We start from the raw sequence: 71,179 nt of genomic DNA on the forward strand, positions 1-71,179 counted from the left end.
TGGCGGCGGCCTGCTGCAGGCCAGGAGATGAATAATGCACACCATCGTGGTCAAACGGGTGCCGACCCGCACAGCGCCAATTATCTCAGCGGGGTAACAAGCCCGCTAAACCTGAAGCACATACACAGCCTTACATGCTTTTACAAGCGCACGCGTTTTAATACCACAGAGAGTGTTGGTGCCAGTTTGTCTATTCTCCGGAAAACACACAGGCAGATTAATATCTCGTCCCTTCTTGTGTTATTTTCTTGATTTCCCCGCAGCTCATAAGATGGAGAGGCGGTCTGTAACAGCGGCCCGTGGCTCTGGACCTGTGGCTCTCATTCTGAATTTCAAATCAGTCACCGGTGCCGTTTCCGCTCAAGCAAGGTCAGTCAGATTAACAGAGGTTGACTGAAGGCAGATTAGCATAGTCCGGCGCGGGGTCTTGATTTAAGGAGACCCTCTGGAATCTTTCAGAATTCCCAGCTCGGTCTCCCCAAACACACCGTTACCGATTATAGTGGAATGAATGCTTTGCACGGTGCACCGGTCAATTATAAATATTAAACATAAAGAAAATATACAGGACTCCCACAGGGTCACGACATGTCAAGCAAAAAAAAAAGGCAGCTTTGAGATTTTGATATTCGTCGATTTAGGTGGTTGGAGTTTAGGTGAGATGAAGTGACTTCACTTTGTTTTAAATGCATCAAATGTTGAAATCATTTCTTAAAATGCTTGAATTTCTATTTATATCATTTAAAACATGTATTATAACAAATGAAACTATAGCGTAATAAACTATACATGTACTGTAGATGTGAGTAAATCCTGATTTTTGTTTTCTGGGAATGTGCATCGTGTGAGATTTCGTTTGTTATTCTTTTATCAATTATTCTCATTTTATTGCTGGCCTAAAACAAGTCTAAAATAGTTTAAAATGTTTACATTATAACATTTTTTGTTTTTTTAAAGAAATTTCAAATTCATATTGTTTCCTCGTACTGTATTAGATCCTGAATCTCGCATTTTGTATTTGCTCTGTTAAGACTCCACTTTTTCCTCTTCTTTTAGTAAATAGTCACATAATTTTTTGTTCATATATTCAAAATCTCTTTTATAGTCTTCATTGTATGTTGGCCTTGTACCCTTGTCTTTTGTGAGGGATGGGAGGAAAAATAAGAATTGAATTCTACCGTAGTACAATGACCAGTGTGATCTTGAATCCGTAATGGGTGGAAATAATTAAAAAATGTCAGTCGAGATTGGGATATTTTTATATAATTGGCATCAGTCCTTACACTGAATATCCAACTGTTACTGTAGCTTTCTTGTGTTCACAAATCCAGGCTTTGTTTTTCAGTATTTTGAGTCCGTATTTTTTATCATTTATATATTGCCATCGTCCATCTGTATCCGAATTTAACAGCCATGCAAAATAAATAGTATTTTCTAATTATGATTAGTGTTTTCAATAAACATAAATTTGAGACCCAGTGCATTTACAAAGCACGTATTCTAGGAAATGTAAGTGAACCTGTGAATGAATATGCACTCATGTATATACAATAGAAACGTAGAGCTGTAAGTGTCCTCTCCTTGTGATTACATTTCCACAATCAAGATTCAGCTGGAGATAAATTGGCATTAAAGAAATGTCTTTCTCTCTCTCTCTCTCTCTCTCTCTCTCTCTCTCTCTCTCTCTCTCTCTCTCTCTCTCTCTCTCTCTCAGTAAATGATCTTGTCTATTAATGGCTGTCTGAAACTCTGTTCACTTTGTCCTAATGACACTCTCCTTTTCCACATCCGCAGTGGTCTTCTCGACATCCTGGCCCGATCCGAGTGATCTAAATCGCATACGGCCGTACCCCATCTTTATTGTGGAGTAAAGCGCAGCGCGGCCCGAGATACCTTCGCTCTCCCTCCTGCATCTGCGCCACATCTGGAAGTGTGCGTCTAAATAATTGGAAGTCAATTTGTTTGAAGTTATGTTTTGGCATCTGGTTCAATTCATTCGATCTCTGGAAATCTCATTCAGGGATTTTACAGCGCTGCCCCAGCTGGGAGCTTTTTCATCTCTTTGTGCTTTGTCGTTAATTCCGCGCTCGCCGGCCGGTGATGTGGGACTTAGTCAGATACTGCTGGGTGTGGTCCCATAAACACAAAATGGTGGCTCTGTTCTGATGGATTATGGGAAGGATGTTAAGGCATGTGGGGAGACTCCGAGTCCGGTGGGGTTTACCTGGGGTCATGACTCATGTGAGATCACTCACGACTGTTATGATGATGTCATTTGTCACTACTGCCGAGCCAGAACGGTCACTTTAAACTTGTTATATAAAACTGCTGGGTGTAAAGAACAATACGTGACTTATCGCGAATAAAGAACATATTTAAGTTTGTTTAGATGTATATGTTTACTGTAATGGCTGTATGTGAGAATTATTACTGTAAGATCCAGTAAAACACTACTAAAAACTTTAGAATACACGTTCTCTATATTGCAAATTGGCCACATTAAATAATAAAACCAGGGTCGAAATTTAATACATTATAAATATAAGATGCACAAGATAGTTTTACAGAGAGATGCACAAGAAAATTTTGTTTTTAATCTGTTGTGAAAAAATAAACTGTGCATTGATGTTTGAAGTTTTCTGTTCCTATACTGTAGGACAACAGGACATGCAGCACGTACAGTATGAAGAAAATCTAGTCATATACTGACATCTGCTGGTGACACACGGGAGAGCCGATCAACATCATTTGTGAACAGGTGAAAAAAAGCAACTGTCCATTTAAAACTTTAGGAAAACTTTTAGGAATCGAGTCGCTTAATAACTTTCTGACATTCTGAAATGAAACCGTGACTTTAGGGTTTAATCAATACATTAGTGCATAGCAACGCCCTAGCAACCACCCACAACTCCCCAGCATAATATTAGCAAGTTTTGCACAAGTACCACCCCATTTCTTTTTAAAGAACATGCATATAGGAAAGGAAAAAGCGCGTGTAACAAAGTAACAAAAACAAAGTAGGTTGCTTTGGATATAAGCATCTGCCAAATGCATGAATGTAAATGTAAAACAAAGCTTTCTTTCTCTTTCTTTCTTTTTAGTTATTTAACTACATAATTTGAAGCCCCCCCGGTCGTATTAATAATGAGAACCACAATAACACACGCACAATACTATACGATTTCACTTTTGTACCGAACATAATATTTGTTCCTTTCTATGCAGTCCCTTATCCATATTGAAATAAATCAAAAGCCTGTGTTTGCGGAGGAAAACCCGTTTGGAAGTGGCTGGGAAATGAGTCCGCGCCATGTTTGTAATTTAATGAAAATCTATATTTACTTTTGGTAATTGCTCTGCCCAATTAAGCGTAAACATCACTCAGCGCTTTGTAGTCTGAGTATCTGCCCTCGATAATGATGTGGCAGTTCAATTTTATTTTGCGCCCGCGACGGAGATGCAAGTCGAAGCTTTTCGGATTTCATTACAGAGAAACATATAAGCTAATAACATTCTCAAACATTAATTTAGCCGGCCTTTGATGAGCGCGGCCTATCTGCCGAAATGCATTGACATGTTTTTTCGCTCGCGAGTGTTTGTTGTATTATTAATGCGTTATTTCATTTTCCATTTCGGTTAAATAATATCCGCTAATGAAATGTTTCCTAAGAAGGCAGCCTGTTCTGGGAAACAAGTCGAAAATAAAAGTTTAAACAAACTAGACTAAAAAGAGCCTTGGCGTGAAATGTTGCGTGTCGTATTTCTGATCATTGATGTTGTGTGTGGAGTTGGACTCATTCCGTCTGGGATTTACGTTTCATTTGGCCCTCGTGCGTGTGATTCTCTTGTAAACTCAACGCCGCGGTTCCTCTCTGTGTTCGTGGCTGTTCTGAAAGGCCGCTGGCATATGATTAGGGTTTCTTCCATGTCATTAGTGGCCTACAGCAGGGGTCATCCTCATCAGTGGTCAATCAACATGTCAATCAAACCTTCGCTCACACGGTGGGCGGCACTTCATCACTGCACTGTGGGACTGAACACAGTCCACTCATTTGTGGATTTTCGATGACCTACATTTGTGCCAATTCAACTTGATGTTTGTAGAATGTGTTTAAATGTTTACAGAATCTGGCATTTGAGATGTGTAATCTGTGCATTTATGCATATGGGAGATAATGTTTGACTTTGATTCAAACCCCAAGACATACTGATAAAAAAGATTGAATGCACTCAATCACCTTTGGTTTGGTAACACGGTGAGCCTCAGACTTGTTACCAAATCATTATTGGCCACCAATGATTTTTTATATTTGGGTGAACTGTCCTAAAAATGTTCATACCTGTAAACTAGTTGCTTTTCGGCGACATTTGCCGTTTTGAATCAAAACTAGGTCATTTTATGTGAATCGTGTAAATCCGAAGTTTTCTTTCCTTTAGGGGGGGGGGGGCGTCATCTGCTATCGAGCGTCTGAAACGTCTTTGGTCCAGCAGCTGGATTCGTTTGGCAAACCAGAATCAAGATAACGGCTTTCACAATGTCTTTTTTGGTACTTGGGCCAACAAGAATCACAAAACGTCATGTTTGCACCTGTGAAAAGCATTGCTGTGATTATTATTCAGTTCGCCCGTGTGATGGAAACGGCTATGTTATGAGACACAGTTGCCAGTCTACCTTTCCAATTTCCACGCTTGGGTGCGGTAGATATTCGTCCGAAGTTTCAGACGCTGTAGTTTACAGATGATATTTAATATTTATTTTAGAGACCGATCATAATACATTAATATGTCGTCAGGAACGGATCTGCATTTTGACCTTTCTTTTTTATGAAAGCTCTTAATAACTTTTAGATCTTATAGCTCGCATCAATCAGGTCCTGCACTTTATCTCTCTTAATAACTCTCTTAACATCAGTCCCGCACTTTTTCTCAATCCTGCATGTTTTAAAACCAAATCCTCAGACGCACAAGAGCTTCGCTTGGTAGGATATTATAAGACTCAGAAAACATAGACAAATGAAGATCATTTTAGATGTTTAATTACGACTTTTTGCATTGAGATGCGAGACGAGGGCCATTTAGTTTTGTATGAAAATCTCAAATTCGTCCAATAAATGATTAGCTGCTGCTCCATAGCTGTCATATGATGCACTTAAAAAAAATGGCTGCCTAGATACCACAACCAGGAAATAAATAAAATAAAAGCATTGGGTTCGGTTTGTCCAAAAGTAGTTTATTGGGTTTTCCCCGGATTTATACCTATATAAAGTGACATGTTATGTTAGTCTTCTTTTTCCTTTTTTTATTTAAGGATAACAAGGATTTAAACATTTAAATACACGAGCAGGTATGTTTCTGAAAAAATACATTATGTATGAAACATATAAAAATGTGTTAGGTTTTTTTGCCTAGCATAATTACAGTGGCATTGCTTAAAAAGCACGGAAGTTAGCCAACGTCAGATAAGGCACAAAAGATCCCTCCCTAACTCCTTTAAACTGGTCCTTTTGGTCAATGCCATTTATACACTTTAAGGGGCAGATCACACAAAAATTAAAAAAAAAGTCATCGTTTACTCGCCCTCAGATTGTTCAAACCTGTATAAATGTCTTTGATCTGCTGAACACAAAGGAAGATATTTGGAAGAACGTCAGTAACCAAACCGATCTCATCCCCCATTTACTGCCATAGTGGGGAAAATCAATACTATGGGAGTCATTGGGAGTTTGGTTACTGACCTTCTTCCAAATATCTTCTGCGTTCAGCAGAAGAAAATAGATTTACACAGCTGGAACAAGCTGAGGGTGAGTAAATGATGACAGAAATGTATTTTTTGGGTGAACTGGTCCTTTAACCATCCAGTGGATGTTCATTGCTGTGAAGACAGTCTTTCATACGCAACTGGCTGTACAGTAGATCAATGTCAGTAGATCAGTCAATCTCCCTTTTTTTTGGACGTGTCTGACTCGACATTGGCGCATGATGGCTTCCGTCTTTGTAATCCAATAGAAACGGGAGGTCAGTTACACAGTGTTACCAACAGGTCGGGGCGGTCAGAGCTCATCCGTTTCCTCCGAACTGAAACTGCTCCTCCGGCTGCTCCCCTTGGATGCGGCGGGCGACGCGGCGGACAGCAGCGGGTCCGTGCCGAAGGGCGAGAGAGTGTCGTCCATTAAAATCTCATCAAGCCGTTGCTCTTCTTTCAGGCTGCTGTTGAAGAAGTCGGTGAAGTGAGACAGGGGGTCGGAGAAAGTGGTGGAGCCGTCGTTCGGTTCTCCGACGTTCCCAACACCCAAGGGCGGATTGTATTCCTGGCTGCTCAGGTCATCCTGAGGATAGAGAGGTGGTGGAACAGACTGAGGGGCCTGAGTGGTCACTTGGGCCTGGTGCTGCTGCTTTAGGAGATGAGGCGAAAGCTCAACAGATCCTAAGGAAGTGGCCATATTGGGCAGCCCGTGAGCCCGAGCCTGGATCTCAAGTTCCTGTCAAACACACAAACACGGGCAGGTGGGTTAGAGATGTTTCTAGGGGCCTGAAGGAGGCTTTGACACTGCATTGGGGTCATCCAGGCAAACCCAGACAAGATTTGATGGATAGCTACCACTGATTCTCTCACGCTAAATCTTTTCCTCTCTCTGTTTTTCTCTTGGAGCCCTCGAGGGCCCCACAGGGGGTTTGTGCCATAAAAGCATAACAGGGTGCAACCTGCTTCAAACAATCATTCATCAGAAACCCATACTCTACGGTTCCTTGAACCTAGCAGGACATCCCATTGAAGAGGACAGCCATAATCTTAAAACTCAACAATGCGTCATACAATCATTAACTTCCTCATTCATTGAACCAATTAAAATATGAAGTTTACCATATGAAATCGAAATCAGAAGCCTGACGTATAAATATTCTTTTTTTGTGTGCATTGAAGACGCACACATTTAGCACACACATTTATCCAAAGTTATCATTTAGCCGTAGTTTACCCCGAAATAAACTTCTGTCATTTATTTATCTTACCGAGCAGTTTTGTCCGGTTTTCTAGTAAAAAAATCGATCAAGATTTACTTTACAAGAAAAGTGACCTGAGATATTTAGTCTTGTTTTATGAGTTTGTTTAAAAATCAAAGAAATCTGCCAGTGGGTTGAGAAAAATACACTTCAATTTAGTTTGAATTTTTCTTAAGTTGAATGTTTCACCCCTTTGGCAGATGCGTTCGCCTGTTTTAAACATTTAAATTCTATTATTAAACATTTTTTATATTTCCTGTCGTAAAACGAGACTTAATATCTTTGGTCACTTTCCGAGAAAAGGTGTCACGATTTAAGAATGTTTAGATATTTGTACCATAAAACAAGGTAAGAAAACGTTTTGCAGTGCAGAAGATGATAGTTTGAGAAATGTGTCCGTGGTTTTGTGTCCGTACAATAGAAGTCAATGGGGATCAACCTTCTTCAAAATATCATCTTTTGTGTTCTGCTGAAAAAGAAAACTCGTAAGACTGGAATCTTTTGTTTACGTTTATTTGTGAACTATTGTTTTGCATGTTGACCTATTATTGTTATTTTCTGTCTTGTTTTCTCAGGTTGAATACAGAATTCCGCATAAGAGCAAGAAACCTTTACTTTCATCCAAACCACGAAGAAGGAAAGTCATGCCTGTAATCTGCTAACCTGAAACTTTTGTAAGTGTATGAACCATTGTTTTATATTTGACTCCCTCACATTATACACAGCGGAGACGTTTTAAATGAGTTACTGTCAATGTGGGTATCTTCAGACACTCAATTGAGGCATTATTAGCATTAGCGTTTGGATAGCGAGCCTCGGGGCAATTACTTTGAGGGCTAATTGCCATGTCTCGGCATGTGTGAAGACGATTCGTGCCCGGTCCACGAACATGTCAATACTTTGGGAATGTAATGCATAAATTCAGACGAGAAGCCACGGCTCTTCAAAGTTATTAGCCCTCATAATCTAATTCCAGGCCCCGTGCGCTCCTGCCGACGCTGTAGCGCGCTATTTATTAATCAGGTAATTACTTCAGCCCGACATGCTTCAAAGCTCAGATGGAGAGACGGTTACAAACATCAATAGGAACAGACTGCTAAGCTTTCAAGCACACGGGTGGAGTGTTTCCCCTGTTCTCAGATGAAATGATATAATTAAATACATTTATATTTAATGTAATTACTTTTAATGATCGTAAAAAGCATTATTATATTTCAGAAATAAGTCGAGGAAATAAGATATCATATTTCTTACTTACATTTTTATTGTTAATTTAATAATTGCTTACTAAAAAATGAAAAAATGCCTTTCACATGAAGTTTATTCGGTCATATCGTCTCTGTAGATTACTACAATGTTGTTGTAACTTGTAATAGACTAACTTGTTTTAGTTGTAGGTTGGCAAGCTAGTTTTAAAGTAGATTCCCAACACTACCCTCGCTAAAATTATACTACGGTTTTACTACAGTAGTCATGGTATTCGTAGTTAACCGTATTAACCACAAATGTACCATTCTCTCACCCCAATAACCATAGTTTAACAATTATATTTGTAGTAAAACAAATACAAAACGGTCGTCACTGCCAAAACTAGAGTTTACAGGAGTCAAACTATGGTTCATTTAACGGTTATGTTGGGGAAGCTACCCGGAGCAAAATCCTCCCTGCGCCACCTGCGGCCCACCCCTGTCGGTCAGACACGGGTCCCAACTGCTCTTCATCTCACTGCATGGTTACATCTTTCCTTTTACACACTGCGATAACAATCTTGTCCTTTTATTTCCTCTCATCCGTCTCATATCCACTTTTACTTTTTGTTCTGTCTCTTTACCTGGATTCGTAGCACAAGTCTTCTGTTGGCCTGTTCCAGTTTCTTCTGCCGGCTCTCCAGATCGCGGGCGTGCTGCTGTTCTTTCTGTAGCCACTTAATGTATTCCACCGAGGCCTTGAGGATCGTCCCTTTGTTCCAGCGCATATCACTGCCGGAGAAACGTAAAAGATAACCTTTCTCAACAGCGCTTTTGCATCAGCAGAACTTTCACACACAGAGAAAAGCCGAACAAGGGTCTAATTTTTTCCGCCACTAAGAAACCGTGATTTACATGGCCAATTATTCATTCTCGGACATTAGCTCGACTTTGAATGGGAATTTTAATGGAATAGTTAAGTACGTCTGCAAAAAGTCCATTCTGCCGACACCTTGTATGGCAAAATTAATCCCCGAGCAAAAATAGGTGTCGGAAGGAATAGAAAAAAAATGGGACCCGGGAAACCGAGGTAAAGCGCGACCGTTCCCGATACCATTACTTTTTAAAAGGAGGAAAGTGTGGTGAAATTGTCTCTTTCTTTGGAATAAGATGTTGGCCTGAGCTAATAATCTCCTTTATCTTGTGTTAATGGCAAGGTGACAGCGGTAGCCTTCCGTTTAAATTCCATAAAAAGTTAAATTAAGCTGGGCCGATGGTCTCCCTGTCTGTACCATACTTCATCTGCGGGTTCAGTGCTTTAACTGGAGTTCAAATGGTTCATATTTTGCCCTGAACCTCATTTCATTCATTCAGATGGTGTTCTGCTCACGTCCCAAACACCTTTGCTTGAAAAACGAGCAGCGTGCCGTCCTTTTCTTTCAACTTTGATCTCTCTTTATAAGCCCATATCTGCTGTAATTGTTTTTTCTTTTTTAAGGTGCAGTTTGACATTTCCAGTCTGACTGTTATTGCGCGAATGCGGTCAGGTTTTTAACTCACGGGTCATTTGATTTGGGTATCAGCGTTCCAAGCTCCTTGATCCTGTAGTTGATGTTGTATCGCCGTCGTCTTTCAACTAAAAAAAAAAGAACATCAATCGCAAGTATTCATCGGGATAATCTATTATATTAATACACGAATGATTCAAACGAATGTACGAGTCGGCAGATGTTAAATATTACAAATGAAATATTTAACTCGAGTTCTGTGGAGTTTTTCTACTCTTTATATATTTGGGGACCCAGAGACACACATGATATATATTGAAACGTAGTATGATGGTCATTATGAAATGAACCGCATAAATATTTTCTCGTGACTTATGACAAACCCAGCTGAGAGAACGGTAGACTTTAATAGCACCTGCCCGGCGCCAAACAGAACATTGGATTTAAATGTTTAATTTTTAGCTTTTTGTAAAAACACTTACTTAGATTATGATTGTTTTTTTTCTGTCTTTCTTTGGCCGTGACCCTCGTATCCTGTTCTGTAAGAAAAGACGACTAAAGTTATTGTTTAGTGCAGAAACCAGAGGTGTACAGCAGATGCAAAGGTGAGGTTAATGCAATAAATGTCAATTGAAAGATCGTCACATCCTTTAGATCAGTGCACCCCGATACGGTACCCACAAAATAAACCCAATCCGATGCCAGCGGACATCAGAACAAGTCCTGTTTCTTTCTCTGAATAAGTTGTCATTGCACACTCTTCAACACCACGTCTCTGTTACGTTGCGGATATCTCCTTTTAATCCTCCGATTAGCGGTTTAAATCAGCTGACGTCCCGAAGCGAGAGGAAGGCGAACTGCTTCGGCGTTCATATTCGCATTCTTTCAAATTATATAATTGGTAGCAGTGATTTGATTTCTCAATTCGTTTCTGCTGATTCAATAAGGTCATTTAAGCCGCGCGTAGCCAAACAAGAGCCCCGTGCAGCGTGCTTATACCAGCGAGACAGTGATGCGCTTATTTTCTCGCCGGAGTGAAGAGCTCTCCAGGCATCCTTTCTATTTCCTGAATCAATTAGCTTTACTTGATGCATGACATTCATCAGAAATAACGCTCCCACAAAGGGGCCATTGTGCCACGTCTATCATGCTAAGAATACATGCTACCATATTCCGCTTATTGAAGCATCGATAATAAATAATGAGAGAACACAATGGCAAGCTAAACAAAGAGCGCACTGTCTCTTAAAATAAGACAGCTGGGTTATAACATGAAACGTACAGGGCTGTGTTTGGCCTTCGCGTCCCGGGCCGTTTGGAATAACACGTGTCTGGGTTTGCTTTGCTAGACCTATTTCAAGTACATCCCTGACCGTGTTCCCAAATTTTGGGAATAAAGGGTTGTGGTGTTTGTGCTTGGAAAAGACATCTTTAAAAGACGTTCCTTATGAATTACATTGATTCTTTGAGCTTATTTTTTCTTTAAATGTCAAATTGTGACCTGATGATCTTAAAGAAAACGGTTGACTATAAATTGAAGTCATTTTGTGATGCAAATCATAATCCGTCCTGTTTCTTTTGAAGAAAAGCCTGTGACCTCGCTTTTAACTGAGAGCTTTGTGGGACGTGAGGGGGTGTCAGTCCGGCGTGAGAGGCGGTCATACCTTGCTCGCCGCCGTAGACCTCCAGCATGCTGTTGTTCAGGGACACCTTTATCAGAGAGAGGAAAATGAGTCTGTGAGACGTGTGAACACATTTCTACATTATATCGTGATTGAATAACACGTTGACACGACTTGATGCGTGTTGAAAGCAAAAGATTATAACAACAAATTATTCTCAAATTAGCATTTATAGTTAGTAAACACATTTGAAGTTCCACATTTGAAATATCAGTTATGTTTTAATAGAGACAGATGGGTAAGCCAGGATGTTTTCAATGAACGCAGGGCTTCGATAGACAGTAGAGGGCACCGTAGAGAAGATTTACCCTCATGTTGTTTAAAACCTGTATGTGACTTTTTTTAGGAACATCATAGAAGATATTTTGAGAAACGTCTCAGTGGTTTTGTGTCCATGCAATGGGGGTCAATGTCTTAAAGAAATCTGCAGAAGAAAGTCATACAGGTTCAATGACAGGAGAGTAAATGATAAAATAATGTTCATTTTGGGTGCATCAGTAGCCTATTATGTCGTGTAAACTGAAGGATTATGTCCGTGCACTTGGTTACCATAATTGTTCTCAATTTCTGTTTCCGTCAACTTAAATAATTATTTAGTCATTTTTATTCTAAGCTTATTATTGTTAACGTGTGTTCCCTTAAAAAGAAACCCAAAACCGCAATGCTCCATAGATGGTTTCATCAAAGGCACCTGTCTGACCCGAAGTTAACATCCGGTCTGTTTTTGGTAATATAACAATACATTTTATAATAAACTTATTATTCATTTATATTTTACTGTAAATTAATTGTATTAAATTGAATTAAAACTACTCCTTTATTTGCGAAGGCCCACCGTAAGTTAAGTTTAGGCCACATAACGTTTGTCTAATATCTGATTTTTTAAGAATTCCCACATAATCCATGCAAGATTGTCTGGTGTTGTAAAGCATTAAAAAGGTCAGAGCCTTACAGAGAAAGAAAAAGATTGCTGGCTTCTAGTTTCTCGTCCGCTCTTTCGCTCTCGATGAAAGATTGCCACAGCCTCTTGACTGCTGCCGTAGTAATCACTTCAGTCCGTTCCCTTCATGTTAGCTGATATGTTGACACGGAGAAGCGGCCTGACGCCTCGCGTTGGATGACTAATTACAACCAATTGATCCGTTTAAGCGCGGCCTCATTTCTGAACAAGTCCAGTGGGAGAGATGTAGCTCGATCTATTGGCCGACTGCTCGGCGTATTTCATCTCTTAGCTCTTTTTATTTCTTCGTTACGATCGTGCTTTACGTAAGTAGTTGCAATTAAGCTAAAGGTGTAAATAAATACAATAATTGACAAAAATGATGTCTCTGGTGACGCCGTAATGATGTCTCGAGTGATTCCAAACGTCTGTATAACCTTAACAATTTCACGCTGCTCTTATACACACTTGGGCCACTTCTACTGCAAAATGCTTAGCAAAGGTTTTTTTTCAGTGACTACGGCTGAAGTGCTGTTCGTCAGCAGTACGCGGTCATATTTTGGCATGGATTGACTCAAGGTGCAGATAATTTTCTGACCACATCTGTTTTTCTTTTCTCTTTTTTCGGTTTCAAAATGCCAAGCGTTTCATGCATTCACGTAGATCACTCATTAACACACAAGTCAAGCTCTTCTAAGACATACCTCTGTGTGTGCCGACATCATTAACAGGATAATCTGTATTGTTCAACCACTTAAATCCTTAGATTTACCTCCCCCTCCCTCTTCACCCCACAGAAACGGTGAACTTTGACCCTCAGCTGGACTCGGTGCGACCCCACGCGAAGGCAAAAAGCATTTTCCCAAGCATACCAAGACCAGCACGTGTTTGTGTTATGATTTTGTAAACGCAAATAAGTAGCATAGAGCATCGTGTCGAGGGTTGGATTCTTAGGGAACACGCGTACTGATAAAATATGTTTACCTTTAAAGGGACAGTTCACCCAAGAATGAAAATTCCGTCATCATTTGCTCACCCTTTTGTCATTTTAAACCGTTTCAACAGTCTTACTTCCACAGAACACAAAAGATATTTTGAAGAAGGTTGCTAACCAAACAACGGCGATACACATTCACTTCTATTGAACAGACACAAAACCAATGCAAGTGAACTTTGAATGACAAAATATTGTTGTTAGGTTAGTACCAGCATTCGTCAGAATATCATCTTCACGCAGCTTTGAAATGACGAGGGTGAGTAAATGGTGACAGAATTTCAATTATCTGGTGAACCGTCCCTTTAAAGGAACAGTTTGCCCAAAATTTCAATTCTGTCATTTTCTTACCTTCATGTCATTTCAAAGCACAAAGGAAGATAATTTGAAGAATGTAAGTTACCAAACAGATTTCATCCGCTATTGACCCCCATAGTTTTCTATGGCAGTAAATGGGGGATGAGATCTGTTTGGTTACTGACGTCTTCCAAATATCTTCCTTTGCGTTCGACAAAACAAAGAAGTTTAAACCGGTTCAACTAACCAACCAACTAACAGTGAAGAACCGACGGTTTGTACTTACATTATTCTGCATCATGATGCACGGCTCCATGCAATCCAAGTCCCCATCTTTGAACTCGGCTTCAAAGCTGATAAGATCATCAATAACTTCATCCATTGGATACTAAAAGAAAACAGTGATTACTCTCTGCTCTTGTCAACAACCGTTTGCTACAAGATGAGATTTGGTTTTCAACACGTCAAAGTGGAGTGAAAGCCAGAAGCTTGTAAATAAACAGCCTCTCTAATCCAATAAAAGATGATTCATCATCTGACAAAGGCAACAGTGTGAATGAACCGCCTCTAATCAGAGTAGTTGACGCTTCTGAAACGTGATCAGTGCTGGATGCTTGAAGTCATTGATGAGCACAGTGGAGAGAGAACGAGATCACACTCACCTCGCCGTCGTGGTTGTTGGCCAGCGTGAGCAGGGTGACGGGGCTCCCCGGGATGCTGCTTTCGGTCACCGGCGGCATGTGTCCGTTGCGCATGACGGGCACCGTGCCCAGGGCTTGGCCCGGGTGAGGGTGGGCGGCCGGGTGGGCCTGGCTGCCGAGTTTGCTTCCTAAAGTTAAATACTGTTTGATCTGCTGGGTCTGGTGGAGGTGATACTTGGAGTTCTCCAGATGGCTTTGAACCTGTGGAGGACGAGATGAGTTTGTCTCTTTATGTTAGTGGATAAAATAATCGGGTTTGTTTTCAACCATCAGACATACGTTATTATGCACTTGTTTTCTCAATATAAGCATACCACCCAAGGACCTTCGGTCTGCGTAGCAACTTTTACAAAGTGAAACTCAACAGCTGACAAAATTCAACAAAGTACCATCACGGACCGCATCTTGCGCAAAACAAGTCGAAAGCAGAACACGACATTACACTTAAAAGTATTTTTGCGTTAAAAAGTCCTTACGTTAGAAACCAGAGCGCTGTCTCTCATCTTGTAGAAACTACAGTCAGTTAAATGTGGCATTCTCGATGTCCTTGTTCGTCCCTTCGCGTTCCTGTTCAAGACGTCCAAGTAAGGATCCCAAGAACTCAATGCTCTAATCTGTACTAAAGCCCAGGCCTTTAGCTTTCTCTTACAGGTCCCAATAATCACTTCAACCCGAGGGCCACCAGATTACTGATGTGACAGGTTTGATGACTGCGGGTCTAGTGTCTTTTCCCTATATCACTAATGCTGTGGGACCGCCCAGTTGTGTTTACGTGAAGTGGCCAATCGCAGACTTCCTTCTCCTGCCACTTCTGCTTCAGGGGGTCGGAGACAAACACCGCTTGTTCTGCGAGGTTTCTAAATGACCCAGAGGCCCGTCTTTGGACAAAACTCACCAGTCAACATTGTTTTCTATGTGGTCTCAAAAACTAACTGTCGTGAACCGGTCGCTTCTCTAATTTTAGCCTACGATGTATCGTAAAGCTTAAAATAGGACGGGGGCACTCATGTGGGGCGACAGAGGCTGTCCTCGGTAGCCATTATCGTGTTATTGTACAAGCTCACAAAAGCGCAACTGTTAAATAACTTTTTATGGCGGTAGTATTTTTGGAACAATCCAAAGTGAACTTTTAATGACCGACGGCTAAAGCGGTCGATTGTATGAAGAAATGTTCAATTAATATGGCCAGGGATGGTTGACCAAAAATGAAAAATATTTTATAACATTTTAGAAGATCTTTTGAAGATTGTTGGTAACCAAACAACATTGACCCCCATTGCATTGACACGAAACCACAGACCCATTTCTCAAAATATCTTAAGAATCATAAACTCCACGAGGATGAATAAATGGTACGATTTTCATTTGGGAGCGAACTACCCCTTCAATTCCACTTTCTGGATAAATCTGAAACATTAGAGGCAGCTTGGCTTAAGCTCATCCTTAGCTCTTGAAAGGAAAATATTATCCCAGACCCACTCTGTTTAAGCTCCCGAAGGATGAATCTAAAAAGGCAAGGAACAAATCGGATCTTCTCTGCCCCTCTGACTCCATCTTCAACAGTTCAGCGGAGGTCTGTCTGTGTTGTTCAGCCTTTGCAAAGCTCTTTTCATTACACACGCTGCATTCGTCCTCAAAAGAGACCTAGAGTGTAACTTCTCTCTCATCCCTGGCAAAGGTGAAAGAAGTCATTGTGTGTCTGAGACCTCGGCTCTGTTTGGGGACGGGATGGCTTATCCTTCCCGCTGCTGGTTTTGTTTGATGGGCATGTTCTGACACCCCCATTCACCGCTGTAAAGTCAGGACATATGACTATTATCTCATTACAGCTTTTTAATTCAAGCGAAAGGATTTTGGGTGATGCATGGCTGTTGATGCGAGGCATGCGTGCAAAGATGTATATAGAGAGATTTCGTGGAAGTAACAGGTCAGTAAAGGCAGTATAGTCTACAAACATTTGAAGGCATAGGTCAGTCAAAACTGTATACATTTCTTTGTTCTCTTGAGAAAGATATTTGAAAGAATGTTAGGAACTATCTGCCATTAAAACGGTTGATAAATGTGACCCAGAACTGTTTGTTTTCTTACATTCTTCAAAATGTTGTCATTTGGGTTAAACAGAACAAAAAATGATACGATAATAGTTTATATATTAAAAAAACCCTCAGTTGGTAATATTCTTCCAAATATTTTTCTTTGCGTTCAAACACAAAGTTATGCTGTATTGAAACAACTTGAGGGTAATTCATGACAGAATTTTTGCAGATTGATTTTATAACATCAACACATTTAATGCGTTTCAGAATATGCAGTCCTGCACCCCCTAGTGTAGAAAATACACTTCTTCATTCATAAACTGACTCCCAATTCCAAAACTAGAAAATGACATGCAATAAAAACGCATAAAATTTTTTCAGAAACCATATAGCATCCAAAAATTCAATTCGGTGATTTGAGTTGTAGCTGGAACGGTTTAACCGTATATGAAGTACAACAGAACGTTTTATAACATTTAGGAAAGAAAGAAAATCTTAAAGGTAAAATGTAATAACATGTCTCCTCACATTCAACTTCATCACTGCATTGGACAAAATGTATTTGCACTAAACAAGAAGAGAAGAATTCTTCGAACCGAAACAACAATTACAATGCAAGTTACTTGCAGTTGCAACAAGATAAGATGAATGTTTTGAAAAAATACATTTCTTTTACCTTAATATGGCCTTGCACTGTGCTTTGTGCCAATGGAAAACCTGCATCCGTGCTTTGAATGCAGCGAGGTGTAATCTGTTGAGCTTTACGTCGATGTTGCCCAATTTCATTTCAGCATTTGTCAAGTTCTAGTTTCACTTCAGAAAAATCGGAGTTTTGAAACACCGGGGTGGGATCCATTTTTACAGACTTTAGAAATGATGGACACCACCTTAAACGCCCACGAAATAAGTCAAGGCACAGTCCCAACTGATCCAAAGTCGAAAGTGTGTTTCTTCTGCCGTCTCGAACCATGCGACGCATTTAAAAGGCTCAAGCTAACTTATATAAGGAATATTCCTCCTCAGAATCAGTGCTGTGCCTGTTAGACCACAACACTTTCTAAAGGGAAGAGAAAGTAAAACCTTACATATACAAGAATCTAATTCAAACGTTGTTCCTTATCCAAGACGACAGATTTTTCATTGCGATTTTTGGATTTGATGCTTTTCTGTTGCCAATTCATAAAAATGTGTGGTATATTTTTAGCAGGTGTTTGTATCCAAGGTGGCTTGCATTGAACTCATCACCTCGCCGATCGCAAGTTAAGCTTTTGGTTCAGGGTTACAGCAATGCAATCTGAAGCACAAATACAGTTTCGCTCATTGGCAAATGAACAGGATTTTTTCTTTAAGAGGTTAAAACACAGATGTACACCTGAAATGAAACACTCGTATAACAAAAGATTATTTTTCAATGCCGTCTCTCTCTCTCTCTCTCTCTCTCTCTCTGCAGCTACATACCGGCATCAGTTGGATCTCAGTGAGCGAGACGACTTTTACCAAAAAGCACCGGCTCATGGTCCAGTTAAAGGCCTTCCCGTTCCGTCAGCAGGTACAACAAACGCTCAAAGCTCTCTGCCTTCACAAGCCACAAGCGCTGGAATCGTGTTTGCAACTCGGCTGGAATAGCAGAAGGATAAGTGTGTGTGTGTTTGTGGCTTTCCTGAGCTGTGTGTGCAGAATCGCAAGCACCGGAGAGGAAGGCATGACACATCGGCCTTCTCAGCTACACGGCTTCCTCTGAAAGGGATTGTTCGGGGTTTAGCGGTCGGTCAAAAGCCTGACCGAGGCAGAATTTCAGGTGCTTGACAGACTGAGCGGAACGGAGGATGATGGTTGTTATTTGTTCTTGGTTATTTCCTGCCTGACCATCTTTACGGGCTTGTTCAGCAAATTCCACGAGAGGTTATCTCTTTAACACACGCGCGCACTGTATAAATCAAAGCAAGTGCGGTATACGTTGTGTAATTCTGCACAAAAGCCTCTCTGTCTTTGGGGAAGGACGCTGTTTGCAATGTTTTCTATTCTGCTTTTTTTCCTGCAGGATTATTTCTGTATTGCATCACGGAGATGTTTTTCCACACTGTTCGGTTTGTGGTTTTAACAAGCAGAACGGCACAGTAAAACACAGTCAAATTCTGTACTTGGTTTATGGGACCTGGCAGATGATGTGTACAAAAACAAATCGGCGGATGATTATGAAACTAGGATTTGTTAAGTCTTAGAATCTGCGTCTTCGCAACCTTTGTGAAAAGCATTAAAAAAGCTTATAAAACGTCGAACATGGCTAAAGAATCTGGATTATCATCGTCTTCCTGTTGCCTCGTTTCCTGTTTCAAAGGAAATGCTGAGGAAAGTGTCCGGTAATGGACCACGGGGCCTTTGAAGCTGTGTTTGCTGTCCGTTTAACAATAGTGTTTGTGTATTTACCCCCTCGCCACGTGTCCTGGTTGGCCATTTTTCCGTGCTCTCACCGGGCCCGGTCCGAATTCTCACCTTTGTTAGTCGCACATACAGTATGTATAAAAGATGAGCTACTTCCTGTAAGAGTTGGGGCGCTTCTGAGACGAGACATCAAAGTCCAGCTCACACATCTGAGGGCTGTTTTATCCAAGTAGAAAAGGAATGCATAATAACCAGAAGGCTTTAATGATTCATATATAAATTAAATATTACACTCATTTTAACGGTGTGATACTGCAGGGGCTCCAAACCGATCTCCCCGAGCTCAGTGTCAAGTTATCAACAAAAAGTTGATGTGTTTTTCAAACATATTTTGAATTAAGGTGTATTAAATGCACGCAGTCATTCTGTGTTTTAAGACATCAGGAAAGTTAAACACCTCACATAAAATATCAAAACGAAGCAAATAATGTTCGATGATTTCTCAGTCATTACTTTTTTCGAGCCATTTAATTTTTATAAGCACCTAGTTACCGCAAACTTGACATGTGCATTTAAAATATATCCCATTAAGTATGATGACCAAAGCATGTCCGAATACTTTAATATTTATTATTTGAGTTTGCTCTGTTTGACATTTTTCATAAAAACTCGTGGACAGTGACATTTAAGAGTAACTGCTGCTTAATACCTTTACGGCCACTGTACGGTATGATCTGAATTAGACACGGTTTATTTATATTTATATAACACGCTGTTATTGGCATTAACACAAGACCACGTTTGTGGAAATAAGATTTTACATAAAAAGTGGAAATTCGATGTGAGATTTATAGGCTGTGATGGTGCATCTTAAAGAGAGACAAATAGAAACCTTTTGTAAAGATGTGATTACATCTAATGTGATTTTCACGCTAAATGAATTATCCTCCATCAGAACTGACAAGGCGGGCCATTCACAGATACACCTGAGCGAAATCCAACTTTACGTTTTATTCCCAGCAACCCCTGTGTGACCATATCTATTTGCAGACGTGACTAATGTAGTCTGAACAGATTTATTTGTCGTGAAAATGAAAGTTTTCCCCAATTTGAGTGTTTGGAACCATCTAACCGGATCCCTTGATCCTCGAACCCCCTGCTTTGCGCTGATCCCCTTCACAAAATGACCAAACCATGTCACATGACGTATACCAGACTCACAAAAAAAGACCAGACGCTCTCAGAGCGAAGGCTTGTGGGTAATCTGTAGTTTTGAAAGAGCTTCTTTATCTGGGCTTGTCTAATCACCAGTTATAAAAACCTAAATGGATTTGTCTGCATTATTGCGCTTTGACTGAGGAGACTTTGCTTATAATGACGGATTGTGTGTTCATTTCAGGATTTCAGATTTGTAAGGACACTTAGACGGCTATGACACGTTTTTGTTTATAGTCGGTATAGTATATAAAGCATCTTTATTAAAGGAATAGTTTACCCAAAAACGAAAATGATGGTGACCCAAAACGTCTTGGTCAGAAACTTTTATCATATCTTTATTTGAATGTAAGAAAGAAATGTATACAGGTTGGAGGAGGAGCAAATGATGACCAATAATTTTTTGTGGGTGAACTATTCCTTTAATAATCAGTATTGATGAGCATTATTATTATTCATACTTCCATCATCACCGTAAAAAAATACAAAGTACAAAACTACATATCTATATTACTAGCGCCTTATTATAAGTCTAGACTGTTTTATGTAAAGAGCACCGGACCTTACATGTCGTCGTCCGGGCTGTCTGTTGTGAGACGTGACCGCGGGATAGCCGAGCACAATCGATCCATGTTAGGAAAGATTGAAATGGGAGATTTAGTTAGGCCTTTAAACACCGTCGTCTTATCTGATCGAAGAAATGTACAGTAAGGGCCTAAACCTTGATTCACTACCGTACGCAAGATTAAAGCTATCAGCGGTTCGTCAGGCTCTCGACAATAAACTGGCGTCTGGCTTTACGTGCACAGTGCTTCTGGAATACTAAAGTGTAGTCTTACCCGTCGCACATTTCCTCTCGGTTTCTGCCTTCGGCCTCAAGTTACTGTCGGGCTTTGAAATGTAAACCGGCGCACGACCTTTGGTCCAAAATAAAATAAAATGTTTGTGGCACAAAGCGCATCTGTGGGCTAAATTTGCGAATCGCCGCTCAAAAACGTTTGCTGGAGATACATTCATTACAGGCGAAATCTAATTGTGTCAAATGAAATAATGCAATAGCTGTTTAATGAAGACTAAGCAGAAAATTAGATCAACTTTGACCTCGGCCGAACTAATAATATGCGGTTTAAAAGATGACAAAGAAAGGCTTGTTTTAACATTCTCTTCAAGACAAGTCATTTGTGTGCGTGTGTGTGCGCGATTCATGTGTGTGTCTGTGTGAAGTATCTACACCGGACCATGTGCATGGGTGGATGTTCACAGAGGCTCATGTGTATGGTTTTGTGGGCCGGTTTGATTGTGGCGTAATATGCGTGACGGGTTAAAACAGTCATGGCCGTCTTTAAACACAGTGTGAAAGAATTCAGTCATCGACACCGTGAAGCACATAAATCTTTTCACAAGTACTCGCAAGCATCTGAATGGGATTTGTGTCCTTATCAACATTTGAGTTACGATTGTTACCACTGGACGTCTTTCAATTTAAATACAGATTTGGATTCTACCGTATTGTTTGTGTTTAAGAAGGTCATGTACAATTTACTTTATGTATAAAGGAAGAAATAAGTTAAAAGGATAGTTCGTCTAAATGTTATCATATATTGATCCCCGTGTCATTCCAAACGTATGAATCTCTTTTGCAAATATTTGATGATAACCTTGATAACCAAACAACATTGGTCCCCATTGACTTCCCTCATAGGGGCACAAAACCACTGAGACTTTTCTCCAAATATATTTTGGTCATATACAGGTTTTAAATGACACACGGAAGAATAAATGATGACAGATTTTTTTGGGGGGCTGAATTTTCCCTTTAAGCTTAGAAGAATATACCAAACACATCTATGACATCTATTCTTCATCGAAATGTTTTTCTTTTGGTATCAGATGATCTAAAATGATTCATACCACTGTACCAAGGCCTAATAATAATGTTTAATAAAGTACAATACACTCTATTAATACTCTATTAACATAATACAGTAATGTAATAATAAATACGTATCATACAGCAGAAAACGGTGATGAAAATAAAAGCACAACAGTCAAGCATCACAATTAAAAGTCACTTTTAAAGCGGTAATAAAACTTTCTCTAAATAACAATGAAATAAAAACATTTCCTAGTGTTGAAGTCTATTCAGATACTGTATAAAAAGAACAGAACGAGAGCTCTGTCAGGAGTGCTAAGAGCACTATCACTACACACGGACACTAGCAAACATAAAGGGCAACAACTAGCAAGTAGCGAAGCAAGTTTTACATTGTTTATCATGGGTATAGTGTCTGAACTTGTGATCATGCCCTGTATGTTTTGCGGTCCGGAGGCAGCTCGCATGAGCAGCGGACCAGGATACCTGTAACTCCCCGTGATCCAGACGGAGAGCTCCGCCATCTCAAATACCACACATACAAGCACCCTTGGTAAATGTGAGCAAAGAATGCCGTGAAAATAAATCTGCGTCGTTTTGATCTTTTATAAAAGAGTTGGCAAAAATAAAGTGTTTTTGTGAAGAACCATTCTTTGGTTTTATCCATTGTGATGAAAGATTAAGGGGGATTTTGGCTTTGCGTTACTTAATATTTATTTCCCGTGCAACAAGAAGTCATGACTGGTCAACATCTTGCTTCTAGATGAAACAGGAAAATATAGATATCAACGGGAATATACTTGAGAGAGCTTTTACTCGTAAGACTTTCTGGCCAGAGTGCATCACAGAAAAACATTTATTTTATTATGTGATATTCCCCCACTTTCAGTAGGTTTACTTTTTTGTGAATGTTATAAATAAAAGATCAAAAGAAGGAACAACGCAGGTTTGTTTTTGCAGCATTCTTTGCTTATATTTACCAAGGGGCTCATATTTTTTTCAACGGTGTATATATACACACAGTATTACATTATGTAGTTATGCAAAGTCTGTTTTTAGTTTCCATTGGGCTGTTCTTAAACTATTATAGCAGGTAATACGGATCTTCACGGCCCGCACACAAATGCCATCTGCTAGCTTCTGAAAACAAAAGGTTTATTCACAGAAACTATAAATATCAGCTTGTGTACAGCGCCGCACGTGAGCATTCCCGAAGGGTGAACCTGAACTATTCACAAACCCTTCAAAAGTGATCTTTGATTTTTCAGGCCTCCTATCGTTTACGACTTAATCCTATCAAGTAGAACATCCAGATATTATATATAGATCAATACACTGATTCAATTTTACTAGTGGATCGTAAAAATCAATGTCATTTTCTTCCACAGATCTTACTTTCCACGGCTCAAATAGCTTAATGGGCAAAGCCTGAGTTTCATTTGATCCTTGAATAGAGAAGACCGAGGTACAAAGTGTCCGGCGTGTTGGTTGCTTGTGTTTAGAACTGAATAAAAGGTCTCGTCCGTCTGATTGGGTCCTCTGGACGGACCTATAGATTCAGTATGTTGAACAGGAAATCATTTTTTAATTTGTGGCTTAAAAATGCATTATGTTTGGGTAAAAGGGGAATCGGTCATGAACATCATATAAGAAACTATCCTGACGACTATGACAGGTGCATATTCTATAGTGGCCTCAAAAAGTAACCAGAGTTATTGTAGTTTTGTTTTCAGCTTTTGATCATATTTGAGCTTTTATTTGTGTAATTTTAGCTGTTATGTATGTCTGTTTATTTGTTTTAGTTTCGTTTTAGGTGCCTCAAGTTCCCGAGGCAACATTTCTAATTTTCAAAGAAACTTTGATTTCAATAAACAGAAAAGTTTATTACAAATACTACAATAACATTGGTGTAAATTGCATTAATAAAAGTATTTTTCTTTACATTTGCAAACAGATCACGGTCTCTGAGATCGTATCAATCATTAAGCATTTCTTTTGATCGGGTGGTCTTAAAGGAAGAGTTCGCCCAAATATAAACATTTTCTTCATTTACACGCTCTAGTTGCTCCAAATCTGTATAAATGTATTTGTTGTGATGAACACAGAGAAAGATATTTGGATGAATGCTGTTACCAAACAGTTCTTGGCCACCATCCTTGACTACCATAGGAAAAATTACTTATATCTTTTGTGTTCAACAGAACAGAGACAATAATAAAGAATGTAAGAACGCAAACAGTTCACAATTGTCATTTTTCCTACTATGGTAGTCAATGGTGGCCAAGAACAAAGAACAACTCTCGGTTGAGTAAATGAAGACGGAGTCGTAATTTTTAAGATGAACTGTCCCTTTAAGAACATTTATTGTGGATATATGTAGTTTGTTTGCTCGCCTACATTAATACTTTAAGAAACATTTCAAGGGCTACCGTACTTACAAATCAGTTTGAAAACAAAGAAATTCATGACGTCTACTTGCGATCAAGTCAGTAAGGCCAAGCAAGAATTAGTTTCTCGTTTTATCCCTCTTTACATTGTCGATGGAAAGTCTCACATCCTCAAATGTCTTTTAAATTCCTTTAAACCAACTTAAAGGGAGTAAATGGCTGTCAGATGGTGGAAATGAATTGCGGTTATGACGAAAACAATAACACAATCGGTTGGAGGGAATCCCACATTCTTGAGCGGCCTTCACTTTTTCTTCCTCGTACCATCAGCCGAGGACTTTGGTGACGCTAATACAAACTGATGCTTCTTCTTTCATCACTGCAGGGTTCTCTTCAGACCAAAGACTTGACTTAAGACCTATTAGGTTATTAAGGATCTGAAGTTGCACCCAGGTATGAGAAACCCAACAAAGTCTTAGCAATAGGACTCCAGCTGAGGATACGAGCAGCTTTGGAGAGAGTTGGTTTGTAAAGATCTGTATTTGAGCTATTTTACAGCATCACATGCTGGCAGCTTACACTTACTTTGGTGGGAGCGAGGATAACCACACGATATATAGGATACGGATACGAGGTCTTTGACATCGACTGTTTAACAGCGCAGGCGGCTATCGACCAGAGTAAACGCACATGCTTTTGTTTACAGCCACGGACAAAATGAAGAGACCATTTCTAAATTTGTTAGTTTTTTCAGAATTTACTATGTACAGGTATCTGTTTAGGTAAAATGATGTTTTTTGTTTCATTTTGTGAACTACAAACAATATTTCTCTCTCAAAATTTCTAATAAAAGTGTAGAAACAGGTTTGCTGAAATGATGGTCTGTATTTTTTCAGACGTCAAATACTGCAAAGAAACAAGACAACAGTAATATTTCTACGCGTATTTAAGAAAAGTATTAATGATTAACCTTAAAAAGGATTATCGTGATGTCAGGCTTTCACATCGCTGTTGGATGACTTTGTCAATCGAGGTTCGATTTTGTTGAAATCCAACAGACACCGGACTGGAGACAATACATCTAGAAATGATGATTAAATGAACATTTAGGATGGTCTCTTCGTTTTTTTCGCAGCTGTATATAGTCAGCCATAAATTAGTTCTGCTCTTGTTTTCCTCCGCTAGAAAATATTATAATGTTGATCTAATTTGAGGAAAAGTGATACAGTAATTTTTTCTGAAACTTCACACACGATCTTTATCGCTGTAATTTTCTGGCTGGTGTTTAATACACACGCTACATTAGTGGCTTGTCTGGATCGTTTATGTTGTGAGGCTGTTAGTGGAAAATATGAAGCGTATAATGACCTGTCAGTATGACACGCACACGACACCGGTGATGCAATTATGAGTATTAAATTAGCCGGCTTGAATTTACTTTGTCAAATGTCGCATCGTACTGACACGTTACGCACGATGCATCATACGGCCGTTTCGTAATGGGATTGTTGATTACAGATTCATTTGATGTGTATATTGAGAATGAGATGAGGCACAGATTAGCATTAGGCATGAAGTTGACAAAATGACAATTTCAGTCTTGCGGTTTTGCTTTTCATCTTGTTTTCTATCACACACGCACACACTCACAAATCTTTAAATGGTCCGATAAAAGAGCACAGAATGAAAGGATCAACGCAATCTCAGACGAACTTAATGTTATGTAACTCCAATGCAGTATACGACACCAAGTTGACTAACCTGACCACACCAGTTGTATTCCAGCATTCTGATGCTGCCCAAATCGCACTCCAAGCGCACACTGTAGCTTTCTTTCCTCCGACGCAACAATGCCGTTCATCACATCTGCGGGCACCTCTGAGCATTGCGAGCCACGCAGCTCTGTTGAAGTTTAGCAGTCCTAATCTTACAACCTGTTGATAATGAACCTGAACCCATTATTTTGAGTCAATGAATTGAAAGAAATGGGGCAAGGAATGAAAGCCACAGGGCCAATTACAAACCCTCTTTGATGTTTGATTCCCCCCTCCCTCACGCGGTCGCTTCGGCACATTTTGGCTCCGATCTCCATTTTTCATTAATTATTTTTCTCGGGGTCAGAGGTCAGCCGGCTAACTGTGCAGTCGGGCAACCATTGAGACATTGCCAACCATCCTACCAAATCCTGACCCACTCTCTAGCTGTGCTCAGGCACCTTGTGTTGTGGCAATTAAACCAATTCTGTGATTTATTTTTATGTTTCCTCCTTTGAGATTTATAATCTGTGTAACTAGAGTTGGTGAGGAGTTAAATGGACCAAAAGCTTGACACTGAAATAATGCTCAGCCTTTATCTGGTATCTAAATTTGGGCCTTGGAAATTCTGTCCGTCCGTCTATGGCTCCTTTCCTAAAGACAAAGAGAGCAGTTTCTCAATGCTCCGCTGGACAGATTAGGCAATGACGTAGTCAAATTGGTCTTTACAAATGGGTTTATTTACCGAAACGAAGGGCGTTGGGTGCCAGAGCTTTGCGCAGAAACCCCGCTCACTCACACCTCAATGAATTTCACAAGGAATTAGAAAACAACAGAAACGTTATTGTAGAGATTAACTTTCCTCAATAGGAGGGGTGGCGTAATCTGATTGAGATTAAGGAACGCTATGCGACTAATGACGACTTTCTCAGATCTTCATTGACGTTTATCTGACTTCCAGAAAGGATGCTTTGGATGTCCCTGATAGTTAACGCTGTCCCCTGCCCTGCTTTTGATGTACACGTAACACAATTTACAAAGTATGCCGACCACTTTATGGAGTCATCTTATTTTTTATTTCTTTTATATTTCACAATTCATGTTTAATGAAAAAAAATGAAATGATGTCTGTTGTAGGATTATAGTGATTAGTATTATTGATGTGTTGTTTTTGTGTTCCGGTAATGAGCATCATCATTGAGACTAATGAGATACGCTACAACGCATCCATTGCGGTAATGAGATTTGGGTCAAACATTTACTCGGTTGTCATAATGTCACAATATTAAACACGACAATGGTTCTTAAGTATGCATCATTTTATTTGTATGCGAAATATAGATTTAATGAAATGGGACTAGGGCTATATATATATTTTTTTTATATATTTCTTTTATATAAGGCCAAGTTACTAAGGACGTACCATAGCCGAAATGCATAGGGTGTACCATTGCTTTCATCCTGTTGTTCTCAGTCCGTTCACTTGAATGATACAGACATGTCAAAGTCACTCTTCATGGTGCATTTTATCCCGACTAGCTCTGTATTGAACATCTAAGAGCAATATGTCCAAAGAGACGCCAGTGACTAATCAGAGGGGCGGAGCCGTGATGCTGAGATGTAGGCCTGAGGGAGTTAGTTAGGGTCTCTGGTGATACACCACATTAAGAGCCACAGTGGCCCTGTCTGATATACGTGTTGTCATCAGATGGAGAAACCGGCTCACTTTGATCAGAGGCCAAAGGTCAATCGGCACAGACAGGCAGCATCTTTGAGGGAGAGACAAGTTTAGTGGCTCTGGTTTTGCATGTCTTCAAACACGTCATACAATCAAAGATGGTCTAGTCTTGGAATTACCTTCCACATTATTGTCTATATTATATATATATACGATTAATATACGATCAAATATGAATGTATATTAAGTTTAAAATAACACAGAGCGGAAGTTAGCTTCGTGCCGGCGTGTGTGTCTGACAAAATGTCTGTTTAGTTATGGAGCTTTGAATAAAAGCTTTGATAATCCACAACTAGTCAAAATTGTTCACATTTAAAACATGTATATTCATCAAAAGAATATTATCGTAGCCGATCTGCTGTTTTTGTTGTTCTTGTTGTTCTTTTGTTGTGCTTTAAAAGAGAAAACATTCACTCGCGTTCACAACCAAGCACATCCAACAAAAACAAAGCATATACGATTTCAGAAGTCGAAATTTCTAAGAAAGAAACTGAGATAATAAGACTTTTACTAATCAACGTAATCCCTGCAAACCCGAAGTCCCCAGAAGGGCCCTGAGGCCAGACCAGACCCCACAGGAGCCTCGGGGCACGGCGATGTTCTCCACCGCTGAGTCCTAAAGACCACACTAGCATATATTCCACATGAACCTTTCTCTTTGAATCCTATAAGCGGCCGAACTTGGTTTAACAGAAAACGACTGCCAACTTCACTCGATTAGGCCTAATAGGATTACAGGGGCTGGTATGGGCCGGGCTGTTTAAATAAGAGAGGAATTTTGGCAGACACCTGCTGCATGTACCGCATTAATCTTATAAAGGAGAATATGTGGGTTTGGTTGCCGTCTTTGTGGTAAAAGCGAATTACTGCTTCGGTTCAGAACTTGTGTTCTGGTGGGACACGCGGCAGGTCTTACCAGGTTTCCCGTTTGACTCGTGCCAGTTCCGTAATGTTATTACGTTGAAGCGATTCCAGAAGGGAATGTAATTTCCATTAACAATTCACCTTTATGGGATAATGCGCCAAGTAATGTAATCTGTGCTTTTGGTTTAATAGCTAAATTTGGGATTCAACGGACGTATTTTGTACATGGGCCAAAACACGAAACCGCCATCGGGATTATGATGTGCTCACTTCCACACAAATTCCCACCAGGTCTCCATCAGTTGAATCTGGCTGGGTTTATAGCTCCAGCAACCTAAGTCATGGGTTCGAAACCCAGAATGGCACAAATTGATAAACCCTTTAATCGCTCTTCTTTTGGGAACTGGGACAGTGTCATTGGAAAAAATTGTACGTCCGGCTGCTTTAACACAATCTGCAAATGGAATGTATTCGTTTGACCTGACAATCATTTGTAGTCTGAATTCCTCCTTTTTTGTTTTACGAGGAACAGAGAGGGGCATGTCTGGATCATCTGGACAGAGAGGGTAATCCAGAGAGGTCAGGCAGATAAACAGGTTTCCATTGAGTTTTTACATGCAATATATTGAATTTAAAAGGCCGGTGGCATAATCCTATTAGCTGGGAACGACCCTCGCAGATCAAAGAGACGAACGTTAAACACGCCCCCCAAACAACAGGAATAGCCTTTAGGACCAATCGGGTTATTGTGGGAGTATTGGGCTTGATGATCAATCAAGTCCTGTGATGATTGGATCAAAGTTGAGTCGGTCTACACAGACAGAGATGCGTGTCAAGTTTGTTGGATGACAGAATGGATAACCGCTACATGTTGGAAAGTTTCTAACGTATAAATTCAGTTTTTCTCTAGCACGTTTGTTTTGGCTTACTCGCGGTAGAAAGCTTCAAACTTTGAAGTGTGATTTTCCTTAAAGACGTTTTTTCATTCATTGCTGACGGGTGAAAACCTTACGTCATTATTTTGAAGGAAATGTGTCGTCGATATTGCGGTTTTACATACGACCAGGCGTTTGGATCGTTTTTATATTCACATTTTTTCTAAACCAAGCTCAAATGCAAAGGTCATCGACGAGCGAGCGTCCGACATGTCTACACGCATCACATCATCAGTTTTTAATAGGTCTCTTGGCACTTGGGATTTTATTAAAGGGAATACTTTTTGTTTGTCGAATATTTGCAAAACCGTATATAGAGAAAATGATGAATTGTGGTGATGAGTTTTCCTATGTTGATCTGACAAAAGTTTTTGACCAGAAAAGATTCACGAGTTTACACCAACAAGTATATGACACATTACCTCACGGCCCATGTATTCTTGAGAAACTGTCCAGCTCTAAACCCGGATCATTTCAATTCTTTCCCATGAATGCAGTTCAGTAAACCCTTCACGATAGCGTACGGTATAACTGCCTGTCCCTATTTTACATCTCTAGACCTGCCCACCTCCTGTCATTGCCGTTGGTCGCAGGATGTCAGACTAAGTTTGGGTCTTGGCCAGACAGGCTGGGTGGTCTGTGGTCTTTCAGTCTGCTGTGGTGTTATTCGTTATCTGTGATCCAAAACTCACCCCTTACCTCCCTATTCGGCCTTCTGTTATAACTCTTAACCGTAAATCCCCCCAGCACACCTGCCTCTGACATAAGGTTCATAGTTGGGAGGTCGTGTAGAGACATTCTTCAAAATCTTTTTTTTGGTGAAAAGTGTGTTTGTGTGCATGTGCCGTAGGCTTAAGGACAACACGCTTTACATATTTCACATGTACGGAATGAGACAGCACTGCTTTGCTCTTTTGACAGTCAGAATAAACTTGCGTCTACAGTAACACAGTCCTTGAGTATTTGTCAGCACATAGCGTGGAATTACTCTCTGAAACAATAATGCTACTAAATCCACAGCGCTGACATTCCAGACCAGTGAACCCTGAGACACAATGGACTATTTGGGTGGTTTGTGGCATAAATGTGCGACATCGGCATGCCCCTATAATCACATTATGGGCTTAAATATCGATGCAGCAGAAAGAGGGAAAATCTTTTCTATAACACGCACACAATGACTTTTACACTCATACTTATGCACGCATTGAAAACGTGCCGTCTTAACAATAATAGTTTCAAATATTTTTATGCTACTTAGAAATCATTTGAATCTTTTTCTGAGGAGTTTTTGTGAAGACATGACTGTCAAGTTAGAAAAACGTCTACAGACGTGAGCGGCTGACAGCTTCTTTTACGTGATGTTACCGTAGGTAACAGTGATGTGAGATTGACCCTACCTTCCAGGGCCATGTGCTTGCATTCGGTTTGGTGTAGTAAGTGTATGGATACGAGGAGGGCGGAGGTCCCGGGGTCCACTGATTCTGCTGGTTTGAAACATTAGTCGCGATGGCTGACTCGAGTCCTGAGAACGGCTGAAACATCGCTGCTTTCCCAATGCTAGATGCTGAAAACACAACAAAAGAAATTGCGTTATGTAAAACGGTATCCACTCTACTGCATTCACTTTTAAGTGGTATAACAAACGTATAGTTTCCCTGTTTCAATCATCTGCTACGAAAATGCTTGTTTTAGTGTCGCAGCATCATTTTTACATTATTTAATAAAATGTCCTTCTTTTTTATACTTCTATAATTCTCTTATGACTTTAATTTCTTTGTGATCTTTTTTCCAGGGAACTGGCCTGTTAATCTTCCGTGCTGATCTCACAGTGATCCGTTCTAAATCACCGCTGGTCCTGATGAGAGGACTTTGTTCCTGAGACTGCAGCATGACCGTTGCCGATGGCGACAGATGCCGCTCGGCCTCTGACATAATGGGCTCGTGAAAACATGTCTTTGCTAGACAGGAAGTGATCCGGGCCATCTTTTCTGAATGACGAAGAGCAAATGAACCTGACGATGGTTCAGGGCCCAGTGAAGGGAGAATGGGAAGAAGCGAACGGTCTAACCAGACCCGGGCCACATCCTGTCTACCCTGATGTATATGCCTTTCATGCGCATTATTTTCTTAATCCGTGTACGTTTGTACCACATGTTGCAAGCAATATTTGTCTTTTTGTTTTACTTTACCATAATGCAGTAATTTCAGATGTCCAATACGATACAATACATAGGTACGATGTACAAGTATGTGGTGTTAGGAGCTTATTCCCTAAGAGAAATCATCGATACTACGATGGTCTCGCACAATCAGAGGAACCCCGCTGAGAGCCAGACAGCACTGTGAAAGGAAAGAGCGCTATTATAAAATGAACAGAAGGTTGAGAGCAACATAATTGGCAAGTCTTCCCCACACCTCTCCTTCCATGCACGGTGCAAGTGATGTTAAATTTTCTCTCTCTCTCCCTCCTCATTATTTCTCATTTCCTGTCAGCATCGCAGAACAGTGCTGCCGTTGAACGTCCAATCCCAGACACCAGTCAGATTTGGAGACGGTCCGAAATGCTGCTAAAAAATGTTCCTGTCCAACGGTCAGCATTCCGGAGACCGAGCTGGTTTTAGCTTCCTTTATTCGAGACAATCGTCTCTGCGCTTCGCTTGGGTCGGGGTCCACACTGGGCCACTATTTCTCATCATTATGGGGCGAGTAAGTATTTCTCCCAAACAACGGGGCCATTTTATGGAGTTAACACTATAATGAAGCCAAATAATGACCCTAATCCAAGGCTTTTGTCGCAGACTGCACTAACGGCACTAAGGTCTTACCCTCAAGTTGTTCCAAACAGCATTTCATTGTTGTCCAGAGATATCGGGACGAATATATTTTCATCAACAGAACAAAGAGATTGAGGATTTGTTTGGCGATGACAGAATTTTCCTTTTTCGCTCAACTGTTCCTTACGGCAACAGGTTTTGCCTTTACACACAACTTGCGTTTTCTTCTGAACATCCAATTTGCAAAAGAGATGTTTATAGCATTATTTTTGGACGCCTTGAGGGTCTGGATACTGTCGACTTTAACTGGTGATTTACAGAGTATAGCAAAAGCCTTCAGGCTCACGGTTTCGCAGGAACGGTTAGCTTCTCGTGTAGGTAGAAACAAAGGAAGGATAGAACCGTAGCCTCAGGTCAAATGGACCTCAGTATTAAGAGACCTCACAGGAGCCCTGCTCTTGTTAAAAGTCTGTAAGTCTGAAGGAAGGTTTCGAGTGAGTGTGTGTGATGTGTTTGATACGAACGGTGTGTGTCTGCGGGAGATCTCATAGAGGATGCGTTTCAGTCTGATGAGCTCTTCGTTCCTCCCCCGGGCCTCATTAAAAGCTCTCCCATCAGACACTGCCCTGTGTGGAGTTTTGCTCCTCCGTCGGCGGGAGGCCTGAGAGACAAAACGCTTGTTTCCTCTTTCTCCGTCTCTCCTTCTTTCTTGTTGTCTCTCAGGTCCTCAGACGTCTTTGTTGCGGGTCTTTCAAGTAGAAGCACCTTGCTCTTTTCACAGCCGTATTTTTGGCTTTCTTTGCTCGCTGGCCCTCATCTGGGGATGAGCGGGGTTGCGGTGGCTCTCCCTGCGCCCTGAGTCGATGAAGCCAAATAATGGATCGAGATCAAATCTACGACGTTCCTGCATCCTGATGTACGTGTCCATATCATTTTGATGTACCGTATCTGATGAAATGTGAAACTTCCAGTGTTCACGGAAACGTTTGGCCACACCAAGAGTAAATGAATCAATAGCAAATGAATGGTTTTAACATTTCGACCGGTTTGTCTTTTGCACATCTTTAGGAGAGAGAGAGAGAGAAGCTTTCGTTTGCTGTTTTTAAGAGCACAGTGGCCAGACGGTCAAACCCAAGAGCCACGGGCAGCGGAGAGACAGCGGGATTCAATGTCATGTCTGATTGGCCAAGGTTGAGCCGTGCCTCACCTTTCCGTGATCCCCTCGGCTGTCACTGATTGGACAAGGTGAGCCGAGCCTCACTCGTGTCTGAACCTCGTCTCGGATGAGATGTTGGTTCTGTGATGTGAGGGTCTCGCAGAGGCGCGGGGCAGGCAGGGTAAGAACGCTCGGTTTCGAGGGCTCTCAAACATCACTCGGCGTGGAGAGATCCTTCATCACTCCGCCGGGATGAGAGCACTGCTGTGGAGAGTTTTGAAACCCGCCTCTCCTCGAGGAGGCAGTTCAGTCATCCTCCCTGTGATTAAACAATATGAAGTCTGGAATGTAAATTCTGAGATCCTCAACCGCTGCCCTTTACGAACTTATCTGGGCCGGATGAGTTTATTACACTCCAACCAGAGTAAAGCTGACCACAAGAGGTCACTGTTTAGACCGAATAGTGTGTGCTCGAAACTTTTAAGTTATCTTCAGGTTTGAGCTAAACATCATTTGAAGAGGCAACGGTTAAACATTTTGTTTAGTTGTTGACATACGTGTTCAGCCAGCCTTATAAATAAATCTTATTTATAATAAATGTTAGATTATTATGAGGAGCGACTATCATCTGGTTAAAACGGAGAGTCTGGTCTGTGTTCCTGCAAACAATTTTGGTGTGCGAATCTGTATATTGTTTAAACACTGTTGCCATGTTTAATTTCAGTATGACAGAATAAAAAATATGATGTAAATGACGTAAAATGTTCTTTGTATTTTGTATTGCTTGAATGCACTTTTAATCTGAGCATCCTACATCTCTTCACACCTCTTGTGTCGTTCCTCAAACAGGGCGGCGATCTTGTGACTGACCTTTAGGAGGTGGGCGATCTTCAGATATTGAGCAACGGCAGACTCGTGACTCATGGCTGAATCAGAGGTGAACACTGCACGCTGGCTTTCCTTTCTAAGCACACGGCGCTGTACTTCCTCTGAACACAGACACACGTCTCGCTCTCTCTCTGTCTTCTGCACACATCTCTCATCAGTCCTGTGGCATTCAAGGGGTTTTGATAGGAGTCATGTCCTTTTTTTCTGGGGTAGACAAGGTTTCTTGGACCAGAAAACGGGTGACCAGTAACCCTAAAAGGGACAGTTCGCCCAGAAATGAAAAATCCCTCATCTTACTCGCCCTCGGGTCTGCTGAACACACAGGAAGGTTTTTGAAGAACGTGAGCAAATTTCAGATCTGGGACATCAATCCACTACCATAGTAAATGATAGTCAAAGGTGCCCCAGAACTGTTTGCTTTTCTAGATTCTTCGACAGATCAAAAAATATACAATATTATATGATTTCTCAGAAGTAATATTAATGTAAACTCTATGAAAGCTGACAAAATAAATGAATTGGTTGGGAAAAATATAGTATCATGGCATGTGACCGCTATTGGGTTCTTCTCTCTGTCCTTCTCTCCCACAAACTTCATGCCAGTTTGAAAATCTCATTCGTCTCCGTCTGCATATTTCATCTCCGAGACATCTTCATTATCTCATTGTCATTCAAATGTCAGATATCCTTTCCCTGTCTATTTTCACCTGGCCTCTCCTCTCCGTATGACTCTCACACCCCCTGACATTGATCAACACCTGTGGATCGCGCTCATTCTCTCTACATAAATGACATGAACCTCACGCTGGGCTCCAGGCGCCGCAGCTCATCTCTGTCTTTGATATTTGCCCTCTGTGATTTATTTAGCTCTTTCCACCCATCTGAGTTTTTGTCCTGGCGGTGTCCCGAGTCGTTCTTACGAGTGACCGTTTCAAGTGCTCTCCATTAATGGCCTTTTGTTGTTTTGCTCGCTGTATATGAAATACTGTGTTTGCGTATCGATTGAACAATCCGTGTGCCTGCAAAGTCATACCGCGTGTCGTGATTGTGACAGCCGCTCATGTGCTCGATTCAGATATATTCTTTTAAAGTGAGTGCAAAACCACATCCTCAAGAGATGGGTGCAAAAATCCCATGATAGAGGGCATTTCCTGAACTTATCAAACTAAATATGTTATGGGACCCGAATAGAGGAAGTTTAGTTATTGTAAAACGCCTGTTGCTGCTTCATGTTTTGTTTGTTTGTGTCCTTTTTTGCAAAGTCATTTCGTCAGTTTCAGTAAACAAAATCTCAGCGTTTTAAAATGCGTTTCTGGAGAGCAGATACCCCACAACTATACGAACACGATTTTTTTTTTTTGATTTGATTCAATTTATTGTCATTACACACATACAAGTACAGTGCAACGAAATGTATTTTTAGAAGAAGATAAAGCATAACATGGGGAATACGATCATATGAACTGATGTTTGCTTGTTTGTTAGCGTACGTTGTTCATTCTTAGATGTTGTTTATATGGTTATTTTGTTAACTTTGCTCCTATTAATGAACATTTAAATGAGGTTGATTCTGCTTGCACAAATGTTTTGTGTATTATTTTTTTCTAATATTTTATAAGAACGTACTTTGCACAAAACATTATGAACTGAAAAGCAAATATTTCAAGTAAACATCTGACCTTTTACCCCAGGCGATGGATCAGAATGTAAATTTAATCTGTGTTTTAGTTTATTTCTATACATGTAATGATTTGTTCTTGTTGAATGACAAGTTGACCGATTAGACATTATACAAGGAATATGAGAGCCCGACACCCAAATTGTTTAAAGAAACACAAGCAATATCAAATACAAAAGAAAGAAATTTGAACCAACGATCAGAGAGTGCGGTTTAGCGTAGCTTTGATCTTTGTCAACATCTCATCCATTACTCTATATGGTGTCATTGTTGATGGGACAGAAAAATCCATGTCACTCTATTATTATATACAGTATTTACAGATATATACAGATTATTATAGATATATCGGTGTAGATTGAGATAAATGAAATACCTGTGATGTGTGGTTTCTTATTTGTCAGTCTGTGATCTTGTCTTTGCCAGTAAGACTCTGTCTGATATAAATCTTAATCTGTTTCCTCTTTTCTACGTTTATATAACCGGGTGCAAATGGCAAGCGTCAAGACGACCTCCTCATAAATATCTTGCATAGGGAACCAAATCTTGTAACCCGTTATTCATTTTTGTGCAATGCAATGATGTAATGGACTTCTGTGGGATTATTAGTTTTTTCCCACATCCGTGTGTTTGGTATTTATTTATTTGTATATTATTTATGATTTAAAGAAATATTTTGTTGAAAAATGTACAAATGCTTTTCCGTTTTCACCTTGTTACAAACATGTCAAATATTTTGTGGGTCAAGATTTATGTTTTGTGCTGCTATTTATGTTTTATTTATTTATATTTCAGTTTTTTTCTTATAATCTGTTTGTAAATTGTAAAAGGCAACTTTTCAATTTTTTCGTGCATTTTTTTATTTTGTATCAAAACATGTTAAGATAATTTGACTTGATGTCAATGAACCGAAATGTTTTCAAAGTTTTAATTTTGGTGAACTACCTTGATGTGTATAAATAGGAGTCGTACATATGCCGAATCCTGTGCTCAGCCTGGTTCTGTCTAACTTCTCCTTCTATCAGGGATAATCTGAAGATGGCAGCATTTTATTTCACGTTTTTATGACTTTCTCATAGTCACGAGTCCTTTGATTTTAAAGCTTGAGAATAGGTCGAGGGATACAAGACACGGACACGTTATCTCCATCACACCGCTTCCTAAAGCTCTTGATAATCTCCAGTTATTTGTGCTCAGAGAGTCATCGTAACAGAGACCGGATGAATCGAGACCTTGTATTTGACTCGTGTCTGCATTTCAAATGTATCTGATATGTATTTATATATGCGCTTAGTCATTCTTCACGAACAGAAGAACAGCTGATGTATTTGACAGGGGGAAAGAACACAAGAGGTCTCGGCAAACATCTCGCCGTTCCTTATATCCCTTCAAACAGAGCCCTCACGTCAATCCCAGCATTCCCTTTGTCCGAAAGTTTTGCAGAGAACAAACTTCTCCCACGTCTTCAAAACCCGATCGCTTTGCTTTATTCTGATCAACGTGCTCCACGCTTCTACCCCGTGTCAGAGTGGGAAGATAAAAAAGCAGAAGGGAAGGAGGGGGGTGGCGGGTGGACGGCTTACTTTTAGATGCCAATTGTATGGCTGCCTCACCTGTGTTGCTTTGATCATAGCTGAGCACGGGGTGGTGTTTGATTCCGGGGTTACTTTGACAGTTCGCCGGCTGGCAGAGGCCTCTTGGATGACTGAAGATCAGAGGAGACGGGCTGGAAAGCAGAAGTCCAGCCGAGAGAAGATCAGAAGAGGCAAGACTTCAACCAGAGGTATTGTGAAGGTGCGTAATAACTTTTTTCACTTGTGAAAACTTCCCCCCTTAGAATTTTGAATTGCACACTTAAAGGTCCACAGGGTTTTGTCTGGCTTTGACAAAACAAATGGATGTGAAACGCGAGTGACATTGTTTAAATAGAACCGACTGTCCTGAAGGAGGAGGAAAAACTGGACTGCTCTTTTATAAACGGCACTGCTGTTTGATCCTCTGGTGTTTGTGTAACTAGTTTGTTCTGATAAGCATGGCTTTTATCTGTGGGGTCACCCTATACCGTCACTGTATTTGCCAGTTTGGTCTTTGTTTTTTTATCCTTTAACGTTTTTCAATATTCACTGTTAATAGTATATTAGCTTTGAAATAAACGGATGACAAACACGATACAAGACGAGACTAGAGGTTTTATGTCAGCATTCAGAACGTACGCGTGGTATAACGTCTCCCTCTAGCGGTCGATACGATGAACGTCTACACAGCATTGTAGAATTCAAGCTTATGCCAAAGGTCAGCCATAAAACATCTCTTAAAAAGGACAGTTCACCCAAAAATGAAAAATCTTTCACCGTGAACTCGGGTTGCCTCAAACCTGTAGCTATAAATGTGCTTGTTCCGATGAACACGGAGAGAGATATTTGGAAGAACGTTACACTAACATAGTAGGAAAAATGACTTTACATTTTGTTTTTTTGACCACAAAATTAGGTATTTTGAAGAATTTAGGAAAACAAACCTTTGACTACAAAGGTAGTAGATAATGTAATTTATAGGCCTACAGGTATGACGTTGCATGAGGGCGAGGGTTTTGATTTTGATAATTGGGCGAACTATCGCTTTAACAATGACGATGCATTTTAATGCGCATAAAGAAGAGAGCCGTATTAAACTATTTAAAGTTTTAATCCAAATCTCTGAACAAGAACCCTTCAGATTCAGGAAATCTTCATGTTAATTTATAATCTTGTTTATCGTCTCCTCTTTTTTTTGTTTTCACTTTTCTCACTGTCGGCATTGTAAGGTACAAACTGAGTTTATGCATGTGTATCGTCTGACGTTGTGTGCAGTGATAAAATGCATACAGATGACCAGCGAAAGGCTCTGCTGAGTGTTAATTCTCTTACGTTACAGGCAGTAATATCATTCTCACACATCACCACTAGAGGGCCTGGTAGAGTCTCTAAATTCACAGGTACATAAACTTTGACTCTCACTGATCGTATATGCATTATTTGATCTCCTATCAGCACTAAAACTTGACCATTTGCTTTAGGTTTTAAGTTTGAGTGCGTTTTCACCTTTCCTTAATCTGGAGTTTCCGACACACCGTACATTTCCGACACACACATGCAGTATTTGACCAATGACTACACACTGGTTAACTGGATTGGGTTTCAAAAAGGAGGGGCAAAGAGGAGATGCAAAATACAGCGTTTTAAACCTTAAATCATGTATACACATTGCATTACTAATCTGAAACAAATGTTAATATTGGTTTTAGCCGTGTCATACGACCCCCCTTAAGTCTGTTTTAAAAACACAAATGTGTGATGAGCACATATTTATTGTACTACTTTTCACGTGGAATGCAAGGCGAACGATCCCACGTATGATGATATACACCGAGCTATATGAGACTGACATGTAAGACGCTGAAAAGAGTGCTTGCTTGCTTTATTAGCCCTGAGACAAACATCCATCAAGATGTACAAAATAATGATGAGCGCTTTAGCCCACGAAAGAGGAAACCTCCATCTTTCTTTGCAAAAGATTTGATACGCAGATATCCAAGATGATTTTGAGCACAGAATACTGCCAATAGCCCGCTCGCGAGAAGATCAGAGACGGGGACCTAATTTCCATCGACTTTCAGGTCCTTGGCCACCAGCATTGCAGTGACGGGGTGCAGCGCCCCACGGTTTTCCTTAAAAGCTTTCACTGCCTCCTCGCTGTACTTGGGGAAATTGTATACTTCCCTAGAGAGTTAGAAAAAAAATAAGGTCAACAAGGACTCGAAGTGACATCGAAGAGCTCCTGCAGATCAAAAAAGCATCAAACTGGCTCTGGAAAAAACAGAAGTGCGTGCAAAGTCGACAAAACCTCAAACAAGTTTGCTTCCTCAATGCAATGAGGATGTTACAAAATTGCTTTTGTGAAATCTTGAATTCTCTAAATCTAACTTACTTAAAGAGGGGGCGAGTGAATTTCATCCTGCCCTGATCAGTGGCCATCTTCAGCGCAAGAGTAACGGCTTCCTCCCATCGTGCCCTGACACACACGCGCAACCACCTGCGTAAAACGCAAATGTCACGTGATCTACTGAAACGTGTGATTTTAGTTTAACGGCACAACGAAAGAACCACGACAGTGGTTCTGCGTGCACGGTGTTTACCTGAAGCGGACCTCGGCGTTTACAACATCATTGAGCTGGTAAACCTCTTGCATCCTCTTCACGTGGGTCAGAGGCAGAGGCTTCTAAAACGAGCAAACAAATGTCTTTAAAGCACAGATAAGCATTTAATTTTACAATAATTAGAATTGGTGAGTATATAAAAATGTAAGGCTTTTAATGTGTTTCTCGATGTCACGTGTTACCTCTTGCAGAAGTAAAGCCATGAACTCGATGAGCTGAGGAGAGTTCAGTTTCTTCACATCTGCTTTGTTGAAACTGGCGAGATCGTCTTCTTTTGCCTAAAAAACAAACACGAAGAGAGAGGATTGTCTTACGCTCGGAGAGAATTAGATATTCTGGCTCTTATGCGGTTCTACCTCACCTTCACCCATCTCTGACACAGAGTACTGCAGGCGTCGGCCATAGTGGTGTCATACCTGTGAACCAAGAGCGTGAGAGACGCAAGTCACACAAATATTTACTCAAACAACTTCTATAGATTTTCAATACAGCTATAGATAAACTCTGTATTCTAACACAGCTTATATCGGTTTGAGTTAAAGCTGTGTTTTTAGAGTTCCAGTCCTCACAAAATGTATCAGATGCATCTCTATACAGACTGTTTCATCGGACGCGTGCGCCGGGACTGCAGTTAACTTCCAGTCGGAGTTTGGCTAGTGTGTAATAACACAACGATTTCATTTACATCAATTTTAATCTATAATAGTTGTATTAAGCGATTTGTTGTATGTTCGTTTTATGAAATTTGGCCATTTGTCAAGTAGTTTGACCGCATTTAGAGAACCTGAATGGGACATTGACATCTAGCAGTAGAGCTTGGTATCGATGTTTATATAAAAATGTTGATGGTTCTTCTTGGTTTCTTTTCCTCGTTGTCGGATATAATCTGCAGGCGCTCGTCGTTTGTGAACGTGTAGCGGAAGTTAAGGGCATGCCCCGAATGATGAGAGAAATGTTTTGGGAGCAACGCAGTCGAAAAACACAGAGTTTGAGTTTCTCACTGTGGTTTGACGGGAGGCATCCCTGGAGTGTGCATCCATCCGTTCCAGTCCACTTTATTCAAGATGTCCACCTGACAGAGAAACAAAGAAAAGTGAGTAACGCAGTAATCCGAGCACGAAGAAACTCTTATTTATTATGTAAACTCGCTATATGAGAGCAAATTTGACTATTTTACCGGTTGGGTAGAAATTTGTTTTGACAGAAAAATCTAGAAAACTCAATGTTTTACCAAGCGACACACAAATATAATGCCTGCGTTACATGTCACATCTTACCTTGTCTTTAAAATAAGTGAACAGATGGTTCTTCCATTCCTCTGTGGTTACGCTGCCGTAAGCGAATAGCTGAATGTAGGATTTCACAAAGCCCATGAAGACCTCTACAAGTTCACGGGAGAGACACAAACAGTCTGCTGTTTTTTTGTTCCTTTTGTTGAACTATTAGTAGTATTAATTCATGTTAAACTACTATTGGTTACTACTATGAGCATGGATACACCGTTAGAATCGAATACGCTATATTTATACACGTCATTTGCTTGTTTGTTTGTGTGTGTACCAGGGCCTCCCAATAATTCCTCCAGATGATAAAGCAAAGCAAATCCTTTTTCGTAGGGCACAGAGGAGAAAGCTTCATCCGTGTCCACTTCATCCAGATTTGGCACCAGGTTTGTAAGAACACTGTTTGCTCCAAATTCGTCCACCTACAAAATCACCATTATCTAAGTAAAACTTAAAATCTACTTTAGTTATATTATATTTCATGTAGATTTGTTGGAGCGCAACCTGATGAATGTTCTTCAAACAAAACAACTTACAGACTCCTGCAGTTCTTTCCATCCTCCGATGCCTTTAAACTGCCTGAGCTGTTCACTTTCCATACACCTGGCAATCATTCTCTCTAGATACACAGTGTGACCCTCGTTCAACCTGCAGAGAGAGAGAGAGAAAGAAAGTTGACTTGTTACCAACTGAGCGGTCAAGTAATGGAAAACCTGTCTTGCTCTTTTGACTTTGTCTACGTGGTAGACCAAACTTCATACGGTTAAATTGATGAAACTCTCTACACGTGTCAACCAGACCATCAAAACTAAAGTGCAGAGATATTCGTATTATTGCTTGTTACAGTCACAGTCATGACCAAGCCAAAACACAACCATCCATATTTCTTTTGCATCTTAAAATTACAAATTGCTACATGCTAACGTACCAGAAATGCTCCCAGGTCCTGTTGGTCACCAGGTTGCCCGTCCAGCTGTGGGATATCTCGTGAGCGATCACCTGTAGCGGACGGATACGAAAAGCACATTTGCAAACACAAGCGAATTAACAATAAATATTGTCTAAGCACTTCGCGGAAATGTGCTCAGGTGACTTACGCCTGCGAGAGACCGATCTCCAGCCTGGCAGACCACGAGAGTTTCACGGTTGTGGAGAAAAAGAAAGTATTCATATAAAATCAAGGACTGTCTGTTTGCAATTGGATCAATCAAGTAAAGCGTGTTTGAGCTTTAAAACGAGGGATTTCGCTAACCAGTACAGTGGGTGTGACGAACGTGAGGCAGGGATTCTCCATGCCCCCGTAAGGAAAAGAAGGGGGCAGAACCAGGACATCGTATTGACCCCACACGTATGGCCCAGCCAGGTTCTCCGCTGTCTTCAGCATGGTCTCGGTCTGAAAGAAGACTTGTGTCAGATCAGTTTTGTTGAGGAGATCATATTCATATTCGTATTTATAGCACGTTTCCAGCATTTCATACCGTTTATAATACGTTCTAACTGGGAAAATGAATTTGCGTTGTTCTGGGATTAGAAAAGTATAATATGTATACTACTAGTTTTTTTTAACAAAACTTTTGTGCGTAACATTTCAAGCTCACTTCTTGTTAACGTGCCAAATAGATGAGCTAATCCTGTGCAAAGTAGCACGCAAAAAGTCGCCAAAATGAAGTATGTGAACTTCATAATAAATGTGTGCGAAAACTGCAAAAATGTACACTTTGCAAAATAGAACTTCCACTATGCTGGCTACGTGCCTGCAGATGGAGACCGATAGGCATGAAGTGTGGATAACATGTTTATAAAAATCTTGCCACATGTCTGACACGGCATCAGTGAGAAAATGAGCCCGGTGTCGCAATGTCATCATCACCTCTGAGAACTCGAACGCAGCCCGATCCACTAACTCCTTCTCGGACCAAACTCTGGACCTGGGCCCGATCTCCCTGTAAACCACAAACCATACTCATGAGCTGCAGAAATGTAAACGTAGAGCGGTTTTCGTCAAAACAAGATGAAGAAAACTGAGTCGGCTGGCAAGACATTGGTGAAGTCTGAGGTTTGCGCAGTGTGCCACAGACCGAGTGTTCCTGTCAACTTTGCGAAGAAGTGACAAACAACTTGATTCTTTTGTGCAATCACCATTTTCTGTCAGGCTCTTAATATTAAACGTTATATTAATCAGACAGTTGTTGCCAAATTCAGTTTAGAAAGAAAGAGAACAATTCACCTGCTTTCCAAAGCGCCAACTACAATGGCAATGAGGTAGGAAGGCATGGGAACCTAGACCAAAAAACAAACACGATACATTTGTCTTGAATCGTTGATTCGGGGAAAACCATTGGAAATCTGTCCCAGCGATGATGAAAGACACTCACAGGCTGTCTGAAGTGATAAATGATTCGGGTGTTGTCGTTGGGATCCGCCTCCTGACCATCACGCAATGCGCTCATCAGTGCCACCAGCTCTTTGGGAACAGACACCTGACAAACACACACACAATAGGTTAAGCTGGTGTTATGTAAATATTATTTGTATTCCCTAAAGCTCAATTTCTCAAAAACCTTTCTGCATTCATACACTGTCTTATGATCTTTGTCTGCTGTCTGGTATGTAGTCAAACCGGTACCGGTTCTCTTGTAATAAGTGTTTGAGAGTTTCGTTCGAGAGTTTCAGCTTCAGTAAAAACAAGTGTTGCAGTTTGTGCTGTCTGTGTGTTTTACCTTAGCGTAGTAAGTGTGCTTGATAGAAGGAGTGTCTTGGCAAGGCACCATAGTCCTGCAATGGATAGCCTGCGAGAGCACCAAACATAGATGTTATCTGCGTCTCTCTCTCGCTTCACGGTTAAGCAACAAAATTATCATCAGCATTATCAGCACTCACACGTTTGATGTGGGGAAAGTGTAGCAGAGATGCTGGTCGTAATATAGAAAAGTAGAAAAGATAAGTAGTGCTGGTAAAGAGTTGGACATTTAACAAAAAGCAGCAAACTGTTTTAAAATATGGCTTATGCTTTTGGCAGAAGCTTTAACCTTAAGCCACTTGTAGCTCTGTTAATAAGTATGTCTAGTGTCAAACACACAGCCTTCGCAATGCTTTACAAACCCGGCTAGAAGAACATTGGAAAGAGGAAGAAAGGAAACTGCGTCTTGACCAAACATGTCACGCAGAGGAATTGTGTTGCTGTGGACTGAACTGTGAAATGAGGTTGAGATACCTGGCACTGGCTAAACAGATAGGGATGGGTTTTCCCAGCAGTCTGCGCGGGAGTCAGCCACTGCAGAGCTGTGGCACTCGGAGACGTCTCGTAGTCGATCTCCACTATCACATGCTGACCACTGAAAAGAAACAGAAAATGGAGAATAAAAGCAGTTTATAATAGAAAGAGGAAATATGTTCAATACTAGAAATGCCCCCGCAACATTCGAGTCGTGCTTTGAAAGGAAACCGGAGAAATGCGTAGACGTTTCCACAGAGTGCCTTTTTATGTATGGGTCAAGAAGGAACGAAAAGCAAGTGTGAAACGAGAGCTGTGAAACAATTATCCAGTATTAAACCGAATATGGCCAAAAAAGGATTTGTCTTGTTAAGTGTATAATACAGGCCTTGACACGGAAGCCACAATATGTTGACACAGTGGTTTGTCAAGAGCTGTTGGTCTGTTAACTTGAAGTTTGGTGCTTTGCCATCTAGTTAGCGTTTCACTAAGCAGTTCTAGCCAATAGGAAGTTTCGAGCGGTTAATAGAGTCGGCAATCAGCGGGCCAGTAACGAGCCGCTTTTTAATCAATGCAGATCGCTGAAGTGGCAGACCTGCGCGACTCCACCGAGCGGGCGACAGACAGGACACCAGCCACACTAAGTCATATGCTCGCATTCTTCTAACCCATATTTATTCTCGTCTCAATTCCTGCAACTAACGTTGGTCCTCTGGACGATCACACTGTTCAACGTACAGGCAAACGCACTCATACGGAGAGGAAGCCCCTTCACCTTCTTCAGCCTCTCTGCACTGACCCTCCGCAGTCTGTGGCAAGAACTGCCGGTCATCTGTTAAAAACAAAAGCAGATCCCGCTCCTGGTGAGCTCACGTCCAGAGGATCACAGCTCTCTGACCCCGTCGCACAAACCTGGACCGACTACTTTGCAGGACAGTAGCTCAACAGGACCTGGGTTGGAGAATCCTGCTCTACATCGCAACGTTTGTGTACGGCTAATAAAAGCACACATTTCTTTGTTGTTTGCCTTGTCTCTACCTCACGCATACAGTGTTTTTCACTCATTCATGAGCACCTACGTGAACATTTCCAGGTAAATCAATAGTAAGTGGAAATCTGACCATCTGGTTCTCGGAAAGAATAAAGTTGAGGCAGTACCGTGATAGCTCAAAGGGCAGAGTGATCTCCAGAGGAGAGCCCTTGAATCTGTGCTGCGCTCCCAGAGCGAACTTTGCTGCCTGGCCATTTGCACACACCTTGAAGATCTTCAGGTCCTTTGAGTCCAGCGTCTACAAAAACATATCAGACAGAGAAAGACATGTGAATAACGGACAGGTTCACATCAACGACCTACTGACAACACATAATGTTTTTATCATTTATTACAAGTGCATTTCCTCATATACACTTCCGCTTGGGATCAAACGAGATTTGACAACCACATGAAAAAAAAAATCGAGTGTTCACTTGCATATGCAAACCCTTTACTCTAGTATAAAAGTTGGTGGGAAAAACGATGCATTTAAAATGATACAATCTTGCATGAATGATGTGCATTTAAAAGTGCTCAAAGGGATACTTCACCCAAAAATGATGTTTGAATGCTGCAAAAAGTTATTGGCTTAGTGGTTCAACTCTCTAGCTTGCTATGGGAAAGTTTGGATTCAAGTCCCCTAATCTTTAAATTTAATCAATAAGTGACAGTCTACCTCTACTTAAAACAGCATTGGTGAACGCTTTAGAGACTCAACGGTCTTGTGGTTAAACTTTCATCTTCACTCTCCATAAACTTCAAGGTTTTGTAATCATATTTAAAAAAAAAAAGAACCTTCCAAAAAAATACTTATGGCACCCACGACTTCGAGGTAACCACGAAACTTGACCCTGCGCTATAGAGGCACATAAAAGAGATGTGTGTATCACCAAGTGGTTCAGAGGTAAAAGTAGTGACAGTCAGTTTAGTGTTCAATTACTGGGCCAAGACAAATACGCCCGAAAAACTGACAGGTGCGTGTACGGGCCAGTGGCTCAGAGGTATGATCACTGATACTGGTGCACGTAACCTAGGGTTCAAACCCAGGCCCTGAGACTTCAGGTGTCCAATCACATATCTTACTGAATGTAGTCTTGGTTCAAGGAAAGATAAATGTGCCCAGAGAACTGTCACAAGCATGCCTGGCTCAGGTGGAAGAGCGCCGGCATGAGAACGGATGGAAGGGGGTTCAAATCCAGCCACGGACTGTTTAAGTGTTCAATGACATCTCTTATGCACACCTGGTTAAAGAAAAAGATAAATGCGCCCGGAGAACTGTCACAAGTGTGCAGGACCCAGTGGCTCAGGTGGAAGAGCACTGAAACTGGATCAGAAGGTCCAGGGTTCAAAGCCAGGTGGTGGCATGTCCTGCACACAAAGACCGGATGGCGTGACTGGGTACCAGGAGAGGCGAGATGCAGCAAGACAGCAAAAGACCGGATGGCGTGACTGGGTACCAGGAGAGGCGAGATGCAGCAGCAGCAAGACAGCAAAAGACCGGATGGCGTGACTGGGTACCAGGAGAGGCGAGATGCAGCAGCAGCAAGACAGCAAAAGACCGGATGGCGTGACTGGGTACCAGGAGAGGCGAGATGCAGCAGCAAGACAGCAAAAGACCGGATGGCGTGACTGGGTACCAGGAGAGGCGAGATGCAGCAGCAGCAAGACAGCAAAAGACCGGATGGCGTGACTGGGTACCAGGAGAGGCGAGATGCAGCAGCAAGACAGCAAAAGACCGGATGGCGTGACTGGGTACCAGGAGAGGCGAGATGCAGCAGCAGCAAGACAGCAAAAGACCGGATGGCGTGACTGGGTACCAGGAGAGGCGAGATGCAGCAGCAAGACAGCAAAAGACCGGATGGCGTGACTGGGTACCAGGAGAGGCGAGATGCAGCAGCAGCAAGACAGCAAAAGACCGGATGGCGTGACTGGGTACCAGGAGAGGCGAGATGCAGCAGCAAGACAGCAAAAGACCAGATGGCGTGACTGGGTACCAGGAGAGGCAAGATGCAGCAGCAGCAAGACAAGAAAAGACCAGATGGCGTGACTGGGTACCAGGAGAGGCGGCAGACGCATCCAGAACCAGGTGGATGGAAGGCAAGATCATCAGAGGGCGTGAGGAGAAAGTACCCAAACCGTGAAAGGGGGGAGACGTTGGAGTGTGTCTCCCCCCGAGATTCGGGAGCACATAAGCAGGGGGTTATGCACCACAATATAAAAATTTTGCTGCCGACTTAAAAGTTTAAAACAACTCCATTCACATCAACTAACCCTTTCAAACTACTACCATTCAAAAGTGCCCCAGACGTCTTCAGTAGCCTACATATAAACCCACATATCTTTCTCTATTCATAACATTTTTGGACACACATTTCATATTTTCCTTTAATGCTTCTTGCCCGCCAACTGCAAAAACCCTCGACCAGAGAGGACCTTTACACTTGTGCGCCAAGGGTCATTTGACGTTGGCATTTACTAAAATCAAAGTTCAGGTGTGCCAAAATGGTACACAGTCCAACAGCGATAGGTATTAATCTCGATGAACACTCATTAATGACATGTGACACGTCATATTACACATACTACACATTAAACTTCAGCTTTTAACCCTACACGTGCTTCACTTTAAACCACTTATGTTCTCCTTGTGGCTTTTCTCGGCAATATAACTCATTGAACATGTCGCTAAAAATTCTGCACATCCACGTTGATGAATAAATAAATCAAGTGTTGACACGTGACTGTATAACAGTCACAGAAGTGAACCGGTACATCTTAAATCAGGTTCGGGTCGACGACTGCTGTTACTCTTTAACTCCATCGCTTTCCCTTTAATTCAAAGCATTAGCATACCGGCCATAAATCACATCAAACCCTCACCAGCGAGGAGAATTTATCCTCCAGAACCTCCACCGTCAGGGCCGCGTTTCCTTTCAGTACGCGCCGGTCAAAATTCACACGATATGTCAGGTTTAAGTGCCTGGTGGCGCACTTGGAAGGAGAAGCGAAGGAGCTCGGGTCCGATGCGGGAGCCATTGTTGATACGGAGAACAGTCGGCCGGCTCGCGCTGCGTGTGGGTTTTAACCCGGGCGGGGTGACGTGACGCCGGCGAGCGCGGCGCATTGTGGGAATTGCGGTGTTGTGATTTTGTTCTTCATCGCGGAGACCGAGCGGACGCTGCCGGTGGCTGCTGCCCTCTAGCGACCGTTCAAACTACACGACGGTGTTTGGGTAAAACGACAAACGAAAGTGTTTTTTCGACACATAAATAGGTAAAACGAATTACGTCGCTCATGGCATTTTTTATTAATTATATGGTCTCGCTACATGAACTATAGTTTAACTATACGTATTTGTCGTTAAACTGGATTGAAAATAAACCACACAAACTCTAGACGAAACAAACGTTTCATTTATTTATTTAAACGTTTCGTTTATTTATTAAATTGAAGACACTTTTTCCTCAAGTTAAGGGTGGATTTATTTTATTTAATCGTTTCGACACTCATTTAATTGAATGTTGCGTTTATTATTAAATGTTTTATACATAATACATTATATAAACGACATCTTTTTATTTCCTAAATTTACAAATAAAAACTACAATTTAACTGCATCTACTTTCACTGACACTTGCGATGCCCCCTTTCTCCACTAGAGGTCATAGAGGGAACATAAATGTTACGTTCACTATAATTGCTCACAACGTCCTCTGAGAGTCGGGGGACGTAAAGACAAATGTAAGCGCATTTACACATTTGCTTTGTACCACACAATCATTCTATCAGAGGTTTATAAGAGAACATTATAATGTGTGCGTGCGTGCGTGAGCGAGCGAGCGTCTTGTTTTGAAAACTCCAGCTTCCTGTCACTGGATATCCCTTCAGGAAATCGGAAAAGGGTTACACCCCCCGTGGAGCCTCATGCCACTCGTAAACTAGTGATGAAGAATAAAGATCACGATCAAGCTACTGTCTGGTTTTGAATGAAATCGGTCTGTTTGAGCGTGGCCATCCCACAAGTCATTGAACTTTAGATCGACTAAGCTTTCTAGAGCAGGTCGACTTTATTAATCGCTAATTGGATTAATCTGCAAACACGCGGACGCGCTTACAATGAATTTAAAGCCTGAGACCCCACAGAGACCGAGCTTCTACTTTTGTTTTGGGAATACAGTAACGCGTTTTTACCAATAATACATTTCCTTACGCTTATTTGAGACCCGTGAAGGTTAAGAATAATTGTGTGCATATAGTAAATTCATTGAACGGTTATTAAGTAAATACGATAAATAAATTCATTCGATTATTAAATCATCTTAAAGGGCTGTGCGGCTTTAAGAGGGTGGTGGTTAAATGATTTTTAAAATAAAACATTTGCAAACAGTTAAATGCATTGAACAATAAATTCGACAACCAATGCGCTCCAAATTTAAAGGGATAGTTCACCTAAAACAGGGAGTAATTAAAATACAAAGTGTTTTAACATCACAATACATGCAAGGTTTATGCTTACAGCTACAACTAATAGAATTGGGTGTGTTAGGTTTGTAGTGCGCTTGTAAATAATCAAACATTGACAATAGTCGATTGCTTTTGGGGAACAGGGGGACCCCACATAAAATCCTGCTTAGGGCCCCGTAAAGGCTTGTTTGAGAGAAAATTTCAAAATGCATTCGGTAGGTAGTTGGCATGTGATTTCATGAAAGCGTACTGTACACTGCAGCCGGCTTGTAAATTCCACTAGAGTGTGCAAAGCCGTACTTGTTATGTTTGAATGTGCACGTGAACCACGTTACAGGCAGCAAAAGGAGTTAAGAAACTCACCCCCGGTTCTTTTAAAGGTGGGGTGCCACAGTGTTTCACGCGTACTCACTTTTTACAATGTTAAACATGCTGGCTTCTCGTGCTTAACAACTGCCAACTTGTAAAAAACGAGTTGGAAGTGTGATGTTTCTGTGCTCCATACACTCCCAAGCATTCGTATAGGTCTCGTTAGTTTTTTTCGGACATGAAATTACATTTCGTGACGACATTTCTTAGTCCCTCGTCGGACAAATCTCCCGGAAAAGCACGGCCTTAGCGCTAAATGATGCCGGTCATGAACCGCTCGCGGTAAGTCAAACTGAGTCATACATCTGTGTTTAGTTGGCAATCGGTGCGTACGTGCATAAGGTACACCACACAAACTTATAGTGAATTAGGGCTAATGCGATGATATATTGTGTGCTTGTGCTTTAGTTCGGAAATAATCGTACAGCTGTGTCTGTCTTTAATAAATGTGATAGTATTGTATACTCTGAACACAAGACTCTTCGAAGATACAAAGTAACTAGCCTACTCTATATGTGACCCTGGACAACAAAACCAGTTTTATGTGTCAATTTTTCGAAATTGAGATTTTTACATCGACTGAAAGCTGAATAGTGAAGCTTTTTATTGATATATGGGTTGTTAAGATGGGACAATAACTGGTGGAGATACAAGAGTGTAAAACTCTGGAAGTAAAGGGTGCAAAAAATCGAAATATTGAGAAAATCGCCTTTGAATTTGTTAATCCGAGGCACTGTAGCAGGCCATCCACTCACAAAAATAAAGTTTTTATACATTTTGGGTTGAAAATTTACAAAATATCATTATGGAACATGATCTTTACTTAATATCCTAATGATTTTTATCATAAAAGAAAAATCTATAATTTGGACCCACACAATGTACTTTTGGCTTTTACTAAAAATGTTCCCGTGCTACTTAAGACTGGTTTTGTGATCCAGGGTCACATATGTAGCCTTTTCGAGATTCAACGCTTGCTTTCTTATCAGTGGTGACCTTAAATTTTAGGGTTAGGGTTAGCTTCCTGTCGATTTACGGATTTTAGAATTTGATTTAGTGCTGGATGAGACACTTCAAATTGCAATTACATCATCGACAGAGCATTTAAATACTCATTGCATCTAATTCACTATCCAAAATATATCCTTATATCGCTTGGAGCGTTTCAGACGGTTTTCTAGTGAGGGCATTCTCACCAATTCTGTCAGAAACGCAACAAATAAAGTGTGTGGAGGAAGGAACGCGGGCTCCTCCCGGCGTGTCCCGGACAGGAAGAGGATGACGTCAGTGCGCTCCGCTCGCGGCAGATTCGGGTTACAGTACGGCACCGCTGGAGCGCGCGTCCGTGCGTTCGCGTGTTCTCGAATGTCGCGCATCCGCGGATGGTGGCTGGAGGAGAAAAAGCGTGTTTACACAGACGGGCCGAGCGGCTGGGGAATAGCGCGCGGCGAGAGGAAGTGAGCCGGCTCGCTGTCTGCCTGCACCAACTTCCTGCTCAGAGAGAGAGAGAGAGAGAGAGAGAGAGAGAGAGAGAGAGAGAGAGAGAGAAAACAGTCGGGATCCCATTACAGTCCGACTGAGAGCTGACGAGACGGCCGACAGCATGGAAAAACAGCGCATTATACGGAATTCTTGGTGAAAAAAGTTAGTAAGGACACAGAAAGCCCAGACCGTTACGCACAGGTACGTAGCCAAATCATTTCTACCATTTTGACGTCTTATAAATATCTGATATGTCTGCAAACGTATAGTCGGGCGACTTTGTAACAGCATTAGGAAGAAGAGCTTCCAAAGTACAGGAGTGAAACTCGATATCCCAAAAAGTCGCTCAACGCCGCGAACTTAGGAGCGGTTTTAAATGTTCAGCCTTGACGTGTACGTCTTCGATCCAAATGTTCGCGAGGTCGAAATTGAATAGATGAAGTATTAAAGTGAAAGAATACGCGATTACCGATAACGATTAGATAAGGCGCACGCTGCGCTCATCGTTCCCGTTACTTACGCGCTATTTACGCGACAAGTTCGGATACCTGTTGAGTTCGTGGTATCGTTGCGCGCCTTCGTAAATAAAGGCAATGATCGTACACTCGGAGGAAAGGCTCTTTGCGAGGCTGAAATGTGGCTCCTGGCTCTTTAAACGCACAAGTCGAGTTTCTGGTTTGTCTGGAAACGGCAGCAGACTAATTGCCATGCGCTTCCGGATTGAAACTGGCAGCAGACAGCATCTTGAAAATGAGTCATTGGGGCGCACAAAGGAACTTCAGTTCGGTCCTAAAGCTGATGTTACTCCCGCGTCTGGACGCGTCGGTGTTTATATTTTACGATCGGAAAAGAGCGTGTAGCCGCACTTCTTTAAACCCTCACCCGAAAGATGTCTTACCTTTATAGCGTGAGAATTGCAGACGAACGACGTTGCAGCTTTGCATTTTAGTTCGTTGACGTGCAGTCGGTTCCTCTCAAGTTCACGCTGTGGTCCGATAGGAGAGAAACCACAGGTGTAGTTAATCGCGTTAACTGCGCACACGTCACATTACGCTGGAGGGGACATACCTTATAGCTATCGTTTTGGTTTTTATACTATGAATATTATTCTATAGTATGAAGTATATAACATGTACATTCAAAATGAAGTTAAATTGATATTGCAATGGCAACTCTTTGAATGCTTTTGTGGGCCACGGGTCTGTCTCTGGAGAGATGTGGTGGAGAGAAGTTCCTCACGCTCCCCCTCTTTAGCAGGAGCTCCCCTGACTTTCCACTGCAGTCTGCGGGAAGAGCGCACGTTTAGTCATCATGGCTGCTCGGACCGACTGATCTCGTTACGAGTTTCCGCTACGGCGGAGGGGTTTGCGCTGCAGGTTTGGTGTTTTAAAGCTGCCCAGGGGCCCCTCAAAACATTGCGCTTCGGGGTTTGGTTTCCAGACTGTACCCAAGCGAGTCTTGAAATGGTGGGAGTGTCGCTTTGCGCCGAGGAACGAGGACTTTATGAGCTTTAAACCTCTCGCCTGCTCGTGTTCAAAAGCACACGCAGACTGGCTGGCCGTGTCCAAAAGGGCACCCGGAGTATAGCACCGTGAAAGCTGATCGAGTTGATGGTGAGATGCTATCATACAGTAACTGCTGTGGGTTAGTGACTAGACAGTGGACTTGCGCTTAGGACGGAGCCGGTGTTCTGTCGAATTGTGTGCTACCTCCATACGAAAAAGCAATAACCCCAACCTAACCCCAAGTTACCCCTTTCCAGCCCAATCACAACACCATGGTAACACAATTCGACCGGACACCGGTGTGTGTGGAGACACACTTCTTGTTCCTCCTCCCGTGTAGCCTATACTTCCTGATGAGCAGGTAAAAATTGTGAAAATGAGGTCCAACACACTTCTTGATATTTTTTGGGGGGGAAACGTGTAAATAAACATTTTCTGCTCTAGTGAAATATCTGAATGTACGCAAAAACTTTTACACATCTTCATTCTCAACCTCAAACTTCCATGAGTCCAAATCAAACGAGACATGTTTGATGTGACCTCTGGGTTTTGTTTAACGCACACTGACTGTTATTTATTCATGCGTCGTTCCTTTCCTTAAAACTGCCGCTTTTACTTCAATTTTGTCTTTTTGGGTCATACCTGACCTCTCTTCGGGGTGGCGAATAAAAAAACGAGTAAAGGAAACTTATTTGTGCAAAGCTCCCGTGCCGTTCCCTGCAGCAGGAATTCCTACCTTTCAGTTTGAGATCGCCATTCCCAGGAAGACGCCCTTCAAAGTAGAATTGTAGGAAGTCCTGATATAGACAGGTTTATGGTGGTTTAACGCAGATGCTCCGCCAGAGGATGCTGGAGCAGGAAATGGCTTTATTTCGCTTCTTTTGGGGGTTTGAAAAAAAATAAGGGGACAGCGTATGTGTGTGTGGATGAGGTGATATTTTATATTCTGTCTACGTAGGAATACATCTATAACATGTGAATTGAAAACAGTGCGTCTTTGGGAGAGGCATCACAGCAGAGAGAGGAAATGTAAATGGTCCATCCCTACTGTTAAAGGGCCCATAAATTGGACAAATCCTTAAAGGAGTAGTTTAATGATGTTACGTTTCTTATCTCATATTTAGAGGATATAGAAAATATCATTAGTGTCATGTGAAAACAATGGGAGTGTAACAGATGTCCTTGCAGTGAAACAAACCTGCGCGTATCTTTACAGAACTTCCTGAAAAATATCTGCAGGGCGTTTGAAGCACATCCTCCTTTGCACATCCTCTTTGTCACCACACGCCTGGCCCTCTTGCTGTTAATGTCCCAAGCAAACACGTGAAGGAAAATAAAATCCATTACATGTTAAAACAGCTGGGATTTGATGACATCACAATCGGATCGATTTGGCAGTGTTATTCTTCGGCTACAATTGTGTCTGGGTAGTTTTGACATTTTCCCGTTTCATATTTTCATTTCATCTCGTCACAGAGATTAAAATGCTTTGCTTTGACTGCGGCAACATGTTGACTTGTGTCATTTTGTTTCTCGATGACATTCGGAACTGATGGGTGCCAAAGACTTTCCCCAAAGAAGCGAGACTGCGATCGGGGAGTTCCTATTGACCGATAAAACACGTTCCCTGTCAGATCTCTCCACGCCAGTGAGTCAGCCAGCATCTTTTCTCCATCCACTGTTTTTCCCCCTCCGTCTCGGGAGAGCGCTGGCACAGACGGCAGGAAGACCGCAGCGAATGCCAGCCCGCCCCGTTCTGACTTACAGCCACCAAAGTATGATGTAACGCTAGTTAAATCCAAGGAGCGTGTTTTAACATGCACGCGTTCAGCAGCTTTGAATTTCAAACAGGTCAAGTCTTTTAAATAGCCATCAGACATCCATTCCAAGGTCCTGCTCGCCCGTGCCATCCTATTTTTTACAACTTAAATCTATCTTGTACACCGGACATCCAGCCGGATGAAAACAAATAAGTAGCAGTCTTGTGTCTTAAGGGGATAGTTCACCCCAAATTAAAAATCTCCTCGCAAACCTGAATGACCTACTTTTGCTCTGCAGAACGCAAAAGATGATGTTTTCAACAGAACGTTGGTAACCACACAACATTGGCCGAGTTGACTTGCATTGTATTGACACGAAATTTTGAGGCGTTTCTCAAAATATCTTATTTTGTGTTCTTCAGACAAAAGTCCTACGTTTACAGGTTCTGTAAGGCATGGATTGTTGGTTTTGGCCAAATTATTTCTGCAAAAGAATGAATGTTTTTTTATATAAGCAACGTGTGAAGTGTGAAACCTTGATTTGCCACAGTGCGCTCAATCTTAATAAACGTATCGCTTCGTATAATAAACTTTATCTCTGGGTTATAGATGCAATGAATAATAAAGGTCATGAGAGCACGCTGAGGTTAAATGCTTGACTTGAGGGCATGCGGAACCTTGGTCTTCCTGCACTGCAAGGCTTTTAACGTTGAACCAAAGCACCTTCCTGTTGGAAACAATCCCAGACCCCGTGCATAACGGAAACGACTCCTATTCAACAACAAAATCTTTATCTCACGTTTAATGGATGCACTTACGTATTGACTGCCGTCAGCATCCGACTGTACTGTTATTTAAGTTCATCCCAACAGAGTCTTACCCTGTTTGGACTCTCAAAAATAAAAATAAAGGTGCTTCACGATGCCGTAGAGTAACCTTTTTTGTCTAAATGGTTTCAGAAAGAACCGTAAACATAACAAGAGTCTTTTTGTTCTTTGGGCAAAAAAGGTTCTTCGGATTATTAAAAGGTAAAAGCAAGCGATGGTTCTTGAAAGAACCTTTGACCGAATGGTTCTTTGTGGGACCAAAGATGGTTCTGCCGTGGCCTCGCTGTGAAGAACCTTTTAACCACCTTTATTTTTAAGAGCGAGTGCTTGAGGATTTTGCGGGGAGTACGTCCAGGAAAATTAAACATCGCTCAAATTTTGTCGTCAAAAGTAAACAGATCATAAATGTACGGTTTTGGTATGGCTGAGGATTCTTATGTTTATTGGAATGTAAACCCATATCTTTTTGGACGTCACACGTTTTATGAGATTGCGGATTCCTGTCAGTTTTACCGCAGCTATCTGTTCTAAATCTCATTCACAAAAACTAGACTATCTGTCCTTATCTCCTATCTTCGTCTGCATGTTCTTGACTGCCTTTGTTTGAACATTACAAAGATTTGGTTGACGTTTCTGGATTAGACCTCAAAAAAGGAAGTGTTTGACTTCTTGTCATTTCTATTTTTAAAAAGCACCTGTGTCAAGGTCAGATGTAGATCTGTTATACGTGTGCGTTTCCCGTAAACTATATTTTTACAATTGCAGAATAAAACACGAGTGATAACCGGCGTGATGCAAATGATGTCTGGGGTGGTTAGCACTTCTTATGTGTCAAAATAAGTTCACCGTGTCTCTGTGTTCTCAGAAAAAAATCTCAGGCCGCTAATCATTTTCTTGTCTGCTACCGGTATTTTGTGACTTATGGGTTAGGTTTGAATGAAGTGTTCTGCCCTCTCTTAACCCTCTTATCTCCACCTGGTCTCTTTACTCTTCGTGTTCACAAACAAGGTCTTACTAACGGACAAACTCCATATTTACCTTGATAGTAAACTCTGTCCACATTGCGCTACCTTTGCAGGGACACCTCAGACTTTCTGAACCTCTTTAGGTCAGTTTACATCACACGGAGACTCAAGTGTCGGCGGGACGGTCAATTCCAAACATGTGCCTCATTTGCAAGGGGTGAAGGACGTTCCCGTGTCAGCGTTCGGTTTCTGGCTGATATCCTTTGTTGTTTACGAGCCCGTGCGTTAATGTGCAACAGAACAGGAAATGCTTGCCGAGTTTGTGGGAGGGCACGTAGGAATGAACAGAGAAGAGAGAACGCAGAGAGAAAAGGGAAATTTAAGCGAGAGGATGGATTCTTCTTCTTCGTAAAGGTTCAGGCCAGACAAGATGATGCTTAAAACAATCGCGCGCACAGCATTGATAGTCTCCCAATCGCTTCCTGTGAGAAACCTGCAGGGATGCAGGTGGTTTATGAACTTGAAGAAAAATCCTAGCTTGATGCAAACTGAGAGTCTGAATATCAGATCAATTAAAACTGGGCGCCAGTCCACACACCCACACGCAAACTAAATCGGGCTTTACTGTGCCGTAGGGTCAGTAAGAGACAGAGTCTAATTGACGGATTCGAGGTTTGACAGAGAGCAAAAAATGACACCACACTCGCTGCCTCAGATATATAAATCTTTAAAACAACTTTTGTTGAATTTCCAATGTTCAAAAATCTGCCTACCTAGACAGTAGTGTGCTCAATTCGCCTAGATCTTTCTCAACCAGAAATCTCAGAAATGTCTCTATTCGAGTTTCAGGAGAGATCTCAGATTTTTCTAATCTGCAGTTTAAAAGATCTCGATATGAATTTAAACGTGTCTCAACAAATTAACCAAAATCCATATGATTTTACAACTCCATACTTGTAGAAAACATTGTTTTAATTTTATATCTCCGTATCAATATTGGGAAAAAAATCAGAGACTTGCTTGAACGAAGACTTGAAACACCATTTTCCATGGAATCTCCCGAGCTATGAAACATTCCTCTTGGAGAAAAGCAGACGGGAAATGTCAACTATAAACAAACGTATATATTATTTAATGATGAAAAATCAAACCTTGTTAGTGTATGCTGTGTGCTTGCAGCAATACTAAGATGGGGCGGTTTTCCGGACGAGGCTTAAACCTAGTCCCGGACTAACTTGTTAACAACCGACACATCTCGTTTTTTCTAAAAACGACTTCCTATATTCAAAGTTAACTAAGGTCTAGTCCTGGCTTAAACTAATCCTTTGTCCCTATCAGTTGTAAAATGACAACGGTTTCTCAGTAGCTTCTCATAATAATCTTATTGTTTTTTTGTCTGACAGACATGGAGAGTGCCATCACGCTGTGGCAGTTTTTGCTGCAGCTACTGCTAGACCAAAGCCATAAGCACTTGATTTGCTGGACATCCAATGATGGCGAGTTCAAACTGCTCAAGTCCGAAGAAGTGGCCAAACTCTGGGGGCTTCGCAAGAACAAGACCAACATGAACTACGACAAACTAAGCAGAGCACTACGCTACTATTACGACAAGGTAACGCACGCTCAGATATGGTTAACGTGATGACACAATTCCTCCGGACGATGAATCGTAATCGACGTTGCGTTTTCTCTTTTTTTTGCAGAACATCATCAAGAAGGTGATCGGCCAGAAGTTTGTTTATAAGTTCGTATCGTTTCCTGACATTCTCAAAATGGACCCTCAAGCCGTCGAGCTCGGCCGTGAAGGGGCTCACATCGCGGGGGGTGCGATGTTGCAGGAGGCGGAGTCCGATTGCGGCGAGGGGGACGAGTCTCCAAAACTATCCCTGAGAAGCCCCGCCTGTAGAAACGAGTATCTGCACTCCGGTCTGTACTCGTCCTTCACTGTCAGCTCCCTGCAAAGCCCGCCTCCGCTGCTGCGTCCAATCAAAATCGAGCAGCGAGGGGAGGAGGGGCCGACGGTCATTCGGTTTGGCAATCGAATGGATAAGGTCGCTTCGCTCGCCTCCTCACCGCCACCCTCTCCCTGCTCTTCCCGTAGCCCCTCCCCCTGTCACAGTCCCATCTATGCGATGCGGCGCAGGCTTTCAGAGGCTCATATAGACGAATCAGAGCAGAGCGTACAGCCTCTGAATTTATCGTCTGGCCACAGGGAGCGAGCCCAGAACCGGGCCACGCCCCCTGAGAGGAGGACCTGTAGCAATGGATTTCCTCTCAAACCAAGGAAACCCAGAGGGCTGGAAATCTCCGCCCCTTCCATACTGCTTTCGGGGAGCGACTTGGGCTCCATCGCCCTCAACAGCCCAGCGTTACCCTCAGGGTCACTAACGCCAGCTTTTTTCACTGCACAGGTACTAAAATCTCACATGCAATATAGTACTCAAATACATGCGCAATCCCAGAATGCATTGCAACAAACTCAGTCTAACAAAATGATGTTGACTATTGTTGCCACCTATTTAGGGTGTTTCAAAGCGATTGCTTTTATTTCAACTATGAAGGCAGCTCCATATGTAGGTAGCGTACAAAAAGGAAGCTTACGGATCTGAGCTGCACTCGAGATAGCAGGTAACAAATATGAAGAAAGCACACCTATACTGGTATTGCAGCCAGACTTTTCTGGGCGTGTAGTGGGAAACGCGTGGCAGACAGACAAGTTTATAAAGAGTGAGAATGTACGAGGGAAAAGACGGGCAGGAAGGTACAAGAATGAAGCGAGACCTATAAGTAAAGCCATATGTCCGTAATCTCGCACAGTACGGCACAGCGACACAGGACAGAGGAAAAACAGGGAAAGCGAGAGAGAGAAATTAATTTCGCATGATTCCCTGCAGCCACAACCTGCCGGTCCAAAGTTTATGACCCATGGGATGCGACGCGCTAGTGTAGACCTTTCTTTTTCTTTCCCTTTAAAGTAAACACACGAAACTGCGCTCGCAACCCATATTTCGAGCGGAACTGGATATCAAACGAGGAAAACATGGTACTTGAAGATTTTAGACGTGGCTTTTGGGGATGCGATGATGTCGGGTGATAAAGAAAGCTGTTGGGGCAAGTTGTCACGTTTCGATGAAAGCTCGTGAAAGATTTTCGTCTTGGTTGTTTTTATGCCTGTCGAGTTTAACCTCAAACACACAAAACGGTTCTTTCAAGACCGATCTCTCATTTATTCGAATTGAATTAGCAAAAATTATGAATTGGCTTAAAGGTTACGAATTGCTATGAGATCGTGCAAAAGATTGTGTGTGAGCAAAATGCAGGAACAGATGTTTATCGAGCGTCATCTGTTTTCTGGTCAGTTTTCATTCGTGCTACATTCTTCCTTTTAGATTTGCTTGGCTCAAAAATATTGCCAACACTTTTGAAAAGTTAAAACAGTTTTAGTGGTGCTCAGACTTCATTTCATTTCCCGAGGACGTACTCGGACGTGTCGAGACAGGCAGAAGTCTTGCAAACGACATTGGGAATTCACGATCCATGACTTCAGTGACTAATACAAATTATTTCTTACGTTTCTGCATATGTTCACCCCCCCTTTCACAATACCTCCCCTCTCTCTCTCTCTTTCTCTAGACTCCCTCAGGTCTGCTGTTGACTCCCAGTCCTCTCCTGTCCTCAATTCATTTCTGGAGCAGTCTGAGTCCCGTAGCACCTCTGAGCCCCGCGAGACTCCAGGGTCACGGCTCACTCTTTCAGGTATGCACAAAAACTCCCAGAATGCTCTGAGGGCGCAGGTTTCTGACCTATAAAAGAGGGAATATGGATTAGATATTTAATTTTGTGCGTATGTAAGCTTTGACGCGAGTGTGTTTTAGAAAGTGATTTCTTTTGAGAGCATGCTCGTCTATATTCTGTGTTTGGTGTCGCGTTTCAGTCTTCTCGTGAGCGAGAGGGGAAATCCTGTGGATACTTCCTGTTCTGGCCCCGGGGAGTGTGTAGGGTTTGTGTGTGTGTGTGTGTGTGTGTGTGTGTGTGTGTGTGTGTGTGCTGAAAAGACAGACAAGCAAACGGTATATTTACGCTCATCTTGCTTTTGGATGGGAGGGTCCGGTCTTTACTGTAAACATCGCTCACCAGCAGGAAACGGTTAAGGTAACCAGGGCGACTGCTTTGCTCCGCCTACACGGGCATAGTGACAGTTCATGATGTGCGTCTACACACGCACACACACACACACACACACACACACTCCCCCACTCTCACTTCCTCCCCGGCGGGTATACTGGGAGTTTTCTGGTCGGTCACATGACCGTCGATCCCACCGTTATTGGCTGCTGTGGAAAAATGTTGTGGCTTGTCAAGTTTGTGTTTTCTCTCGAAGAGCTATTCTTTCTTTCCATTTTCTATACCTGTCGTTTTGAAGCACTGAAAAAATCATACAAGGAATGATTTTGTAATGCAGTTGCATTAAGATTTTTACGGCACTTTTGGATTTACGTCGTGTATGTGTGTGCGAATTTGAGTTTGGAAATAAGCTACAGATGTTTCCTCCCTGCGCTGGATATGGGGGAAAACAGCTTCCTGTTAAAAAAGGGTGGGGTGATAACTGAAAGAGACTCGGTGTGCGTCTCTGTGTAGTCAGCTCTCGCATAACAGGAAGTTCCTCTCTCCTAATGCTACCGTGATGCTCGAGAAGTGACTACGAGCGTGTTTGTTTTGTGTGAATGTTTGAAACGCAAAGACACGGTTTTAAAATGGACGGACAGAGACGTATTAGGGCGAAGGTCGCAAAAGCACATTTCATAAGTCTAGAGACTAAACAAAGAAAGTGGAAAGAATCTAAAACGTTGCTTGCACATGCATGCTTTCTTAGGAACTGCAGTATCCTGACACAATGCAGACGTTGGCTTCAATCGAAGAAAACTAATCTAAGCAAAAGGTTTAAAAACGTACAACAATATCTATTGCAACCGTGGTTTACACCTTTACAAAATGACACATCAAAGTGATACTTTTCAACAATTCTGTAATCATTTACTCGCTCTTTAGTTGGATGCAAAACTGTACACATTTCCTTGTTCTGCTAACCACAAAGGAAGATATTTGGAAGACTGTCTGTATCCAAACAGATCTCATCCCCGCTTGACTCCCATAGTACTACGGGGAACGAGATCTGCTTGACATTCTTCTAAATATCTTCCTTTGTGTTCAGCAGAACAGAGTAATATTTACAGGTACTGAAGGATTACACGGTGACATTCGATTCATTTCTGGATGAACTATCGCTTGGTCACCACGTATTTCCTGTTTAAATCATTTGCGTACCCTTTATTTATAAATATAAAGTCCTCGCTAAGCAGTGAGTTTGAACAGAGTCGTGTTTGCAGCATTACCTCAGTGGTTTGTTTCCTTTCTCACAGTTCCCCACCCTGTTGAACGGACCCCTCCCGATGCCTCTTCCCAACCTGGACACGTCTTCCCCACCATCTTCTCTCCTCCTGTCCTCCAGTGCCCAGAAATCCTGATTCGCGGACAACCCGTGTACCCCAAGTTATACTCTTACACTAAAAAAGGAATTATGGACCTTCACGTATTTTGAGCCAGACTGCACTTCGCCCCCTTGTGGCCATCGACGCCTATAGATTTTTTGTTTCACAAACGGACCAGAGAACTGCGCAGGTATCTAGGTTTCTAACTCGGGCTGCGACCCAAACGTCCTCAGGCTCCTTAAATAGAAAACAAACATGACGTGATGCCAAAGAACCCGAAGGAGACCGAGTCCGTGGAAATGCAGCCTTAGGAGTTACATCCTCGTCGGACGTATTACTTCGAGATGTCTCTCGGAAAATGATACGAAGTACTTGACGGATGTTGGTCGTGAAAAAATGCGCATCGACGCGTATTGAAGCGCCTTCAGTTGCATCCTACAAGCCTTTCATCCCGTATTGTCCCCAAATCGCTTTTTGGGAGCCATGAAAGAATCAACATTTTCTCAAAGTTTGGAAAACTCTTTTTTGTGTGAGAAACCTTATTAGCATTTGAGTCTCTTTTTAAAAAGTATATTTTTGAGGCTGTGAACTGGGTTTGTTTGTGTATGTTTGTCTGGTATCGTATTGTATAATATTGCATCGTATGCACTGTGCTTCAAACGTACTACCGGCTGTGCCTTTTTTTCTGTGTATTTGTATTATTTTCCTGCTTTAAACGATTTTGTAATAGACGAAATTCCATTTCATATCGGAAAGAAAAGCTTTGTAATAGCTCCTGGTTATTTTTGTCATTAAGGAATTGATTAAAAGTGTATTCTCATATTAATGCGAAGAATATTTTTGCTTCCCAAGAGAGAAGAAAGCGCGCCTCGTGTTTTTAACATAAAGATGTCTTAGGAGAAAAGTCGGAAGGAGAAACACGCAGAAATAACATCAACAAATGACAGGATTCTTTATATGAAATAGACCATGTTTACTTCACTGAATAAGAAATAAATATCTGCAGTACAAAGAGTTAAACGGTCAATTCAGCCGGGAGAGTCAGCGTTTCGCGGAGCTTGTAGACACCACGCGTTCCTTGCGTCATGCGCATACGCGCAATTACGCACGCGTTCTCCAGAAACGATCGTCTCCAATATTACAACATTAATTAACATCGGTCAGTTTAAAAAGAAAACAAAAAAGGTCTTGTGAAGCCTGTATGTCTTCTGCATTCTTCATGTTTACAAATGCAGGGAGAAAGAAACATTGGTCCAATGCGGCTGTCAAAATGTACATTTTTTTGTTACTTTTCCTTTTTTATATCCACGCAATACGTTTCTCTTGTGAATAAAACCAAGCACAAACGTGGGACAGTCGGTCTCCAACATGCCACATAAAGAGACCGTTATTCACAGAAGGGTCAATATGTAACAATAAAAATACTCTTAATACTGTCAATGAAACTAGCTCATCTTCACAGCCACTGGCACAAAGCAATGTGGCTCTGTACAGTTAATGATCTCCGAATTCACACATACACACACTCGCTCGCACAAGCATTAACATACACGCACGTTCAGAAGCTACAGAGGAGATCCGTTAATAGGAATAAGTCGTTTGTGTATCGGGTTGTGATGATGCCTAAAACAAAACGAACAATAGATCGGGCATACGAGGACTTGAGACGGAATGTTATCACTCTAAAAAACAAATTGAGGGAGGTTAAGAAAAGATGGTCCGGTTCTCGGATGGATTTGGTGAGGTCACGTGGTTTCTGCTGGTCCGGTGTTTGTTTCCGTCTCCCTCTTCGCCGATTTGCTTCGTCTGGACGTCCCATGAAGACCACAGTCTCTAGTGCTCTCCGAGCTTACGGACGACGTCCTGACAGATCCGGAGCTTTCTGTAGCTTTTCTGAATCTGGTCGAGATAGTCATGGAATGAGCAGAACTTCTCAGTAGAGAAGAAATCCCACATCGGAGCAATGCATTGACGAGGGTTTGTTTCCACGGCATCTTAAAATAAAGATCTGGAATGAATCTTCAAAGGGGGCCGTTTGGTGTCACTCGGTTTCCGTTCCTCATCGTGCCAGGGAAAAAAAGCTAAACTCAAAACGCACTCGTTAAATCAACACGAAGACCAAACAGACAGCTGCGATATCAACATTTTAACGAATTATAATCATCTTCAAAAAATAAAATAAAAGAACGAACAAACAAACTCGACATGGGACTGATGTGTCCATGGCAACCAGGATCGGGGTCGCCCAAGAGTGAGGAAGTTACGAAGAGACAGTAGTCAATTAGCAGCAAAACATCTCTCCCCCATCAATAAATATATACACGCTCGCGCACATTCGCACACCCTAACCGTCACCCGAGAGAAGAGGAGGGCATCCAGACGAGGGGCGTTGGGCGTTCTGGCTCAAGGCTGCATGCTGGAGGCGGGACGCTGGGGGAGACAGACAGTGGGTTCGACCGATCCCCTTTCACCATGCGCACACGTGAACACTAAACACCCTCTTCTCAGAGATTGAGGGGGGCTAGTCAGTTAGTCTGTAGAACACGGTCACGGAATAAAAGCCAACAACTCAATCCGTCAAATGTGTGTGTGCTTGAGTGAGTGTGTTGGTAAGGGGCAAGTGAGTGAGGGAACGCAGCTTAGAACAACATGCTCTGTCTTCTGTTCTTGCCGTTTCCTGTGAGCCGAGAGAGAGAGAGAGAGAGAGAGAGAGAAAAGGGAGAAAGAAAAGAGAAAGTGTCATGATAGATATGCAGAGGTAGCAGAAATGTAAACCAAATTGAGAAAGAAACGGGAGAAATTTGCTCTCCTAGGCGAAAATCTGCTGCCTCCCCAATAGCAGCATTTGTCTCTTAAAAAGTTACACAACATGACTGACCAATATAACAGGTTGACGACTGAAAACTAATTGGATATTGAGGCCAAATGTCGGTCAATCCGTTTGGTCCGGTATGTGACATTTTGAAATGACTAGCATTTCATTTCATTTAATACATAATACACAATATACACGTTACCATTTATAACCACATATAATAAATAATGTAACTTTATATAATTTACTTTATATAGTCATATAAAATCAGTTGTATGTAACTATATATATCATTCGCCGTATATGGTCATACAAAACTTGCCATTTGTAACTATATCTAATTTGCCAGATATAACCATATACAATTTAGTTAGCCATTTGTAACTTTATATATTTGCTATATATAGTCTTATAGAATTAGCCATGTGTATATAACCATATCAAATTGAATTAGCCATTTGTAACTATATATTTGCTATATATAAAATCATATAAAATTAGCTGTATGTAACTGTATATAATTTGCCATATATATATTTATATAACTGTATGAAATTCAATTAGCCATTTGTAACTTTATATATTTGCTATATATATAGTCATATAAAATGAGCTGTATGTAACTATACATCATTTGCCATATATATAATCGTATAAAATTAGCCATATGTAACTTTATATAGTTTTGCTATATATATATATATAGTCATATAAAATTAGCCATTGGTAACTGTATATAATTTGCCACATAGTCATATAAAATCAGCCATGTGTAATCATATAAAATTAGCTATAAATAACCACATATAAATAACTATACGTCATAAAAATCTGTCATATAATCCTATACAATTAGCCTATATTGCATATATAGCATATTTAAACATAACTTTATACAACCATATATGAAATAGCCATGTATGTGTAATTAACCATTTTGTCGCTGTACTTCCGAAACCTTTGATGTCCAAATAACTTTCCAGGAAATATGAAAAACTTTGTAATACCGTGTTGTCAAAGTTGAGAAGCACTTTTCAATGTCTAACCAACTTCATTGGTTAGATATTGGCAAAACCCAGTGACAAACAAAGCGTGACTAATAATATTGATTTACAACAAAAACATGAAAAATATCAAAACGATGCAGAGTTTCAGCAGGACAGCGGCGATACGCAAGAGGTCCTAACAAACCTGTCTCTGGGTATGAGGAGTTCCTGTAACCGGGATCTCTCTGCAGCTGCACTTCCTTCAGTGTAAATATGGAAATATCTGCAGAAGAGCATCGCATCATAAGAATACGTTTGTGAAGGTTAATGCAGTAATACATGAACTGCGTATGTGTGAGGGGACTCACTTTCTGGCAGTGCGTGCACACGCATGCCCAGACTCTTGAAGTAGGAGTGTTTCATTGATTCATCCGCAGAGATTCTCTTCTTGGACTCATACTAATAAGAAAACATTAGAATAAAATATCTTGGATCATAAATGTTTTGCTTTTTTGGTCGTGTGTATTACATGTAAAAGTGAGAAATAGTTTTTACCCTTAAAAAGGACAACAACAACTCTATTCCTTCGGTATCCAATCTTTAAAACAAAAAGGGAGAGATGACCATTAGCAGGTTGACATAACATTGGCATACGTCGGACAGGAAGCCAACGGCCTCAGAAATTCCACAGGATGTCCTGCCGTACTGGCACACAAGAGTTTTAAACATACAACCAGAACACACACGATGAGGTCACGTTTGTTTGTTTGATGTTGCTGCAAATTTACCAAGTACACAAACATGTTCAATAATAATGGCTGTACGAAAGAGGGCACAAACACACAGCAGGTACCTGGGTGCGTGATTGATGAAGGGCTGAGGCTTATATTTGGGGAAGTTGTATGATTTGAACTCTTCGATGGATGAGATGCCAGACCAGTTATCCTCTGTTGGTGTACCTGTTTGAGACAAAGCCAAAACCTCGGTTAAATCGCTTTTTTATTTCCCTTCAGACCTACTCATTTTTTCTATTTACATCAAATACTTTATAACCGTTCGCTCAAGTTACTTTGCTGGAATCTCACACCTTAAAGTGTAATGAAGTGTTTACAATTTATCATTATCTTTAGATTTGCAAAATTGTCAGACATTGCGTTGAATACGAAAGCCAATCGAGTTTCTTCCCATAACCACCTTACCAATGCAAGAGAACCTACCTTTACATAACGTGCCATTTTTATTTCCTTAACATCCATTGCATCTGTGACCATATTTAACGCTGTGCAGCAATTTATTTAAAACTCATTTTCAAAGACATTTCCAAACTCTAGAAAGCGCAGTTGACCAATCAGGTGAGCGACCACGTGATCTCACAGTTTCCATGCGTGTGTGGTCAACAAGCATGGCAAAAGTCAGATGGCTGCAGTTTGTATTTAAAGCAGATGACAACCACATCTGAGTCTGCGAGACGTCTGGTGTGAGAGAAGGCGTGTGTGCGTTTATAGATGTTGTCATGTCTGGAGGGGATGTGTGTGTTTCGTCACACGGTCTCGTATGAAAGCTGGACATGAGCCTGAGTGTGTGTGTGTGTGTGTGTGTGTACTCACCCAGTAATCTGAAGATCAGATGCAGCTCATCTTCAACCGTAGATCCTGGGAACAGCGGCCGACCTGCAGCCATTTCATAAAATATACACCCAACACCCCTGAGAGAGAGAGAGAGAGAGAGAGAGAGAGAGAGAGAGAGAGAGAGGAGGTTTAAATCAAAACCGAGTCTACACAATGAATCTTAAATGATGAATCTAAGTGAGCTCAGCTGAATAGCTTCACACAGGCACACGCATTACTCACCACATATCGATCTGGGTAGAGTACTCCGAAGACCCCAGGAGTACATCAGGAGGTCTGTACCATAAGGTCACCACCTCATTCGAGTACGTCTTTGTGGGGACAGACTTGGCTCGTGCCAGACCTTTGAACGTCCACATACAGCAATTTACATACGACAACACCACAACAACACGCATCATGTATTTCAGACGCATATTCAAATATATTAACGCATGTTATGTTTATTATATATAGATGGATTGTTGACCCCTTTTTGCTAAATTAATTAACGAAAATACTGGTTTAGATGGCAATTATTATGGTATACGATGTCAGATTCTCTCTACAAGATTATAATAGCCAATAAAGTTCACAATAGCGATGTTCATGACATCTATTTAGTTTCTTTGTTTATCAGTCAACTTTATCTTTAAATTTGTTTATTTGTGTTTTCTTTTTTGCAATCACAATATATGAGTTTAGGGAGGCTAGGAGATCACGAGCTTGTATCCACTGTGTCAAATTTACGATTTTATCATACACAAAGTATTACATCTTAGGTGCACCATCGAAAATCAAGAAAACAAATGATATGATTTATATAATATTACGCTGAACGTACCAAAGTCAGCCAGTTTGAGTTCTCCTCTCTCGTTGATGAGCAGATTCTGTGGTTTCAGGTCCCTGTGCAGAACCTTGCGTCTGTGGCAGTACGCCAAGCCTCGCAAGATCTGGTACAGAAAAATCTAGAACCCGATGAGATCTAGGTGTTAGAAAACCTTGCAGCGTACCAACAAACAAACAGTTTACGAAGTGTTAAACTCGCATGTACCTTAACGTTGTGCATGCTCATGATGTTCCCGCAATCGTCCATGTACTGCTTCAGATCTTTATCCTGCAGGGAGACGTGGAAAAATAAAGAAAAGCAATGCAAACAATAGAAAGAAAAGGATTGTGGGAAGGCTTCCTCACCAGGTACTCAAAGACCAGCGTGAGGGATTTGTCCGTGTGGACGATGTCGTGAAGCGTGACGATGTTGGCGTGCTTTAAATCCTTCAGTAGAGAGACTAGGAGAAAGTGAGGGAGAAACGCATAAAATCAAACCTAATGGTGGCCGGCCAGGCCAACGTCAAAGTTCGCAACTTGGAATCGAGAGATGACGACGTATTCCTCACCCTCTCTGATAGCCGTGCATGGAGCACCTTCCTCGTGCTCCAATCGGATTTCTTTTAGAGCCACTAGGTTGTCTGTCAGTTTGCTCCGCCCCTTGAAGACAGTGGCGTACGTCCCCTGTGATACACGGTAACGTTTTACTCTAATTCTAATGTATTAAAAGTTTAAAAGTCCATTAAGTCATTAACTGCAAAGATAAGGTTTAGATAAAGATGAAATAAATCACATTCCATTAAATAAAAAGATCAAAGAACTTTTTTTAAATAACTGCATCAGTAACTGGAAAGACTTCCTAATGCATGACGGCGCATCATTGCAGACGTCGGAATGGCGCTCAAAACTATAAAAAACATTACACGGTGCGCTTTCAACACCCCTCGTTTTTGACTGCTGATGTACGACATACAGATTCAGATTTTACCTCTCCCAACTTGTCCAGTTTGATGTAGGTCTCCAGTTTCCCAAACCCGATTTCTGACTGAATAGAGAGAGGGGAGGAGAGAGAGAGAGAGATTGTTTCATTAATAAGATGCTGTTAGTGCTGGACATTCATGTGTTCAGCAGACCTTGTCGGTGATAAACACGTGTCGCACTGATATCAGCAGCCGAAATCATTTCCCAGACAAAAACCATTCATGCACACGCGCACATTCCAGATGTGTATAACCACCAGGGGGCACAAGATCTTAAAAACCCAAACATTTATTTGGATAGACGCAAATGGACATACCATAGACTCCTATTTTAATATATATTTATATCCCTTCAATTTTGTGGCTATATTATTTAGCTATCATTAACATTTCTATAGACAAACACTTACTTAGCCCATCATTAATTTCTAATTACTTATTGCCTTCTCACCATGTAAAAGGCTGCTGATTCAATATATTTGTTAAGAACATGACACGGTGTATCCATAACTCTTATTTGGAGACAGATTTGTATAAAAAAATATATATACACACAGACAAGTGTAAGAAGAGGTATGACAAAGACAAACGGCAACAAAGAACAATGAATGCCTAGAAAGGCCGTCCCCAAAGCAGGGGTCTTTTCACAAGCAACCCCCCCGTGAACACAACCAACAGACAAAGAACATCGTATGTGTTTTTGTGCCCCACTAAGAGAACGACAAAATGTTCGTACCGACACTGGGGTTCTCGAGTCCACGAGCAAAGAATTTCAGCCCATGGTGAGTCTGAAAAGCAAAGCCTGTCGTATTCCGTGTGCTCATTAGCCAAAGCTCACAATATTCTCGTTCTCATGTGATATCCTGCATATCAGAATCTGATTTAGCATCAATGACACCGAACGTGATCATTTAATTTCGTGCATCAAGAGAGCTTTTGATGAATAACGACAGACTACATATACCTGCGTTTATTTACTCGAAATAAAATCAGACAAACATCGTCGACACTTTATTTCTACACTGCATTTGATTTAATTGATCGCTTTTAACATTCAACCCAAATTCTCAAAGCGTGCCCAATTCCATACGAAATAGCACATGACAGCGGTTTGTTGTTTGACAACCGTGTCATAGTTTTAACTCTACAGTCCGCAGAAAGCTCATTTATTCAACCCCGACTTGAATACAACGATCTTTCGACTATTCACGTCGCAAACTTGCTACGACTGAGAGCAACGACTGTTGCTATGCAGCGTGGTTGCTAGGAAGATGTCCCATCATCAAGCATCAAAGATATGAGATATACGGAGATGAAATCATAAAGAGATGCGTCATGTTTGCATCATAATAGACGTGGGAAGGATTGCGTGTGCGTCGTTTA

The 71,179-nt window shown here is 41.4% G+C and overlaps 4 protein-coding genes across 7 annotated transcripts in view; 1 reads left to right on the plus strand and 3 right to left on the minus strand.

Annotated features, from left to right (window-relative positions):
* Positions 1–5,211: 5,211 nt before the first annotated feature.
* On the minus strand, positions 5,212–36,439 carry tfec (transcription factor EC). Of its 4 annotated transcripts, XM_079455397.1 has the most exons (9): positions 36,371–36,439; positions 30,896–31,062; positions 14,273–14,512; positions 13,897–13,998; positions 11,362–11,407; positions 10,180–10,236; positions 9,750–9,825; positions 8,834–8,981; positions 5,212–6,479 (listed from the first exon to the last, which is right to left on the minus strand). In XM_079455397.1, the coding sequence occupies exons 2-9, from the start codon at positions 31,037–31,039 to the stop codon at positions 6,051–6,053; spliced, it is 1,242 nt and encodes a 413-aa protein (XP_079311523.1). In that variant the 5' UTR covers positions 31,040–31,062; positions 36,371–36,439; the 3' UTR covers positions 5,212–6,050. The 4 variants fall into 4 exon arrangements, with proteins under 4 accessions (XP_079311523.1, XP_079311526.1, XP_079311525.1 ...); XM_079455400.1 differs by lacking the exons at positions 30,896–31,062; positions 36,371–36,439 and adding an exon at positions 25,966–26,108; XM_079455399.1 differs by lacking the exons at positions 30,896–31,062; positions 36,371–36,439 and adding an exon at positions 17,806–18,086.
* Positions 36,440–39,433: 2,994 nt separating this feature from the next.
* lta4h (leukotriene A4 hydrolase) lies at positions 39,434–48,829 on the minus strand. The gene is made up of 19 exons (XM_079454279.1): positions 48,600–48,829; positions 45,845–45,975; positions 44,687–44,807; positions 44,193–44,261; positions 43,848–43,952; positions 43,700–43,752; positions 43,343–43,415; positions 42,725–42,865; positions 42,570–42,593; positions 42,401–42,471; positions 42,009–42,120; positions 41,750–41,894; positions 41,467–41,570; positions 41,191–41,261; positions 40,551–40,605; positions 40,372–40,467; positions 40,169–40,251; positions 39,961–40,065; positions 39,434–39,752 (listed from the first exon to the last, which is right to left on the minus strand). The coding sequence occupies exons 1-19, from the start codon at positions 48,753–48,755 to the stop codon at positions 39,629–39,631; spliced, it is 1,839 nt and encodes a 612-aa protein (XP_079310405.1). The 5' UTR covers positions 48,756–48,829; the 3' UTR covers positions 39,434–39,628.
* Positions 48,830–51,810: 2,981 nt separating this feature from the next.
* On the plus strand, positions 51,811–63,402 carry elk3 (ETS transcription factor ELK3). Its single transcript, XM_079454281.1, has 5 exons — positions 51,811–52,235; positions 58,495–58,703; positions 58,795–59,502; positions 60,725–60,847; positions 62,512–63,402. The coding sequence occupies exons 2-5, from the start codon at positions 58,497–58,499 to the stop codon at positions 62,614–62,616; spliced, it is 1,143 nt and encodes a 380-aa protein (XP_079310407.1). The 5' UTR covers positions 51,811–52,235; positions 58,495–58,496; the 3' UTR covers positions 62,617–63,402.
* A 107-nt stretch (positions 63,403–63,509) lies between these two features.
* cdk17 (cyclin dependent kinase 17) overlaps positions 63,510–71,179 on the minus strand; it is a 34,921-nt gene continuing 27,251 nt past the window's right edge. The window contains exons 6-17 of the mRNA XM_079454280.1: positions 69,805–69,861; positions 69,386–69,500; positions 69,183–69,277; positions 69,043–69,105; positions 68,833–68,956; positions 68,232–68,352; positions 67,989–68,086; positions 67,235–67,340; positions 66,937–66,979; positions 66,750–66,840; positions 66,587–66,664; positions 63,510–65,257 (exon numbers count right to left, since the gene is read on the minus strand). Coding sequence (XP_079310406.1) covers positions 65,220–65,257; positions 66,587–66,664; positions 66,750–66,840; positions 66,937–66,979; positions 67,235–67,340; positions 67,989–68,086; positions 68,232–68,352; positions 68,833–68,956; positions 69,043–69,105; positions 69,183–69,277; positions 69,386–69,500; positions 69,805–69,861 — 1,029 coding nt within the window. The 3' untranslated portion in view covers positions 63,510–65,219. The remainder of the gene's footprint in view (positions 65,258–66,586; positions 66,665–66,749; positions 66,841–66,936; positions 66,980–67,234; positions 67,341–67,988; positions 68,087–68,231; positions 68,353–68,832; positions 68,957–69,042; positions 69,106–69,182; positions 69,278–69,385; positions 69,501–69,804; positions 69,862–71,179) is intronic.

The sequence above is a fragment of the Barbatula barbatula genome, assembly GCF_947034865.1.
Source record: "Barbatula barbatula genome assembly, chromosome: 4".
Classification (NCBI taxonomy): domain Eukaryota; kingdom Metazoa; phylum Chordata; class Actinopteri; order Cypriniformes; family Nemacheilidae; genus Barbatula; species Barbatula barbatula.

Excerpts from the sequence above, each read along its gene's own strand:
- tfec (XM_079455397.1), bottom strand. The coding sequence starts at position 31,039 with ATGTTTCAGCCGTTCTCAGGACTCGAGTCAGCCATCGCGACTAATGTT. Across the intron at positions 10,237-11,361 it reads GGTCTACGGCGGCGAGCAAG|AACAGGATACGAGGGTCACG; the intron begins GTATGACCGCCT and ends CTTTTCTTACAG. Across the intron at positions 9,826-10,179 it reads AAAAAACAATCATAATCTAA|TTGAAAGACGACGGCGATAC; the intron begins GTAAGTGTTTTT and ends TTTTTTTTTTAG.
- lta4h (XM_079454279.1), bottom strand. The coding sequence starts at position 48,755 with ATGGCTCCCGCATCGGACCCGAGCTCCTTCGCTTCTCCTTCCAAGTGC. Across the intron at positions 42,594-42,724 it reads TCGTCACACCCACTGTACTG|GCTGGAGATCGGTCTCTCGC; the intron begins GTTAGCGAAATC and ends GTGGTCTGCCAG. Across the intron at positions 40,252-40,371 it reads TGGCTTTACTTCTGCAAGAG|AAGCCTCTGCCTCTGACCCA; the intron begins GTAACACGTGAC and ends TGCTCGTTTTAG.
- elk3 (XM_079454281.1), top strand. The coding sequence starts at position 58,497 with ATGGAGAGTGCCATCACGCTGTGGCAGTTTTTGCTGCAGCTACTGCTA. Across the intron at positions 58,704-58,794 it reads TACGCTACTATTACGACAAG|AACATCATCAAGAAGGTGAT; the intron begins GTAACGCACGCT and ends TTTTTTTTGCAG. Across the intron at positions 60,848-62,511 it reads GTCACGGCTCACTCTTTCAG|TTCCCCACCCTGTTGAACGG; the intron begins GTATGCACAAAA and ends CCTTTCTCACAG.